This window comes from Bubalus kerabau, chromosome 12 (genome assembly GCF_029407905.1).
Source record: "Bubalus kerabau isolate K-KA32 ecotype Philippines breed swamp buffalo chromosome 12, PCC_UOA_SB_1v2, whole genome shotgun sequence".
Taxonomy (NCBI): domain Eukaryota; kingdom Metazoa; phylum Chordata; class Mammalia; order Artiodactyla; family Bovidae; genus Bubalus; species Bubalus kerabau.
This window is the reverse complement of record NC_073635.1, coordinates 75284657-75356745: the sequence shown is the minus strand read 5'-3', so window position 1 is coordinate 75356745 and position 72089 is coordinate 75284657. Positions and strand designations below refer to the sequence as shown.

The following is a 72089-nucleotide window of genomic DNA, read 5'->3' as shown; positions in this document are numbered from 1 at the left end:
TTGCTGGTTCCTGAGAGCATCATGTTAGCCATTAGGTGTTAGTAATACCCAACGTGATGACCTTGAGTTATAAATGAGGGTGATGCTTTTCAATCCATTTTCTTTTCTTTTTCTAAGTATATGTGTAAGTTTTTATTGCAAAATTAAAATAATTTTTTAAATTGAAGTCTGATTGGCTTATAATGTTTTATTAGTTTCTGGTATACATCATTAGTGATTTAATATTTGATACAGTACATAGTAATTTTAGTTACCAACTGTCACCATAAAAAGTTATTCCAGTATTATTGAGTATATTTTCTATGTTATATATTACAATCTTGTGATTTATTTTTAAAGAGTTTATTTATCTTTTCTCCCAATCCCCTTTTATTTATTTGATAAATTGGTGTTTGTACCTCTTAAGTTTCCTCACCTATTTCACTTGTTCACTTCATTCCCCTCAATCCATTTTCTTTAAGTAGTCAGGGTGGTAGGTGATTCTTTTTTAAAAGACTACATTCCTAATGGTTAAAAAATTTAGCAATCTGCTTAGAAGTGAAACTTTAATTACAGGCTAGAAATTTGGCTTTCACACATGATTTTTCTCAAGAGTTCTTGTTCTATTATGATCACCTATAAGCAGCAATGAGTTTTCTAAGCCCTTTGTGAAACCAGCCTCTGCCATTATGAATAGAGTAAGTCTTTGCCCTGGATTTCTGTTAATAAAAATGTTGAAATTATTTCAGAGCACTTTGAGCTGTTGTGGCTCATTTAGTTGTCCCAGGATTCCTCCAAGGGAGGTAAGGCAGGTATTTCCATAGATAAGGACCTGGAGATGCAGGAGGACACATGATGGGCTTAGAGTCTTATGACTCACAGGTGGCCGACCTGGTTTCTGAAGCACAGAGTTCTGATTGCTAGACCAGTGCTCTCTGCATCATGTCCTGAGGCTTCCTCTCCTCCCACGGCCTCCACTGAGGCTCAGAGTCAAGCTGAGGTGTTTTCCTAACAACAGCTCTTCCTATAGAACTGTCAACTGCTTCCTATAGAATTTTTTTTTCCTATAGATTTTAAAGAACATTTCAAAAATACAAAAATAGAATAGAATGAAAGGGTAACACAATGTGTCACTGCAGAATAGGCCTCTCTCGCAGAAAATTGTTGTGAGTTGATTCTTTTTTTTTTTTTTTTTTTGAGAAATAGACACAGGAGAAACTCTGAGGACAGAGTAGAAGATACTCTTCTGTGAGAGACATTTACACTGATAAAGGAAATCTCTGTTGGTAATGGTGTCTCCCTCTCTATTGGGAAGATCCCCTGGAGAAGGGAAAAGCTACCCACTCCAGTATTCTGGCCTGGAGAATTCCACGGACTATATAATCTATGGAGTCGCAAAGAATGGGACATGACTGAGCGACTTTCACTTCACTTTTCACTCCCTCTCTGTGCCAGAAAGAGAAGGATGGCTTTAAATCACAGCAGAATCCTGTTGAAGGACAGTCTTCAAGAAGAATGAAATCTGCCTAACAAACCCAACCCTACTATAGTTTTAGCTGCTTTTCCTGTTAACCTCTCATAGGTGCTTCCTCACCTTTACTTTATCTTTAGCTGGAGATGGTATTTAAGGTGGTGGCTTGGGCCATCTGAGGGAGTTACTCAGTTCTTCTTGATATTTCCCATGTGTATCAGAAATACACAAGTTAATAAACTTTTGTTTGCTCTTCTCTTATTTTGTAATTTATCCAGGCTTCCCTCATGGCTCAGTGGTAAAGAACTCATCTACCAATGCTGGAGATGCAGGTTCAATCCCTGGGTCGGAAAATTCCCTGGAGGAGAAAATGACAACCCACTTCAGTACTCTTGCCTGGGAAATCCTGGACAGAGGAGCCTGGAGAGCTACAGTCCATTGGATTGTACAGAGTTGGACATGACTCAATGACTAAACAATAATAATCAGCTAAGAACTCAGAAGGAGTTATATTTGAATATAGTTATTTCGACCCCATGCACTGCAGCATGCCAGGCTTCCCTGTCCATCACCAACTCCCAGAGCTTACTCACACTGATGTCCATCAAGTCGGTGATGCCATCCAATCATCTCATTCTCTTTCATCCCTTCTCCTCCTGCCTTCATTTTTTCCCAGCATCAAGGTCTTTTCCAATGTGTTAGTCTTTGCACTGGTGGCCAAAGTATTGGAGCTTCAGCTTCAGTGTCAGTCCTTCCAATGAATATTCAGGACTGATTTCCTTTAGGATTGACTGGTTTGATCTCCTTGCAGTCCAGGGGACTGTCAAGAGTCTTCTCCAATGCCACAGTTCAAAAGCATCAATTCTACAGTGCTGAGCTTTCTTTATAGTCCAACTCTGGAAAGTTGGACTTTCCATACATGACTACTGGAAAAACCATAGCTTTGACTAGATGGACCTTTTTTGGCAAAGTAATGTCTTTGCTTTTTAATATGCCATCTAGGTTGGTCATAGCTTTTCTTCCAAGGAGCAAGCATCTTTTAATTTCATGGCTGCAGTCACCATCTGCAGTGATTTAGGAGCCCCCCCAAAACTAAAGTCTGTCACTGTTTCCATTGTTTCCCCATCTTTTTGCCATGAAGTGATGGAACTGGATGCCATAATCTTAGTTTTCTGAATGTTGAGTTTTAAGCCAAATCTTTCACTGTCCTCTTTCAGTTTCATCAAGAAGCTCTTTAGTTCTTCGTTTTCTGCTGTAAGGTTGGTGTTACCTGCATATCTGAGGTTATTAACATTTCTCCCAGCAGTCTTGATTCCAGCTTGTGCTTCTTCCAGCCTGGCATTTCACATGATATACTCTGCATATATGTATGCATATCTGCATATCTTTTAAATATGTAAACCCCCCCACTAAACATATTAACATAAACATTATTATTATTGTGCATAAATATTAACTTTCATCAATGCTAGCCAGTGCTAACAGTTGTCCTTTTCCTCCTCTTGCTGTTCAAAGCCATATTAAATAAGGTACATTTAATTGACCTAGTTATAGAGATTGCTTTTCTATTCCCCTCCACCCTATGCTTCTAGGTTGTTTGTCCTTTACAGATTCCCACAGACTAGATATGGCTGATAGCTTCTTCCCTTATGTCAATTAACATGTTCCTCTGGCACCTTAGGTTGATGTTTAGGTCTAGAAGTTTGATGTAACTCATTTGGATTTTCTTCACCCCTTTCATCTATGTAGGAGGTAGGGTAGTATACCTCCCTTATGAGGTACATAACACTGTGTGTGTGTGTGTGTGTGTGTATGTGATGTTAGGAGCTATTTACGATCTTTGCTCAAGGTCCATTAATTCATTAAAGGTCGCAAAATGAGGATGTTCTAAGCTGTTGTGTTAACCTTGAACTATAGTATTTATGGGGTAAGTAGGGGAAATTAATTTTTTCACTTTTTAAAACCTGTTTTCAAAATGATGAGTTGGTTCTTCTCTGGGGCTAGTGAGTTTTTATTGTTTCTTTGGTTTGGTTTTGTGAATGTCAGTTTGAGCTCATGGATTTAAGCATTTCTGATCTGCTTCAGTCCATTTCATTTGTTACACTTGTGCCTAATTTGGCCATCTTTGGGCAGCAGGAGTCTATTCAGGTTGAGTCCTGAGTCTTTTGCACATACTCTAGAAGTCTTTGTCAGATTTTTGTTTTGTTTTGTTTGTTGGTTTCTGGTGTGACAGGATATTTCTAGCTCATTTTGTACAACATTTGCTCCAGCCCTGGAATTGTCCATTTCTCCAAGAAGTCCTGGCTTCTTCTAGTGTGAAATGGAACTTATAGACTATAGTCTAGGTACTAGAGGTGCTTATTGCTCTTGGTTATTGTTTCTTGTTTTTTTCACTAGACAAAGTTATAATACATTTTTTATGTATATATGGGTGTTTCCAATCCAAGTCAGATGCAGATGACTAGTGTTTTTACTTAATCTTATTGCTCTTACATCTGTATCTTTTTTCTCCCATCATCTGTTCCTTGTCCCATGTCTAAACCCAATTTTAAATGATATCAACATAATTATTAATTTGTTTTGCCTTATAATGTGACTTATGAAAACAATTTAAGTTTTATGTTTTTTTTTTTTTGCAGTTCATACTGTCTTCAGGTGGGTGTATCACACAGAGAATGTGTTTTCAAATTATTTTGTTTAAAACCACTTTTGATTATTCTTTTTTGTATGGTTCTATCAACCAAAAGGAGGGGTACATATTTAGGTACTTTTGTTTAATTTTACTCTGAAATTTTAGGAATTGCTTTCTAAAAAATTGTTTTATAATTATAATTCTGTATAATGTTTTCATGATTCCAAAATCAAGAAAAAGCTATTTTCAAACAAAGTTGATACGCTTGTTAGCTCAACTCTAATTCTTTTTCTCCTTTTAGAGGTAATTTTCTAGGCTAATTTTGAATACTATTTTTATTAATATTTTTAAAATATAGTCTTTTCTGAACACTTTATTTTTCCTACAGTTCAGAATGAAAATTTTTAATTTCATCACTGTAATCTCTGTATTTGGGATTATATGGATTTTTTCTAGAAGCATGTAATGTGTCACACAACTCTGGGGAAAACTCTGTGATCCTTGTAACTCCTTCATACCAAGTCTATAGACATTCCAGACTCAGATGCCTTGACAGTACAAGAGTGGGGGTTAGCAGATGCTTATATGGGGTTAGTTTCTGCATCCAGAATTTACTGGGAGAGGATCTTCTCTACCCTAATCAGTTGAACCTAAGCAAGTTTCTGGAGGCTGGGCCTTGGCCGTCCAGTCCAGTTAAGTCACTCAGTTGCGTCCGACTCCTTGTGACCCTATGGACTGCAGCATGCCAGGCTTCCCTGTCCATCACCAACTCCCGGAGCTTGCTCAAACTCATGTCCATTGAGTCAGGGATGCCATCCAACCATCTCATCCTTTGTCGCCCCCTTCTCCTCCTGCCTTCAGTCTTTCCCAGCATCAGGGTCTTTTCAGATGAATCAGTTCTTTGCATCATTTGGACAAAGTATTGGAATTTCAGCTTCAGTATCAGTCCTTCCAATTAATATTCAGGACTGATTTCCTTTAGGATTAACTGGTTTGATCTTACAGTCCAATGGACTTTCAAGAGTTTTGTCCAACACCACAGTGTTGGACATCAATTCTTTGGTGCTGAGCTTTCTTTATAGTCCAACTCTCACATCCATACTTGACTACTGGAAAAACCACAGCTCTGACTAGATGTGCCTTTGTCAGCAAAATAATGTCTCTGTGTTTTAATGTGCTGTCTAATTTGGTCATGGCTTTTCTTCCAAGGAGCAAATGTCTTATTTTCATGGCTTCAGTCACCATCTGCGGTAATTTTGGAGCCAAAATCACTACAGTTGGAGCTGCATTCACATCTGCAGTGATTCTGGGCCTCGGGTATCAGAGCGCACTTATTCCCTCTCAGGTGATGCTAAGGTGCAGTCAGGATGAAGACCACTGTGTAAAAGACAAGTGAAGGCTGATATATCTAGAATCCTGATGGCTACGCTTTCCCCAGATTCACTGCTTTTCCTCCTGATCTTTGGATTTTCCTCAAATCTACATTTTGTCACCTTTCCCCCAGTTCTAAAGAGTAACTGCCTATTCATTTTTCCTACAAGCTCACTCTTTTCTGCTTATATGTTTCACTCAAGTATTTTTCTTTGATAGCTTGTTTCTATTTGTGTGTGTGTGTGTGTGTGTGTGTGTGTGTGTTTGTCTTAAATAAGATACTGGGAAGTTAGGTAAGAAATATTTCAAGTACATTAATGTGGAGGAGGAATTCTACTCACTGCAAAAGTTCTAGCATCCAGTCTAACCATGCAAAAGGTTACCGTAAGAAGCAAGAGGTGAAACGCAATGCCAGGTGCTTTCAGGAGGCTGAATACCAAGGACTCTATCAATAAATGTCTATCTCACACTTCTCTGGAAGTCTGGTGGTTAAGACTCCATGCCCCCAATAGAGATGCCAGGGCTTTTGGTCCCTGGTCAGGAAACTAAAATTTTGCATGCCACATTGTGTGGTCAAAAGAAAAAGTCTTCTTGAAAGACTCAGATTCTCAAAGAATCCTGAATAATGGGTGCTATAGTATTAAAATAGGCTCTTTTAAAGATCCTTTATGATTTCAGAGTTGTGAAGAATTCTTGTGAAAGAATAAGAACTATATTCTCAGTTAGTTTGTGGAAAGAATATACATGTGGTCATAGATTGATGTTAAAGAGGAAGGGTTTAAAGGATCAGTGTTTTACCTTGTTCCTGCTTATCAAGAAAGTTTTAATCTGGTTAGTTTCATGGTTGATAATGAATATTTTCTCAGATGCTTTATTTCTTATTAGTTGAAGGTGAGAATCATGAAAGTACAGTTGAGAGAATTCCTTGGTGGTGTCTGCACACACCACTGTACACGTGGTGGGGGCAGCTCCCGGGAATGACTGCCACCAGTGTCTGTGTCCCCAGGGTGAGCCACAGCCACTCCTTGCCTCTCTGAGAGACTCTCCAAGACAAGCAGAGTCTTCTGAAATTGGACCTTTCCTTGGGATTCACACCACTGTTTCATTTGGAGTTAAAACTTGGAACAGAACATTGAGCATATGCAGAATAATCTTCTGGTAGCTGGAAATTCTTTTGCCTGGTTTGCCTCAGCCAGTTTTACCAAATGCCAGAAAGGGAAATACTCACAGATTACAAATGCTGCTGCCAGCTGTCCTGTTAAATGACTCTCCATCTCTAACCTTTCCTTTTGTGTAGAGGGGATGGATTTATTCAGTCTACCTTTGATGGCCTCAGTCACTTCTGTTCTATGTGTTCTGGAAGCATTAAAGAATCATATTTTATAGTATATTCTTATTTTCTATATGTACTTTGGAGTTTTGTTTTCACAATTTTGTACCATTCACTATTTTTCTTTCTATTTTTTTTTTTGAGAGAAATTACTAGAAAATTATCCTTTACTTGCTGTTACTTTTCATATGGAGTATAATGTCAGTTTTCTATTTTCAATAGTTGCAACTTATGCCAGAATGGAAATTCCACATACAGTATACTTTTCACCACTTTTCTGAATTGCAGTGACTGCCCCTTGCTGCAGGCAAAGTTGTGTATGTGTGCTCAGTCACTCAGTTGTGTCTGATTCTTTGTGACCATAAGGACTGTAGCCCGCCAGCCTCCTCTGTCCATAGGATTATCCTGGCAAGAATCCAGGAGTGGGTTGTGGGTTGCATTTCCTCCTCCAGAGGGTCTTCCCAATTCAGGGATCAAACCTGCATCTCCTGTGTCTCCTGCTTTGCAGTTGAATTCCTTACCATTGAGCCATGGGACTAAGTCCCAGAATAGTGCTTAAGAATAACAAATGACTTTCCCCCCAAATTACATCTTATCAAGGTAACACGTCATGATTGAAAACCTTTATTATCTTTTTGAAATTTTCTATCTCAAATAAGGAAAAATCATTATCAAGAAGGAAAAAAAAGAAAGACTTGAAAGATGAGTGGAAGGTACGGGCATTATACTAGCATTATACCTTAATGAGGCTGTTTGCTAAACTCTATCTCTCTCTCTCTCTTTTTTTTTTTTAATATTTATTTGGCTGTGCCAGGCCTTAGTTGCAGCATGTGGGATCTAGTTACCCAGCCATGTGCTGAACTGAGGTCCCCTGCATTTGGAGTGTATAGTCTTAGCCACTGGACCACCAGGGAAGTCCCTTGACTGGGTTATTAAAAACTATTTCTCAGTAAAAAATCCAGATATGTTTAAGCAGAAGTGACCTGCCTTTATTTACAATCTTTTTTTGTTGTATTTGTTGCATTTATCCATATTCTCTTTGGTGAGTGCCATTACTCTTATTTCTCCTATAATTACAAGTCTGTTAGGCTGATGTGGAGAGCTGAGTAACAGGCAACAGTGATTCCCAAAGAGAATCATTAATTTCAGGGAAGTTTTGGATGGCAGATATTACTGCTGGGCTTATGGTGGTTTGTGGCTCCAGCATTGGACTACCCTTGGCGGCACCTGAGCTGGGACTTCCCGTGTGTACAGTTTGATGTCCTTGCTTCTCTGTGTGGGCCTCCACATTTCCACCTCAGGAAAGTATAAATAGTGTGTTTGGCAGTCCACTGTGTGAGGGACTCTTCCATGAGCTCTCTATGCCTCTTGGGATGGATGACAGGACACAGTGGAAATGTATCAGAACTGATCATTGTACTCAGGTCTGATCATCTCACTTCTTCAACTAAATAATATTCCCTTTATCCTCTATAGTAGATGAAAATTTCCATGACTTCATCGGAGGAGAGGCAGTTGGTGCAGCCTGTGAACATGTGTGTATATATGCATGTGTGCATGTATGTAGAAAAAAACAAGAATGCTGAGGTTTAATGAGACACCCATATGAGAGGTGGGGATATCTTTTGATAAATATCCTGATCAGGCACTGATGGAGCAGAAAATGCTTAGTTTTTTTGGTGTTTGGTGATATGGATTCTCCTTCCCTTCCTCTTGTGTTTGGGTTCCTCAGCTTTATACCGGCAGAAGAGAGCTGTCAAAAAAAAAAAAAAAAAAAAAAAACTATCTGTGTTAGTAAGGGGGAATTGCCAAAAAGGAAAGACCTGTTCCTGAAAGATTTCCAAACTTTTGGCATTTTGTCTTTTGAGAAGTATGTGGAGGAAATGATGTTGAGGGTCAAGGTGTTTATTTTGGTGACTTGGATTCATTGAGTGTTTGGTTTTCCTGATCGTGGAGAAGAAAGGGTACCTGGGGAGCAGGGGACTTTCAAGAAATGACTAGAGAGAGGAAATAGGTTGTGAGGTAGAGTGGCTGTTTGGCAGGGTGTGTAAGTGTTGCTGTTTCTTTGCCTTTTTCTTTGGGAGAGCAGCTTGCTTTCCCTAAGTCTTACTCAGGGTGTAAGCCTCAGCACACCCTGAGTCAGTTGGTTTAGGCCTTGAGGAAGAGATGATTGGGAATATTTCTTCCAAACTATGAAGTGCAGTTGATAGTGGATGGAGAACCACGGAAAACACAAGGTTTTAGCTTGGTCTCCACCATGTTTAATTTTTTACTCGAAGGAACATTCTGACTTCTAGAAGACAGAGGCATATTGAGGCAGTGCTCTTGGGAGCTGAGAGCCTGCACTTCTACCAAGCCTGGTTTCTTTGTGGTACTCCAACTGAAGCTGGTTTCCATTCTCTTCATCTACAGACATGGAGTTTGAGATGGAAGAGAGTGGATGTGTTTCTGCCAGTGTCTCAGCTCATAAATATTCATGAAGAAGGTGATAAAAACGTGTCTCCCATAGATGAACCATGTTGACTTTCTATTGGGCTGAGACATTGAGAGTACTGGTGACAGGGCCAGCCTTCCAACAGGGCTTATCCATATGGAAACAGATTTCTTATTCTTCTGCCACATTTTCCTTACTCTTCTTAAGTCTCACTTGGTATTGTGCCAAATGACTTCTAAAGCACTGTTTATGATATTTACTGAGGATCCACAGTGTACTAAAAACAGTGTACTCAGCTTTACTATCTTTGAATGTAAAATTTTGCCATACGGTTAAAACTGTTGCCTGCTTGTCTTATAGGAGATAGGAGATCTGCATATTTTTCTTTTAAATTAGCCATGAATGTAGCATTTTGTCAAAATGTATTTTTAGCATGCTAATGCTAAAAGTAAATCTTGTGTAAAGAAAAACTGACATTTCTAATTAAGACTTTTTTCTCTTCTTTTAGGAAGCCACCAGAGTAGTTCAACCCATATTTTTGGGTAAAATGATTAGTTATGTTGAAAACTATGATCCCGATGATTCTGCTGCATATGGTTATGCAGCAGGGCTGAGTGCCTGTGTGCTCGTGTGGGCCGTTCTGCACCACTTGTACTTCTACCACATGCAGAGTGTGGGGATGAGGCTGAGAGTAGCCATGTGCCATATGATCTACTGCAAGGTGAGTGTCACTCGGTATTGAAGTGTGTAACTCCCCTGAAGCATCAGAAGTCTTTTGGGAAATTTCTCTGTAAACTAAAGATTTCATAACTGGGATCATTTACACCTTCCTAGAGAAGTTTGCTATTTGCAGCAAGTCAAGTTTGTTGTTGAAGCAAACTTTAGCAATAAATAATGAAAAGTTTTATTTTGAGATTGAGTAAGGGCTGCTCTTGATATATTTTAGCCATAGGCTGCTACATAATACCCACTAAATTTATAGTGAAAAATATTAAATTAATATTTAAAAATAAGTATCAAAAGTATCAAGATGATTTTCAATGTCTTCATGCATACATCCCATAGTGGCATTTATGGAAATTTTTTGTGGTTGTTCAGTAAAACTTTCATTTACATAAAATTTGTATTTAAAAGTGAATTTCAGTGATTAGATCTATAAAATTAAATCTAGAAGAAGAGAATATATTTGAGAAAGGGAATGATTATAATATTAAAAGACCCATCTATTTATATTCAACATAATTAACTAAAGGAAAATATAAAAAGAATTCACGTCAAGTATAGACTCACTCACTATATTTTATAAACATGATTGTTTTTAATGGTATTAAATAAAGTAGTAGAGTATTTGAGATAAAACTTGAAATTTTAAACTGTTTTGTTAATTCTAGAGAGAATTTGTGGCTCTTCATTTAGGCTATTTTAATACAATATTTCTTATCGAGCCCATCTTTGCATGAAATGTTCCCTTGGTGTCTCTAATTTTCTTGAGGTGATCTCTAGTCTTTCCCATTCTGTTGTTATCCTCTATTTCTTTGCACTGATCGCTGAGGAAGGCTTTCTTATCTCTTCTTGCTATTCTTTGGAACTCTGCATTCAGATGCTTATATCTTTCCTTTTCTCCTTTGCTTTTCACTTCTCTTCTTTTCACAGCTATTTTAAAGGCCTCCCCAGACAGCCATTTTGCTTCTTTGCATTTCTTTTCCATGGGGATGGTCTTGATCCCTGTCTCTTGTACAGTGTCATGAACCTCCATCCATAGTTCATCAGGCACTCTATCATATCTAGGCCCTTAAATCTATTTCTCACTTCCACTGTTTAATCATAAGGGATTTGATTTAGGTCATACCTGAATGGTCTAGTGGTTTTCCCTACTTTCTTCAATTTAAGGCTGAATTTGGCAATAAAGAGTTCATGATCTGAGCCACAGTTAGCTCCTGGTCTTGTTTTTGTTGACTGTACAGAGCTTCTCCTGGAGAAGGCAATGGCACCCCACTCCAGTACTCTTGCCTGGAAAATCCCAAAGATGGAGGAGCCTGGTAGGCAGCAGTCCATGGGGTCGCACAGAGTCGGACACGACTGAACGATTTCACTTTCACTTTTCACTTTCATGCATTGGAGAAGTAAATGGCACCCCACTCCAGTGTTCTTGCCTGGAGAATCCCAGGGACAAGGAAGCCTGGTGGGCTGCTGTCTATGGGGTCGCACAGAGTCGGACACGACTGAAGTGACTTAGCAGCAGCATAGAGCTTCTCCATCTTTGGCTGCAAAGAATATAATCAATCTGATTTCAGTGTTAACCATCTGGTCATACACATGGCCATGTGTAGAGTCTTCCCTTGTGTTGTTGGAAGTGTGTATTTGCTATGACCAATGACTTTACTTTCACTTTTTGCTTTCATACATTGGAGAAGGAAATGGCAACCCACTCCAGTGTTCTTGCCTGGAGAATCCCAGGGACGGGGTAGCCTGGTGGGCTGCCATCTATGGGGTCACACACAGTTGGACACGACTGAAGTGACTTAGCAGCAGCAGCAGCAGTGCATTTTCTTGGCAAAACTCTGTTAGTCTTTGCCCTGCTTCATTCTGTATTCCAAGGCCAAATTTGCCTTTTACTCCAGGTGTTTCTTGACTTCCTACTTTTGCATTCCAGTCCCCTATAATGAAAAGGACATCTTTTTTTGGATGTTAGTTCTAAAAGGTCTTGTAGATCTTCATAGACCCGCTCAACTTCAGCTTCTTCAGTGTTACTGATTGGGGCATAGACTTGGATTACTGTGATATTGAATGGTGTGCCTTGGAAATGAACAGAGATCATTCTGTCGTTTTTGAGATTGCATCCAAGTACTGCATTTTGGACTCTTTTGTTGACCATGATGGCGACTCCATTTCTTCTGAGGGATTCCTGCCCGCAGTAGTAGATATAATGGTCATCTGAGTTAAATTCACCCACTCCAGTCCATTTGAGTTTGCTGATTCCTAGAAATGTTGACATTCACTCTTGCCATCTCTTGTTTGACCACTTCCAATTTGCCTTGATTCATGGACCTGACATTCCAGGTTCCTATTCAATATTGCTCTTTACAGCATCGGACTTTGCTTCTATCACCAGTCACATCCACAACTGGGTATTGTTTTTACTTTGGATCCATCCCTTCATTCTTTCTGGAGTTATTTCTCCACTGATCTCCAGTAGCATATTGGGCACCTACTGACCTGGGGAGTTGCTCTTTCAGTATCCTATCATTTTGCCTTTTCGTACTGTTCATGGGGTTCTCAAAGCAAGAATACTGAAGTGGTTTGCCATTCCTTTCTCCAGTGGACCACATTCTGTCAGACCTGTCCACCATGACCTGCCTGTCTTGGGTGGCCCCACAGAGCATGGCTTAGTTTCATTGAGTTAGACAAGGCTGTGGTCCTAGTGTGATTAGATTGACTAGTTTTCTGTGAGTATGGTTTCAGTGTGTCTGCCCTCTGATGCCCTCTTGCAACACCTACCGTCTTACTTGGGTTTCTCTTACCTTGCACGTGGTGTATCTCTTCATGGCTGCTCCAGCAAAGCACAGCCGCTGCTCCTTATCTTAGACGAGGGGTATCTCCTCACTGCTGCCCCTCCTGACCTTGAACATGGAATAGCTCCTCTAGGCCCTCCTGCGCCCACCTGTGTTGTAACCTTAAACATATACAATTTTTATAAATAAATAAAGTCCTCATTGAAAGATAAAACCAAACAGCTTAAATTGAATATATTGCTTCTGTTACCTAGCTGCTACTTATCCAGAGCTTCTGTTTCTTCAGAATATTTCTGTCAGCAGAAAGTGAGATGTCATCTCACCTTTCATTGAGCAGATTCTTGTTCATCTCGGGATTGTGTGAACCTGGGAACCTGGCATCTCGCTGTTTGTGTTTGGCAACAGTATCTGAGCGGGTTTCCTTCTGGGTGATGTGGAAATTGCAGCTGTGCCTGCACACTCCAGTCAGGGGTCTTCATTGTCATTTATCATCATCTTTGTTATTCTATTTCATCTTTAACCATTTATGAGATGGATACTCAAAGATTTCCTTACAAATTGGCTAAATGTTTATCTTTTCAGATCATACTTAATTCATAATAATTACAAAATTTTACCAGAACTGCATTGCAAAAACCTTAAGTTAGGTGTGAGCTGATGGGTAAGTCAAAGCTCACTCTTTGCTGCACAGGTGAGCCATTGTCCACCTGATTTTCTTCCTCTTCCCACTAACACTTTGGAATCTTGGCTTTGGGAAATGTGATCTGACCTGCCATGTTGGCTTATGTGCATGTTTGCTGACTTGATTTTACCTAAGAGTTTGTCCCTGTATGAAGTCAGGAATTGTGGGGATAACACCATATACATAACCTGAAATTCCAGAAACCTGGGAAAGACAAATTTCCTCATGCACAGCCTTGCCTCTAGAGTCCTGCTGTTTTGGAAACAAGACACTTCTTTGCAGCTTACAGGTGAGCTGGTTCCTTAGGGGAAAGCTGGTACTGCCAAGCAGTTCTGATTGGCCCCTCTGACCATTTGGGGTTCATGCTCAGGCCCCACCTTCTGATCACTGGTCCTGGAGAGAAATAAGATTGGGTGTTAAAGCTCGTAGCAGTAGTTTGTCTACACCATGGATTCCAGGCTGGGGCAGGTCTCCAGGAGATCTCTAAGGCTACACATCTTCGGCTTCTGAAATGGCCCATTCAGCATCTTTGTGCTTTTTTTCAGCTGAATTTTGAATGATAGGGAGATATTATATATAAAAATGACTTGCCATTTATTCATTAGTACATTTCCACTGCTTTGGTAAAGTTACTTTTGGCTTTTGATCATTGATTTTTTTTTTTATTGTGGTAGTATATACACAGCATAAAGTTTACCATTTTCACTCCTTTTCAGTGCAGCACTTAGTAACATTAGGTACATTCACATTGTTGTGTGGCCATCACCCTTATTCATCTCTGGAACTTTTTCTTTTCCCAAGCTAAACCTCTGCACCCATTTTTTTTTAATTGGAGGCTAATTACTTTACAATATTGTATTGATTTTGCCATACATCAACATGAATCCGCCATGGGTATACATGTGTCCCCCATCCTGAACCCCCCTCCCTCCCCATACCATCCCTCTGGATCATCCCAGTGCACCAGCACCAAGCATCCTGTATCATGCATTGAACCTGGACTGGCAATCTGTTCCACATATGATAATATACATGTTTCAATGCCATTCTCCCAAATCATCCCACCCTCTCCCTCTCCCACAGAGTCAAAAAGACTGTTCCATACATCTGTGTCTCTTTTGCTGTCTCGTATACAGGGTTATTGTTACCATCTTTCTAAATTCCATATATATGTGTTAGTATACTGTATTGGTGTTTTTCTTTCTGGCTTACTTCACTCTGTATAATAGACTCCAGTTACATGCACCTCATTAGAACTGATTCAAATGTATCCTTTTTAATGGCTGAATAATACTCCATTGTGTATATGTACCACTGCTTTCTTATCCATTCATCTGCTGATGGACATCTAGGTTGCTTCCATGTCCTGGCTATTATGAACAGTGCTGCGATGAACATTGGGGTACACGTGTCTCTTTCCCTTCTGGTATCCTCAGTGTGTATGCCCAGCAGTGGGATTGCTGGGTCATAAGGCAGTTCTATTTCCAGTTTTTTAAGGAATCTCCACACTGTTCTCCATAGTGGCTGAACTAGTTTGCATTTCTACCAACAGTGTAAGAGGGTTCCATTTTCTCCACACCCTCTCCAGCATTTATTGCTTGTAGACTTTTGGATAGCAGCCACTAACTTCCAGTCCCTCTTCCCTCATCCAGCACCATTCTACATTTCTCTCTGTGAACCTGACTACTTTAGTACCCCATGTAAGTGGATTGATTCAGTGTTTGTCATTTTGTATGTGGCTTATGTCCTGTAGCACGTCTTCAAGATTCATCCACGTTGTACCAGATGTCAGAATTTAAGTCCTTTTAAGGCTGAATAATATTCCATTGTAGGTCTATACACCATTCTGTGTATTCGCTCATCTGTCAATGGACAATTCTATCTTTTAGCTATTGTGAACATTGCTGCCATGAATATGAGTACACAAATTGTCTGTTCAAATTTGTGTTTTTAGTTTTCTTGAGTATATCCTTAGTAGTGTAATTGCTATATTGTATGCTAATTTAATGTTTAATTAACTTCCATATTCTCTTCCATTGTGGTTATATCATTTTACATTCTCACTTGATCATTGGTTTTCTTCTTGAGGAGTAATCAAAGCATTTTTATAAAGTATGACATTTTGTTTGGATTAGTGGCTCCAGCTGGTGGTCTGTTGAAGCAGCTCCTTGTGTCTCTTCAGTTTCCTCAGATTGCTAGGGCATTTTTCTTACAAAATAAAGGGATTGTACAACACAGGTTGTGATTTTTGTAAAGTCAGCAGACTGGCATTAAGAATGGGAACCTCAGGGGGAGGAGCCAAGATGGCGGAGGAGTAGGACGGGGAGAACACTTTCTCCCCCACAAATTCATCAAAAGAGCATTTAAACATCAAGTAAATTCCACAAAACAACTTCTGAATGCCGGCAGAGGACATCAGGCACCCAGAAAAGCGGCCCAACTCTTCAAAAGGAGGTAGGAAAAAATATAAAAGACAAAAAAAGAGACAAAAGAGGGAGGGACGGAGTTCCGTCCCGGGAAGGGAGTCTTAAAAAGAGAGAAGTTTCCAAACACCAGGAAACCCTCTCACTGCCGAATCTGTGCCGAGCTTTGGAAGCACAGAGGGCAACATAAAAGGGAGGGGAAAAAAAAATAAACAATTAAAAATCGCAGATTGTGAGCCCTACGGTAACTCCCCCAGCGGAGAAGCAGCGCAAACGCCTGCACACGGCATTAGCAAGCGGGGGCTGGGCAGGGAAGTGCGGCGCGGGCTGTGTCCCTTAGAGTAAGAATCGGGCCGAATGTCCTGAGCACTATCTGAGTGAAATAATTTGGGCTAGCAAACCAGACTGTGGGATATCTACCACGCGAAAAGCCAGCCCTAACCTAAGACACCGCCAGGCCCGCGCACAGAACAAAGGACTGAACAGAGATAGCCGGCTGCAGACCTTCCCCCTCCGGTGACAGGCAGCCAGAGCCGGAAGTGGGCAATCGCAGCCCCAGAGAGACACTATCTATAAAACTGTAAGCAGGCTTCTTTGCTAACTAAAACTTGGGGGTCTGGACGGTCAACAGCTGCCTGAGAAGGTGCGCCGGTTTTACACCCAGATAACCGAGTGGCGGGGAGGCGATAAGTCGCAGAATTGGCGCCCGCCAAACACCTCATCAGCTGAGCTGCTCGGATCTGGGAAGAACACAAAACGCAGGCCCAACCGAGTCTGCGCCTCTGAGGACTACCCGAGTGCCTGAACCTGAGCGGCTTGGACCTGGGAGCTCAGCCCAGGGCCGGCCTCTGACTGTTCCCGGCGGAACAACCTAGAGCCCAAGCAGTGTGGGCAGGGAGGCTACACGCGCCGTGAGCGGGGGCAGACCCAGTGTGGCTGAGGCACTGCGAGCGCATGCCAGTGTTATCTGTTTGCAGCATCCCTCCCTCCCTCCCCACAGCGCGGCTGAACAAGTGAGCCTAAATTAAAAAAAAAAAAAAAAAAATAGTGTCCTCAACCATCCCCTTTGTGTCAGGGCAGGAACCAGACACTGAAGAGACCAGCAAACAGAAGAAGCTGTAACAGAGGGAAACACCTTGGAAGCTACAGGCCATAGATTAAAACCCTGTGGTTACTACGGATTACATAGGAAGGGGCCTATAGATCTTGAGAAATATAAGTCGGACTAAGGAACTGCCAAAAATGAACTGAACCCACAATACTCACAACAAAACCAGAGAAAGACCTAGATATATTTTTACTATTTTTATGATCAATCTTTCTTTTTTTTGTTTTAATTAAAAGAAAATTTTTAAGTCCTCTATTGTCTTTTAATTTTCAGTTTTATAACTATTATTTTGCAAAAAAAAAAAAGACCCTATTTTTTTTTTCTTCTTCAGCAAACTTCATATATATATTTTATAATTTTTTGACCGTGTTTTTTTTTTTTCTTTTTTCTTTTTCTTCTTTTCTTTAACATTGTATTTTTGAAATTCCAAACTCTACTCTAGATCTTTAATTTTAGCCTTTTGGTATATGTTATCAATTTTGTACCTATAGTTTTTTTCATAATTTCTGTGACTTTTTTTTTCCCTCTGTTTTTTTCTCTTCTTCTTTTATATAAAATCGTATATCTGCAATTCCAAACTCTACTCAAGATTTTTAATTTATGCTTTTTGGTATTTGATATCAATTTTGTACCTGTATTTTCTTTATAATTTTTGTGACATTGTTTTTGTTGGTTTGTTTGTTTTCTCTCTTTATTTTTCTTCTTCTTCTTTTTTTTTTTTTAACGTTGTATTTTTGAAATTCCAAACTCTACTCTAGATTTTTAATTTTTGCTTTTTGGTATTAGTTATCAATTTTGTACCTGTACTTTCTTTATAATTTTCACGACCTTGTTTGTTTTTCTTTGTTCGTTTTTTCTCTCTTTCTTTTCCTTCTTCTTTTCATTAACATCGCATTTTTGAAACTCCAAACTCTACTCTAGATTTTTAATTTTTGCTTTTATGTATTTGTTACCAATTTCGTACCTTTAAGAACCCAATCTTCAGGACCCATTTTTCACTAGGGTACGAGATTACTGGCTTGACTGCTCTCTCTCCCTTTGGACTCTCCATTTTCTCCACCAGGTCACCTGTATCTCCTCCCTAACCCCTCTATACTCTACCCAACTCTGTGAATTTCTGTGTGTTCCAGACGGTGGAGAACACTTAAGGAACTGATTACTGACTGGATCTGTCTCCCTCCTTTTCATTTCCCCCTTTTATCCTTCTGGCCACCTCTGTCTCCTGCCTCCTTCTTCTCTTCTCTGTATAACTCCGTGAACATCTCTGAGCGGCCCAGTTGTGGAGTGCACATAAGGAAGTGACTACTGACTAGCCCACTCTCTCCACTATTGATTCCACCTCATCTCATTTGGGTCACCTCTAACTCCCTCCTCCCTCTTCTCTTCTCCATGTAACGCTGTGAACCTCTCTGAGTGACCCTCACAGTAGAGAAACTTTTCATCTCTAACGTAGATGTTTTATCAGTGGTGCTGTATAGAAGGAGAAGTTTTGAAACTACTGTAAAAATAAGACCGATAACTGGAAGTAGGAGGCTTAAGTCCAAACCCTGACTCCAGGGAACTCCTGACTCCAAGGAACATTGACAGGAGCTCATCAAATGCCTCCATACCGACACTGAAACCAAGCACCACACAAGGGCCATCAAGTTCCAGGGAAAGACATAACAAGCAAATTCTCCAGCAACAAAGGAACACAGCCCTGAGCTTCAAGATACAGGCTGCCCAAAGTCACCCCAAAACCATAGACATCTCATAACTCATTACTGGACATTTCATTACACTCCAGAGAGAAGAAATACAGCTCCATCCACCAGAACATCGACACAAGCTTCCCTAACCAGGAAACCTTGACAAGCCACCTGTACAAACCCACACACAGCGAGGAAATGCCACAATAAAGAGAACGCCACAAACTGCCAGAATACAGAAAGGACACCCCAAACTCAGCAATTTAAACAAGATGAAGAGACAGAGGAATACCCAGCAGATAAAGGAACAGGATAAATGCCCACCAAACCAAACAAAAGAGGAAGAGATAGGGAATCTACCTGATAAAGAATTCCGAATAATGATAGTGAAATTGATCCAAAATCTTGAAATTAAAATGGAATCACAGATAAATAGCCTGGAGGCAAGGATTGAGAAGATGCAAGAAAGGTTTAACAAAGACTTAGAAGAAATAAAAAAGAGTCAATATATAATGAATAATGCAATAAGTGAAATTAAAAACACTCTGGAGGCAACAAATAGTAGAATAACAGAGGCAGAAGATAGGATTAGTGAATTAGAAGATAGAATGGTAGAAATAAATGAATCAGAGAGGACAAAAGAAAAACGAATTAAAAGAAATGAGGACAATCTCAGAGACCTCCAGGACAATATTCAACGCTACAACATTCGAATCATAGGGATCCCAGAAGAAGAAGACAAAAAGAAAGACCATGAGAAAATACTTGAGGAGATAATAGTTGAAAACTTCCCTAAAATGGGGAAGGAAATAATCACCCAGGTCCAAGAAACCCAGAGAGTCCCAAACAGGATAAACCCAAGGCGAAACACCCCAAGACACATATTAATCAAATTAACAAAGATAAAACACAAAGAACAAATATTAAAAGCAGCAAGGGAAAAACAACAAATAACACACAAGGGAATACCCATAAGGATAACAGCTGATCTTTCAATAGAAACTCTTCAAGCCAGGAGGGAATGGCAAGACATACTTAAAATGATGAAAGAAAATAACCTACAGCCCAGATTATTGTACCCAGCAAGGATCTCATTCAAGTATGAAGGAGAAATCAAAAGCTTTTCAGACAAGCAAAAGCTGAGAGAATTCTGCACCACCAAACCAGCTCTCCAACAAATACTAAAGGATATTCTCTAGACAGGAAACACAAAAATGATGTATAAATTCGAACCCAAAACAATAAAGTAAATGGCAACGGGGTCATACTTATCAGTAATTACCTTAAACGTAAATGGGTTGAATGCCCCAACCAAAAGACAAAGACTGGCTGAATGGATACAAAAACAAGACCCCTACATATGTTGTCTACAAGAAACCCACCTCAAAACAGGGGACACATACAGACTGAAAGTGAAGGGCTGGAAAAAGATTTTCCATGCAAATAGGGACCAAAAGAAAGCAGAAGTAGCAATACTCATATCAGATAAAATAGACTTTAAAACAAATACTGTGAAAAGAGACAAAGATGGTCACTACATAATGATCAAAGGATCAATCCAAGAAGAAGATATAACAATTATAAATATATATGCACCCAACACGGGAGCACTGCAGTATGTAAGACAAATGCTAACAAGTATGAAAGAAGAAATTAACAATAACACAATAATAGTGGGATACTTTAATACCCCACTCACACCTATGGATAGATCAACTAAACAGAAAATTAACCAGGAAACACAAACTTTAAACGATACAATAGACCAGTTAGACCTAATTGATATCTATAGGACATTTCCCCCCAAAACAATGATTTTCACCTTCTTCTCAAGCGCACATGGAACCTTCTCCAGGATAGATCACATCCTGGGCCATAAAGCTAGCCTTGGTAAATTCAAAAAAATAGAAATCATTCCAAGCATCTTTTCTGACCACAATGCAGTAAGATTAGATCTCAATTACAGGAGAAAAACTATTAAAAAATCCAACATATGGAGACTGAACAACACGCTGCTGAATAACCAACAAATCACAGAAGAAATCAAAAAAGAAATCAAAATTTGCATAGAAACGAATGAAAATGAAAACACAACAACCCAAAACCTGTGGGACACGGTAAAAGCAGTCCTAAGGGGAAAGTTCATAGCAATACAGGCACACCTCAAGAAACAAGAAAAAAGTCAAATAAATAACCTAACTCTACACCTAAAGCAACTAGAAAAGGAAGAAATGAAGAACCCCAGGGTTAGTAGAAGGAAAGAAATCTTAAAAATTAGAGCAGAAATAAATGCAAAAGAAACAAAAGAGACCATAGCAAAAATCAACAAAACCAAAAGCTGGTTCTTTGAAAGGATAAATAAAATTGACAAACCATTAGCCAGACTCATCAAGAAACAAAGGGAGAAAAATCAAATCAATAAAATTAGAAATGAAAATGGAGAGATCAAATAAAATTAAAAAAAATAAAAATAAAAAAAAAAAAAAAAAAAAAAGAAAATGGAGAGATCACAACAGACAACACAGAAATACAAAGGATCATAAGAGACTACTATCAACAATTATATGCCAATAAAATGGACAACGAGGAAGAAATGGACAAATTCTTAGAAAAGTACAACTTTCCAAAACTCGACCAGGAAGAAATAGAAAATCTTAACAGACCCATCACAAGCACGGAAATTGAAACTGTAATAAAAAATCTTCCGGCAAACAAAAGCCCAGGTCCAGACGGCTTCACAGCTGAATTCTACCAAAAATTTAGAGAAGAGCTAACACCTATCCTGCTCAAACTCTTCCAGAAAATTGCAGAGGATGGTAAACTTCCAAACTCATTCTATGAGGCCACCATCACCCTAATACCAAAACCTGACAAAGATCCCACAAAAAAAGAAAACTACAGGCCAATATCACTGATGAACATAGATGCAAAAATCCTTAACAAAATTCTAGCAATCAGAATCCAACAACACATTAAAAAGATCATACACCATGACCAAGTGGGCTTTATCCCAGGGATGCAAGGATTCTTCAATATCCGCAAATCAATCAATGTAATACACCACATTAACAAATTGAAAAATAAAAACCATATGATTATCTCAATAGATGCAGAGAAAGCCTTTGACAAAATTCAACATCAATTTATGATAAAAAAAAACTCTCCAGAAAGCAGGAATAGAAGGAACATACCTCAACATAATAAAAGCTATATATGACAAACCCACAGCAAACATTATCCTCAATGGGGAAAAATTGAAAGCATTTCCTCTAAAGTTAGGAACAAGACAAGGGTGCCCACTTTCACCATTACTATTCAACATAGTTTTGGAAGTTTTGGCCACAGCAATCAGAACAGAAAAAGAAATAAAAGGAATCCAAATTGGAAAAGAAGAAGTAAAGCTCTCACTGTTTGCAGATGACATGATCCTCTACATAGAAAACCCTAAAGACTCCACCAGAAAATTACTAGAATTAATCAATGACTATAGTAAAGTTGCAGGATATAAAATCAACACACAGAAATCCCTTGCATTCCTATACACTAATAATGAGAAAACAGAAAGAGAAATTAAGGAAACAATTCCATTCACCATTGCAACGGAAAGAATAAAATACTTAGGAATATATCTACCTAAAGAATCTAAAGACCTATATATAGAAAACTATAAAATACTGGTGAAAGAAATCAAAGAGGACACTAACAGATGGAGAAATATACCATGTTCATAGATTGGAAGAATCAATATAGTGAAAATGAGTATACTACCCAAAGCAATCTATAGATTCAATGCAATCCCTATCAAGCTACCAACAGCATTCTTCACAGAGCTAGAACAAATAATTTCACAATTTGTATGGAAAAACAAAAAACCTCGAATAGCCAAAGTGATCTTGAGAAAGAAGAATGGAACTGGAGGAATCAACCTACCTGACTTCAGGCTACTACAAAGCCACAGTTATCAAGACAGTATGGTACTGGCACAAAGACAGAAATATAGATCAATGGAACAAAATAGAAAGCCCAGAGATAAATCCATGCACATATGGACACCTTATCTTTGACAAAGGAGGCAAGAATATACAATGGATTAAAGACAATCTCTTTAACAAGTGGTGCTGGGAACTCTGGTCAACCACTTGTAAAAGAATGAAACTAGAACACTTTCTAACACCATACACAAAAATAAACTCAAAATGGATTAAAGATCTAAACATAAGACCAGAAACTATAAAACTCCTAGAGGAGAACATAGGCAAAACACTCTCTGACATACATCACAGCAGGATCCTCTATGACCCACCTCCCAGAATATTGGAAATAAAAGCAAAAATAAACAAATGGGACCTAATTAACCTTAAAAGCTTCTTCACATCAAAGGAAACTATTAGCAAGGTGAAAAGACAGCCTTCAGAATGGGAGAAGATAATAGCAAATGAAGCAACTGACAAACAACTAATCTCCAGAATATACAAGCAACTCCTACAGCTCAACTCCAGAAAAATAAATGACCCAATCAAAAAATGGGCCAAAGAACTAAATAGACATTTCTCCAAAGAAGACATACAGATGGCTAACAAACACATGAAAAGATGCTCAACATCACTCATTATCAGAGAAATGCAAATCAAAACCACTATGAGGTACCATTTCACACCAGTCAGAATGGCTGCGATCCAAAGTCTACAAGTAATAAATGCTGGAGAGGGTGTGGAGAAAAGGGAACCCTCTTACACTGTTGGTGGGAATGCAAACTAGTACAGCCACTATGGAGAACAGTGTGGAGATTCCTTTAAAAACTGGAAATAGACCTGCCTTATGATCCAGCAATCCCACTGCTGGGCATACACACTGAGGAAACCAGAAGGGAAAGAGACACGTGTACCCCAATGTTCATCGCAGCACTGTTCATAATAGCCAGGACATGGAAGCAACCTAGATGTCCATCAGCAGATGAATGGATAAGAAAGCAGTGGTACATATACACAATGGAGTATTATTCAGCCATTAAAAAGAATACATTTGAATCAGTTCTAATGAGGTGGATGAAACTGGAGCCTATTATACAGAGTGAAGTAAGCCAGAAAGAAAAACACCAATACAGTATACTAACGCATATATATGGAATTTAGAAAGATGGTAACAATAACCCTGTGTACGAGACAGCAAAAGAGACACTGATGTATAGAACAGTCTTATGGACTCTGTGGGAGAGGGAGAGGGCGGGAAGATTTGGGAGAATGGCATTCAAACATGTAAAATATCATGTATGAAACAAGTTGCCAGTCCAGGTTCGATGCACGATACTGGATGCTAGGGGCTGGTGCACTGGGACGACCCAGAGGGATGGAATGGGGAGGGAGGAGGGAGGAGGGTTCAGGATGGGGAACACATGTATACCTGTGGCAGATTCATTTTGATATTTGGCAAAACTAATACAGTTATGTGAAGTTTAAAAATAAAATAAAATTTAAAAAAAATTAAAAAAAAAAATCAGGACAAAAAATTTCAATAAATTCCAAAAAGTAGAAATACTTGAAAAAAAAAAAAAAAAGACTTTTTAAATTAACTTATTTTTACTGAGACATAATTCACATGCCATAAAATTCACCCCTTAAAATGCACAATTCAGTGAGTTATTCATAAAATTAGGAAGCCATTGCCATATTTCAGAATATTTTCATCACTCCAAACGGAAACTCCATATCCATTAACAGTTACTCCTTGTTCTCTCCTCCCCACTAGCCATTGGCAATCACTGATCTTTCTCTCTCTATGGATTTGCCTATTCTAGAAATTTCATAAAAATGGAATCATACGACATTTGGCCTTTTGCGTCTGGTTTCTTTCACTTACCATCGTGTTTTCAAGGTTCATGTATGTTGTATCATGAATCATTACTTCATTCCTTTTATGGCTGAATAATATTCCATCATACGGGTATACCCCATTTTGTTCATCCATTTGTTCAGTCGTTGTTGGGTTGTTTCCACTTCTTTATCTATTATGAATAAAGCTTCTACGAACAAAAAAATAAATAAATAAATAAATTGTGCTACCTTCATTTAATGAAATACTCCTTAGCAATAAAAAGAACAAAGCAGTGATAGATAAATCTTAAAAAAAAAAAAAAGTTACACTGAATACAAGAATCCAGGTCCAGAAGACTACATACTATAAGATTCCATTTATCTGAAGATCTACAACACGCAAACTAATGTATGGCAACAAAAAGCCCATCAGTGGTTGCCAGGAGTGGAGGGGGGATCGACTGTAACATGGCAGGAGGGAGTTTTGGGGATGATGGATATATTCTGTAGCTTGATTTGCGAGGTAGTTATGGAAGTGTTGGTAGTTGTCAAAACTCATTGGACTGTGTACTTAAAATGGGAGCTTTTGATTGTTTGCAAATTATAACTCAATAAAGTGATTTAAAATATTAAAAAAAAAAAAAAAAGAATGGGAACCTCACAGGAACGGTGTTTTGAATGTTATACTTGCTCATTTTGGAATGAGAAAACGAAGCCCATGTGGTTAAATATTGTCACCCACAGAATTTATGATTGAGTTCAGATTTAGAGTCCAAGTCTCTGAATTTGTTTCCTTAAGGCAGCCTCTCCACCCTCATTTAATTTGGCTCAAAATTACTTACTTGTCTCTTAAGTGTAAACCTACACCCTTTATCCTTTGGCCAGGTTCAAGTTCATTGAAACTGGGGAGGGAGGCGGATTTTGCTTCTGCCTCCTGCTTCTCCCTTTGCTGTCCTTGCGGGTGGGGCTGCTGCCACAGTGAGGAGTGAAAGGCTGATCAAGGGTCCCTAGATCCCTGCTGTCAGGGGTCACCCTGCTTGTGGTGATACCACTCAAGATCCCAAGAACACATGCTCCATTGTGTTATGTTCTAAGATGACTTGGTATGACCTTAGGAATCCAGTTCTCTGTCTCCCTCTCTCATTTCAGGCACTTCGCCTAAGTAGCTCAGCCATGGGGAAGACCACCGCAGGCTAGATTGTCAACCTGCTGTCCAACGATATGAACAGGTTTGACCAGGTGAGCTGCCCCTGAGGGATACTCTTCCACTTCCTGTTCTTCTCACTGGGCTCAGCTTATTGGGATGCCAGGTGCCAGGGTTTGGTGTCAGCCAGGGTTCTGTTGAGGATGTAAGACAAAGGTTCTATTTATGCAACTTTCATTTCTCTGAGTGCAAATTCGATGTAATTATATGTATTGTTCCATAAGTGAGAGTTTTGCTTTTCTAATAATAAATAGGTAGTGGTGTTGTTGCCCACTAACCAACGCACATTAGTTAGTGTCCCTAAGGATCCTGCTGGAGTGGCCCTTCTTGGCACGTGGTATAGGTGTTGCTGGATTATCTTCTCCTCCGTATGATGAAGGTCTTGTGGGCAGGGATTTTTCTTTCCCCTGTGCTCTGATCAGTGCCTGCTACATAGGAAGCCTTCAAGGGATATGCCAAGTGGGTGGTACCCAGCCAGACCCAATCTCCTCTCTGCTGTCCCCCCTCAGTCTTTTTACCACTGACGTTATGCATAGATCACATGACCCAGGGCATTGTAGCTATTGGTCAGATCTGTGTTGCACTAGGCACTTCTTTTTCGAGTATCCATTCATCAAACATGAAGTAAGGTCCCTACTCAGTTTCAGGGATGAATAAAGCTTAGTTTCTTCCCTATAGAAATCACAGCCTATCAGGTAGGTAAATACAGAAGCCGTTACTTGAGAGAGAAGTAGGTAACATAATATAAGTTTTCCTGGGATGTCAAGGAGACCCAGAGGAGATGGGGGCTCAGTTCTGGAACACAGAACATTTGCGGAAGACCTACAAGACCTTCTACAGCTAACACCCCAAAAATATGTCCTTTTCATCATAGGGTACTGGAATGCAAAAGTAGGAAGTCAAGAGATACCCGCAGTAACAGGCAAATTTGGCCTTGGAGTACAAATGAAGCAGGGCAAAGGCTAACAGGGTTTTTCCAAGAGAACCCACTGGTCATAGCAAACATCCTCTTCCAACAACACAAGAGATGGCGCTACACATGGACATCACCAGATGGTCAGTACCAACATCAGGTTGATTATATTATTTGCAGCCAGAGATGGAGAAGCTCTATACATTCAGCAAAAACAAGACTGAGAGCTGACTGTGGTTCAGATCATGAACTCCTTATTGCAAAATTCAGACTTAAATTGAATTAGGGAAAACCACTAGACCATTCAGGTATGACGTAAATAAAATCCCTTACAATTACACAGTGGAAGTAACAAATAAATTCCAGGGATTAGATCTAATAGAATACCTGAAGAACTATGGATGGAGGATCGTGACATTGTACAGAAGGCAATGATCAAGACCATCCCCAGAAAAAGAAATGCAAAAAGACAAAATGGTTGTCTAAGGAGGCCTTACAAATAGCTATGAAAAGAAGAGAAGCTAAAGGCAAAGGACAAAAGGAAAGATATACCTATTTGAATGCAGAGTTCCAAAGAATAGCAAGGAGAGATATGAAATCCTTCACCAGTGATCAATGCAAAGAAATAGAGGAAAACAATAGAATGGGAAAGACTAGAGATCTCTTCAAGAAAATTAGAGATACCCAGGGAATATTTCATGCAAAGATGGGCACAATAAAGGACAAAAATTTATGGACCTAACAAAAGCAGAAGATATTAAGAAGAGGTGGCAAGAATACACAGAACAACTATACATAAAAAGATGTTCACAACCCAGATAACCACGATGTGGTTATCACTCATCTGGACCCAGACATCTTGGAATGTGAAGTCAAGTGGGCCTTAGGAAGCATCACTATGAACAAAGCTAGTGGAGGTTATGGAATTCCAGTTGAGCTATGTCAAATCCCGAAATATGATGCTGTGAAAGTGCTGCACTCAATATGCCAGCAAATTTGGAAAACTCAGCAGTGCCACAGGACTGGAAAAGGTCAGTTTTCATTCCAATCCCAAAGAAGGGAAATACCAAAGAATGTTCAAATGACCACAAGATGCACTCATTTTACACGCTAGTAAAGTAATGTTCAAAATTCTCCAAGCCAGGCTTCAGCAGTATGTGAACCATGAACTCCCAGAGGTTCAAGCTGGTTTTAGAAAAGACAGAGGAACCAGAAATCAAATTGCCAACATCTGTTGGATCATCAAAAAAGCAAGAGAATTCCAGAAAAGCATCTACTTCTGCTTTATTGATTACGCCGAAGCCTTTGACTGTAAATCATAACAAACTGTGGAAAATTCTTCAAGAGATGGTTATACCAGACCACTTTACCTGCCTCCTGAGAAATATGTATGCAGGTCAAGATGCAATAGTTAGAACTGCACATGAAACAACAGACTGGTTCCAGAGTAGGAAAGGAGTATATCAAGGTTGTATATTGTCACCCTTCTTATTTAAATTCTATGCAGAATACACCATGTGAAATGCCAGGCTGGATGAAGCACAGGCTGGAATCAAGATTGCCAGGATAAATATCAATAACCTCAGATATGCAGATGACACCACCCTTATGGAAGAAAGTGAAGAGGAACTGAAGAGCCTCTTGATGACAGTGAAAGAGGAGAGTGAAAAAGCTGGTTAAAAACTCGACATTAAAAAACAAAGATCATGGCATCTGGTCCCATCACTTCATGGGAAATAGATGGGAAAACAGTGGAAACAGTGAGAGACACTATTTTTGTGGGCTCCAAAATCACTGAAGATGGTGAGTTCAGCCATGAAATTAAAAACCACTTGCTACTTGGAAGAAAAGCTATTACCAACCTAGACAGCATATTTAAAAGGAGAGACAGTACTTTGTCAACAAAGGTCTGTCTAGTCAGAGCTATAGTTTTTCCAGTAGTCATGTATGGATGTGAGAGTTGGACTTGATTCATTTTGATATTTGGCAAAACTAATACAATTATGTAAAGTTTAAAAATAAAATAAAATTAAAAAAAAAAAAAGCTGAGCACCAAAAAAATTGATGCTCTTGAACTGTGGTGTTGGAGAAGACTCTTGAGAGTCCCTTGGACTGCAAGGAGATCAAGCCATCTCATCCTAAAGGAAATCAGTCCTGGATATTTATTGAAAGGACTGATGCTGAAGTTGAAACTCCATTACTTTGGCCACCTAATGCAAAGAACTAACTCATTGGAAAAGTCCCTGATGCTGGGAAAGATTGAAGGCAGAAAGAGAAGGGGATGACAGAGGATTACATGGTTGGATGGCATCACTGACTTGATAGACATAAGTTTTAGCAAACTCCAGGAGTTGATGATGGATAGGGAAGCTTTGTATGCTGCAGTCCATGGGGTCACAAAGAATCAGAGACAACCGAGCATCTGAACTGAGGTTAGCTCATCTGTGTTTTGAACAAAATTGACATTTTCCTTCAGTGCTGCTGTTCTGACTCTCCCTGGGTGTCCCTGAAACCAACCCTGTGCTGCCCCTGAATGGCATCATCTGGGGTTGATGCTTGGATTTCTGTTTTAGCAGGTTTGAATCCCACTGAGATAGTTTCTGTTTACATTCCTGTCTATTCCTTCAGAGGAGATTGTTTCTACACTGTGTCCTTATTGGTTTTTACACCATCTTAAGAATAGAAGAAGTCTTTCTATTTTAAGGTAATGATGTTCTTGCACTATCTGTGGATGGGGCCACTGCAATCTATTGCAGTGACCACCCTCCTCCGGATGGAAATAGGAATATCGTGTCTTGTTGGGATGGCGGTTCTCATTACTCTTCTGGTGTTGCAAAGCTGCTATTGGAAGTTGTTTTCCTCACTTTGGTAAGAGAAACACTGGTTTTAAAAAATTGATAATATGTAATTGGTAACATCCACAGTCTGCTTGATGCTTTTGTTCAAAAACAAGACAAATGTCTTCTCTGGTCTCTTCTTTGTGTGGATTGTAGACCCTTCAGGCTTAACAAGTGAAGGCTCCAGCCTTAAGCTGAAGGCTGATCCTGAAACAGGAACAGTGAAAGCATTCACTGGCTGCTGTTGGCACCATATCTTAATAAGTAGAGTGTCCTTCAACAGAATTTACCCATGTCCAAGTTATTTAAATATTGGTAAATAGTAATGATCTTGTAGGCCCATTTCTCACCACATATATTTTTGTTATGCTTGTGTTGGAGCCTTTTCAAGTTTTATGTTCATGTTGCCTTTAAGTTATAAGCACCCCAAGGGCAAGCTGATCTTCATTGTGTCTTTACAAAGCCCCGCATTCACAGCAGCATACACGATAGAAAAGTGGCTGATGGTGAAGAGCCTTCTGGTGATGAGTTAGACCTGAAGCAGGTTCCAAAGTGTTGGAGGTGGGAGATTGTCAGGTGATGGTGATGTTTTACTATTTGAAGTTCCTTGAGCTCTTGTGTATGTTCTGTGTGTGTGCAGATCTGCACTTGGTATTTTTCTCTATTTGGAATTTCCTTTTCTGTCTTTGCTGTGAAGAGATGCTCCTTATCCTTCGAGGCCCTGTTCCAGTGCTACCAGGTTTCTGAAGCTCTTCTTGTTCTCCTTTCATGGTGTATTTAACAGTCCCATCTTTTCTGCTTCCCAGAACTTCTGTCCTGTTTTATTGTAGCACAGACTATGTCTTTCTGGGTGTCTTTCTGCCTTCCCTACCTGACTGTGACATCCTTGAGCAGATGGTTTATATCTGACTCATTTCAAGTTTTGCTTAGCTGGTGCTGCATGTTCTCCAAGTTACTTCTTGAAATGGGCTGAAGGGTTGGCTTCCTAATTGAAGCCTTTTTATCCATTCGTACTTTGAGTAGGACTGGCCTGTGTTCTAAGTGCAGAAGGACAGTAGAGAATCATTTGCTTCCTAGCCACCACCTCTGATCTCCACGCCCCCATGCCCATTACTACTGCTGCTGCCACAGAAAGTTGGGCTGTGATCACTAAGGCTCATTTCTCACAACTGTCCCCTTAGGAGTAAGACCACAGCTTTCACAGATGACAGGATCAGGACCATGAGTGAAGTCATAACAGGCATCAGAACAATAAAAATGAATGCTTGGGAAAAGCATTACATTTATAGACCTTATTACCAGTTTGAGAAGGTAAGTGAAATATATCACTCCATATTTTCATGCTCTATTTCCAATTCTACAGAATGCTTTAGATGTCTTACCAAAGAAGTATTTAAGTTCACCTTCACATTAAGGTGAACTTAAATACACTATTCATTGCATCCCCCACATATTGCAGTAGGGTTAAGGAGAACAGTGGAGACATCATTTACCTGCTCTTCCATTTACCATCTTCTCAAAGGAAAAAAAAATGTATATGTTTCTTACTTACATAGAAATGAAATTCTAAGTAGTCCTTAATACCTCTAATCTCAATAAGCAATGTTTTTAATATAGTATTTGGACAATGACATTCAAACTAAAATTGTAATTTATGTTGATGGTGAATAAACAGGGAGATTACTGGAGTGGGTAGCCTTTCCCTTCTCCAGGGTGTCTTCCCAACCCAGGTCTCCCATATTGCAGGTGGATTCTTTATCAACTGAGCCACAAGCGAAGTCCAAGGATACTGGAGTGGGTAGCCTATCCCTTCTCCAATGGATCTTCGTGACCCAGGATTCAAAACATGGTCACCTACATTGCAGACAGATTCTTTACCAACTAAGCTATCAGGGAAACCATAAAGAGATTGGATGTACCTATATTGAGTCAAACTATATGAATCACTATTCTTCATTGTTGTCATGCTTATTCACTCACTCATATCCGACTCTTTGTGACACCATGGACTGTAGCTTGCCAGGCTTCTCTGTCCATGGGATTTCCCATACAGGAATACCAGAGTGGGTTGCCATTTCCTCCTCCAGAGGATCTTACTGACCCAGGGATTGAACCCATGTCTCCTGCATTGCAAGTGGATTCTTTACCACCAACAAAGCTCATAAATCACTGTTATTCTTTTCAAATGGAGCTATGAAAGAACTGTCCCTTTTGTTTTGCTTCATGTTTTTTTTTTTAATTTATTTATTTTAATTGGAGGCTAATTACTTTACAATATTGTAGTGGTTTTGCCATACATTGATGTGAATCAGCCATGGGTGTACATGTGTTCCCCATCCTGAACCCCCTCCCACCTCTCTCCCCATCCCATCCCTCTGGGTCATCCCAGTGCACCAGCCCTGAGCATCTTGTCTCATGCATCGAACCTGGACTGGCAATCTGTTTCACATATGAAAATATTCATGTTTGTATACTGTTTTTCCAACTTTTATTTAAATACCTGATGAACGTTACTCTGACCCCACGTTGTCACCTCTCACTTTGCATCTTTGTGGGGTCCCTCCCTCTGCTGGGAATACACTCCCATCTTCCTTCTTCTCTGGCCTCCACCAGCCCTGACTGACTCCAGCTCATCTTCTCAGGTTCCATGTGTGTGTGACTTGCCCTGACTCCACTGCTCCAAGTTACATGCCTCTGTGCTGAGCTCCCTTGGGGGCTGTGATGACCATCTCTAATGTTGCCCAATTTTGTGGTTGCTAATTCTCTTTGACCATAAGTTCATGAGCGCCTGGAGGGGAAAGGACGTGTCTTTCTGTGAGGAGCCTGGCACAGACTTGTGATTATGAATGTTTGTTGAACGAATGTTCAAACCCCATCTGATTGACCCAAAATGTTTGCAAGTGTGACATTTAGCCTCCTTTTACTTGAAAGAGTGAAGTGGTGATGCAGTGTGTGGTCCTGGTGTCGGGCAGACCCCTGAGTGTTCACTATGCTAATGTCTCTATGATGTGAGGAATGGTTTATCTTAATCTGTGTCTACTCCTTAGAAAGGGGCCACTCACACAGGGCATTGAATTCATATCTTGTATGTTGATGCTTCTTATAAAATCTTTGTCCTACTTTCTTTTCCAGGAAGGAAATTTCCAAAATTCTGAGAAGTTCCTACCTTAGGGGGATGCATTTGGCATCATTTTTCACTGTAAGCAAAATCATGATTTTTGTCATCTTTATCAGCAATGAGCTCCTTGACAACCTGGTCACAGCCAGCCAAGTGTTTGTGGTGGTGATGCTGTTCGAGGCACTGTGGTTTTCGAGCACCCTCTACTTCCCCATGGCCGTCAAGAAGGTGTCAGAGGCCATCGTCAGCATCCAAAGAATCAAGGTTTAGTGAAAAATAACTTTTTAAACTTATAGGCGGATTTTACCTAAAACTCTGCCTTTTATGTGGTGTCACTGTGTGCCAGTTAGGTGAGATTTAACTCTTTCAGTGCCAAGCTGGCAGTCTTTCCAAAATGTATGTATTCCCCTCTTTTCTTAGGTAAAATGCATTAAAGTACTGTAAGATCCATGCTTGTTTAGGGCCAGTAGTACCAATGGCAGCAGCACAGGCTTTTGATGTGCAGTGATGGCTGCAGGATGATTACAATGTCTAAAAGCAGGAGAAGCGAACAGATGCATCTGCTGTGCTGACTGAAATGACTAGGCAGAGATTATGCACAGTCCTGGGGTGACTAGGATTCCTCTCTGGGCCTGGAGGGAGGAACTTGCTGAGAAGTCCCTGTTCCCTGGGCAGGAAGAGTGGCCTCAGATTCACTTAGTTCTCTGTGTTTAAAAATGAATTCTTTTTTTTTTTTTAATGAATTCTTTACAGATGTTTTCTCGTTGATTTCTGATCTCTGCATTTTTGTTCCTGTCCTTATTTTACTTAGTGTCTAAGCCTGTCTTTAGCTCCCCTCTTCCCTTCAAACTTGTGATTCCCACCATACCTATTGTCTCCTTTTTTATACACAAATGTAAACTCAAAATGGATTAAAGATCTAAATGTAAGATCAGAAACTATAAACTCCTAGAGGAAAACATAGGCAAAACACTCTCTGACATAAATCACAGCAGGATCCTCTATGAACCACCTCCCAAAGTAATGTAAATAAAAGCAAAAATAAACCGTTCAGTTCAGTTCAGCCGCTCAGTCATGTCCAAGTCTTTGCAACTCCATGAATCGCAGCACGCCAGGCCTTCCTGTCCATCAACAACTCCCAGAGATGTTGGCAATTTGATCTGTGGTTCCTCTGCCTTTTCTAAAACCAGCTTGAACATCTGGAATTTCACGGTTCACGTATTGCTGAAGCCTGGCTTGGAGAATTTTGAGCATTACCTTACTAGCGTGTGAGATGAGTGCAATTGTGCGGTAGTTTGAGCATTCTTTGACTTTGCCTTTCTCTGGGATTGGAAAGAAAACTGACCTTTTCCAGTTCAGTGGCCACTGCTGAGTTTTCAAAATTTGCTGGCATATTGAGTGCAGTACTTTCACAGCATCATCTTTCATGATTTGAAATAGCTGAACTGGAATTCCATCACCTCCACTAGCTTTGCTCATAATGATGCTTTCTAAGGCCCACTTGATTTCACAATCCAGGATGTCTGGCTCTAGGTGAGGGATCACAAAGTCGTGATTATCTGGGTCATAAAGATCTTTTTTGCACAGTCCTTCTGTGTATTCTTGCCACCTCTTCTTAATATCTTCTGCTTCTTTTAGGTCCCTACCATTTCTGTTGTTTATTGTCCCTTCTTTGCATGAAATGTTCCCTTGGTATCTCTAATTTTCTTGAGGAGTTCTCTAGTCTTTCCCATTCTGTTGTTTTCCTCTATTTCTTTGCATTGATCACTGAGGAAGGCTTTCTTATCTCTCCTTGCTCTTCTTTGGTACTCTGCATTCAGATGCTTATATCTTTGGTTTTCTCCTTTGCTTTTCACTTCTCTTCTTTTTACAGCTATTTGTAAGGCCTCCCCAGACAGCCATTTTGCTTTTTTGCATTTATTTTCCATGGGGATGGTTTTATTTATGTGTTTGTTTCAATTTAATTAATCCATTTTTCTTTTCCTTTTTTTAATTATTATTATTTTTTAACTTTATGATATTGTATTGGTTTTGCCATACATCAACATGCATATGCCATGGGTGTACACGTGTTCCCAATCCTGAAGCCCCCTCCCACCTTCCGCCCCATACCATCCCTCTGGGTCATCCCAGTGCACCAGCCCCCAGATTCCTGTATCCTGCATTGAACCTGGACTGGCGATTCGTTTCTTATATGATATTATACCTGTTTTAATGCCATTCTCCCAAATCTTCCCCCCTTCCCTTTCCCACAAAGTCCAAAAGACTGTTCTATACATCTTTGTCTCTTTTGCTGTCTCGTATACAGGGTTGTCATTACCGTCTTTCTAAATTCCATATATATGCGTTAGTATACTGTATTGGTGTTTTTCTTTCTGGCGTACTTCACTCTGTATAATAGGCTCCAGTTTCATCCACCTCATTAGAACTGATTCAAATGTATTCTTTTTAATGGCTGTGTAATACTCCACTGTGTATATGTACTACTGCTTTCTTATCAATTCATCTGCTGATGGACATCTAGGTTGCTTCCATGTCCTGGCTATTATAAACAGTGTTGCGATGAACATTGGGGTACACGTGTCTCTTTCAATTCTGGTTTCCTCGGTGTGTATGCCCAGCAGTGGGATTGCTGGGTCGTATGGCAGTTCTATTTCCAGTTTTTTAAGGAGTCTCCACACTGTTCTCCATAGTGGCTAAACTAGTTTGCATTCTCACCAACAGTGTAAGAGGGTTTCCTTTTCTCCACATCCTCTCCAGCATTTATTACTTGTAGACTTTTGGATCGCAGCCATTCTGACTGCATGAAATGGTATCTCATTGTGGTTTTGATTTGCATTTCTCTGATAATGAGTGATGTTGAGCATCTTTTCATGTGTTTGTTAGCCATCTGTATGTCTTCTTTGGAGAAATGTCTATTTAGTTCTTTGGCCCATTTTTTGATTGGGTCGTTTATTTTTATGGAGTTGAGCTGTAGAAGTTGATTGTATATTTTTGAGATTAGTTGTTTGTCTGTTGCTTCATTTGCTATTAATTTCTCCCATTCTGAAGGCTGTCTTTTCACCTTGCTTATAGTTTCCTTTGTTGTGCAGAAGCTTTTAATTTTAATTAGATCCCATTTGTTTATTTTTGCTTTTATTTCCAATATTCTGGGAGGCGGATCATAGAGGATCCTTCTGTGATGTATGTCGGAGAGTGTTTTGCCTATGTTCTCCTCTAAGAGTTTTATAGTTTCTGGTCTTATGTTTAGATCTTTAATCCATTTTGAATTTATTTTTGTGTATGGTGTTATGTCAGGGTCCAGTGCCAGCAGGATCTAGGGATACCCTCAGGATGAACGGCGTCGGCAAGAGAGAAATGAAAGGAGAGAGAAAGAGGCTAATATTTCTTGGTTTACACAGAAAGCCACTAAAGCCCCTGACACATGACTTGTTCTGTTCACGGAGGCCTCAGGCGCCCTCTTGATGGGGCAAAGATGCAGAGTGCCTTCTCGAGAGGGTCTTAGAAGCCTGGGCAAAAAAGTGAACTTAGAGGGCCTCTGTGCTCTAGGGGATCAGCCTTAAAAAAATTGAGAGAGAGAAAGAAAGAAAGAGAGAAAGAATGACATGGGGAGACCAAGCTCTGATGAAGTGGGTCTGCAGCTTTATTTTCAAAGGGAGCTTTTATACCCTGAGTTACACATTTCCAGAAGTGAAAGATACAAAGTCATGCAGAGTCAGCTCAACACTGCATCAGTTTTATCTTTATCAAAACCAGGACATTTTCTGCATAGCTTTTTATAAACAAGGGTCTTATGTTATGTACATTGTCTTCTGGCCCTGTGGCCTGTTAATATTTTGTGACTCTTTCCTGATAAAGGTTGGTCAACCAGAAAACTTGCTTTCCCTTTATCTTTCTGAACTGCAGTCCCCCTCAGGAAACAGAGCTACATTCTTATGGAGCAAAGGTGTAGTGGGTTACAATAAAGAAAGAACTTGTTAACTCAAGGGTCTTATGTTGCTAATGTCAAGGCTACTGCTTGCTTTTCTTGCATACCAACTATACTAGCTAATGTACTCCCTGGTGCACACTGGGTAAAGGACAAGGAAACTCGGTAGCAAACATTAGCTCAACAATGCAGTATTATTTTAATAAAGCTTTTTTATCGCTCAAAGGTTATGCTTGGGGTGTTGTGAACAATCATGTGCGTTAGTTGCAAGAGTATGAATAAACCTGCCAAGCAAGCTAAAATGGTGACAGAGGGGTTAGAATTGAAATACTCCTATCAAGCCCAGGACACTTATTAGCTAGAGCTTTAAGTTGATTTTCTTCAGAGAAAGGTGGTCGGGGATAGCCCCCTGTTAATGTCAGAAGAGTTGGTGAAAGGCATAATATAGTAAATAGTAGACAGACAGATTTTGGTTTTGGGGTAGATGCTCGAGCAGCTCCAGGGAATCCCTCAAGTCCTGATCCACCTTTGCCTGTCAGGTCTTCTCTGCATGACCTTTGTCATGGGTGGGATCTCCCATGGTGGCTCCTGGCAGTGTTAGAAAGTGTTCTAGTTTCATTCTTTTACAAGTGGTTAACCAGTTTTCCCAGCACCACTTGTTAAAGAGATTGTCTTTTCTCCATTGTATATTCTTGCCTCCTTTGTCAAAGATAAGGTGTCCATAGGTGTGTGGATTTATCTCTGAGCTTTCTATTTTGTTCCATTGATCTATACTTCTGTCTTTGTGCCAGTACCATACTGTCTTGATGACTGTGGCTTTGTAGTAGAGCCTGAAGTCAGGCAGGTTGATTCCTCCAGTTCCATTCTTCTTTCTCAAGATTGCTTTGGCTATTCAAGTTTTTTTTTTTTATTTCCATACAAATTGTGAAATTATTTGTTCTAGCTCTGTGAAAAATACCATTGGTAGCTTGATAGGGATTGCATTGAATCTATAGATTGCTTTGGGTAGTATACTCATTTTCACTATATTGATTTTTCTGATCCATGAACATGGTATATTTCTCCATCTATTTTGGATGGAGAAATCTTTGATTTCTTTCATCAGTGTTTTATAGTTTTCTATATATAGGTCTTTAGTTTCTTTAGGTAGATATATTCTTAAGTATTTTATTCTTTTTGTTGCAATAGTGAATGGAATTGTTTCCTTAATTTCTCTTTCTATTTTCTCATTATTAGTGTATAGGAAGGCAAGGGATTTCTATGTGTTAATTTTATATCCCGCAACTTTACTATATTCATTGATTAGCTCTAGTAATTTTCTGGTGGAGTCTTTAGGGTTTTCTATGTAGAATATCATGTCATCTGCAAACAGTGAGAGTTTTACTTCTTCTTTTCCAATTTGGATTCCTTTTATTTCTTTTTCTGCTCTGATTGCTGTGGCCAAAACTTCCAAAACTGTGTTGAAGAGTAGTGGTGAGAGTGGGCACCCTTGTCTTGTGTCCAAGGGGATGGTCTTGATCTCTGTCTCCTATACAATGTCACGAACCTCCATCCATAGTTCATCAGGCACTCTATCTATCAGATCTAGTCCCTTAAATCTATTTCTCACTTCCACTGTATAATCATAAAGGATTTGATTTAGGTCATACATGAATGGTCTAGTGGTTTTCCCTACTTTCTTCAATTTAAGCCTGAATTTGTCAATAAGGAGTTCATGATCTGAGCCACAGTCAGCTCCTGGTCTTGTTTTTGCTGACTGTATAGAGCTTCTCCATCTTTGGCTGCAAAGAATATAATCAATCTGATTTCGGTGTTGACCATCTGGTGATGTCCATGTGTAGGAGTCACTTTCACTTTCCAGTGGCTCAATATGCCACTGGAGATCAGTGGAGAAATAACTCCAGAAATAATGAAAGAATGGAGCCAAAGCAAAAAGAACACCCAGTTGTGGATGTGACTGGTGATAGAAGCAAGATCCGATGTGGTCAAGAGCAATATTGCATAGGAACCTGGAATGTCAGGTCCATGAATCAAGGCAAATTGGAAGTGGTCAAACAGGAGATGGCAAGAGTGAATGTAGACATTCTAGGAATCAGCAAACTAAAATGGACTGGAATGGGTGAATTTAACTCAGATGACCATTATATCTACTACTGTTGGCAGGAATCCCTTAGGAGAAATAGAGTAGCCATCATGGTCAACAAGAGTCTGAAATGCAGTACTTGAATGCAATCTCAAAATGACAGAATGATCCTGTTTGTTTCCAAGGCAAACCATTCACTAACACAGTAATCCAAGCTTACGCCCCAACCAGTAACACTGAAGAAGCTGAAGTTGAATGGTACTATGAAGACCTACAAGACCTTTTAGAACTAACACCCAAAAAATATGTCCTTTTCAGTATAGGGGGCTGGAATGAAAAAGTAGGAAGTCAAGAAACACCTAGGTTAACAGGCAAATTTGGCCTTGGAATATGGAATGAAGAAAGCCAAAGGCTAATAGAGTTTTGCCAAGAAAAAAATAAACAAATGGGACCTAATTAAACTTAAAAGCTTTTGTACAATGAAGGAAACTATAAGCAAGGTGAAAAGATATCCTTCAGAATTGGAGAAAATAATAGAGAATGAAGAAACTGAATAAAATAGTAATCTCAAAAGTATACAAGCATCTCATGTAGCTCAATTCCAGAAAAATAAACAACCCAATAAAAAATTGGACCAAAGATCTAAACAGACATTTCTCCAAAGAAGATATACAGATGGCTAACAAAAACATTACAAGATGCTCAACATCACTCATTATCAGAGAAATGCAAATCAAAACCACAATGAGGTACCATCTCACACCGGTCAGAATGGCGGCTATCAAAAAATCTACAAACAATAAATGCTGGAGAGTGTGTGGAGAAAAGGGAACCCTCTTACACTGTTGGTGGGAATGCAAACTAGTACAGCCACTATGGAGAGAAGAATGGAAAGTTTTTAAAAAACTGGAAATAGAACTGTCATCACTTCAGTTCAGTTCAGTTCAGTTCAGTCACTCAGTCTTGTCCGACTGTTTGCGACCCCATGAATCGCAGCATGCCAGGCCTCCCTGTCCATCATCAACTCCCGGACTTCACTCAGACTCATGTCCATCAAGTCACTGCTGCCATCTAGCCATCTCATCCTCTGTCATTCCCTTCTCCTCCTGCCCCCAATCCCTCCCAACGTCAGTCTTTTCCAATGAGTCAACTCTTCGCATGAGGTGGCCAAAGTACTGGAGTTTCAGCTTTAGCATCATTCCTTCCAAAGAAATCCCAGGGTTGATCTCCTTCAGAATGGACTGGTTGGATCTCCTTGCAGTCCAAGGGACTCTCAAGAGTCTTCTCCAACACCACAATTCAAAAGCATCAGTTCTTCAGAACTCAGCTTTCTTCACAGTCCAAATCTCACATCCATACATGACCACTGGAAAAACCATAGCCTTGAATAGACAGACCTTTGTTGGCAAAGTAATGTCTCTGCTTTTGAATATTCTATCTAGGTTGACATAACTTTTCTTCCAAGGAGTAAGCGTCTTTTAATTTCATGGCTGCAGTCACCATGTGCAGTGATTTTGGAGCCCAGAAAAATAACGTCTGACACTGTTTCCACTGTTTTCCCATCTATATCCCATGAAGTGATGGGACCACATGCCATGATCTTCGTTTTCTGAATGTTGAGTTTAAGCCAACTTTTTCACTCTCGTCTTTCACCTTCATCAAGAGGCTTTTTAGTGCCTCTTCACTTTCTGCCATAAGGGTGGTGTCATCTGCACATCAGAGGTTATTGATATTTCTCCCAGCAATCTTGATCCCAGATTGTGCTTCCTCCAGCACATTGTTTCTCATGATGTACTCTGCATAGAAGTTAAATAAGCAGGGTGACAATATCCAGCCTTGACGTACTCCTTTTCCTATTTGGAACCAGTTGGTTGTTCCATGTCCAGTTCTAACTGTTGCTTCCTGACCTGCATGTAGGTTTCTCAAGAGGCAGGTCAGGTGCTCTGGTATTCCCATCTCTTTTGGAATTTTCCACAGTTTATTGTGATCCACATAGTCAAAGGCTTTGCATAGTCAATAAAGCAGAAATAGATGTCTTTCTGGAACTCTCTTGCTTTTTCCATGATCCAGCGGATGTTGGCAATTTGATCTCTGGTTCCTCTGCCTTTTCTAAAACCAGCTTGAACAACTGAAAGTTCACAGTTCATGTATTGCAGAAGACTGGCTTGGAGAATTTTGAGCATTACTTTAGTATCACGTGAGATGAGTGCAATTGTGTGGTAGATTGAACATTCTTTGGCATTGCCTTTCTTTGGGATTGGAATGAAAACTGACCTTTTCCAGTCCTGTGGCTACTGCTGAGTTTTCCAAATTTGCTGGCATATTGAGTGCAGCACTTTCACAGCATCATCTTCCAGGATTTGAAATAGCTCAACTGGAATTCCATCACCTCCACTAGCTTTGTTCGTAGTGATGCTTTCTAAGGCCCACTTGACTTCACATTCCAGGATGTCTGGCTCTACGTCAGTGATCACACCATCGTGATTATCTGGGTCGTGAAGCTCTTTTTTGTACAGTTCTCCTGTGTATTCTTGCCACCTCTTCTTAATATCTTCTGCTTCTGTTAGGTCCATACTATTTCTGTCCTTTATCAAGCCCATCTTTGCATGAAATGTGTATCTCTAATTTTCTTGAAGAGATCTCTAGTCTCCCCCATTCTGTTGTTTTCCTCTATTTCTTTGCATTGATTGCTGAGGAAGGCTTTCTTATCTCTTCTTGGTATTCTTTGGAACTCTGTATTCAGATGCTTATATCTTTCCTTTTCTCCTTTGCTTTTCACTTCTCTTCTTTTCACAGCTATTTTTAAGGCCTCTCCAGATAGCCATTTTGCTTTTTTTCCATTTCTTTTCCATGGGGATGATCTCAATCCCTGTCTCCTGTACAATGTCACGAACCTCCGTCCATAGTTCATCAGGTAATCTATCTATCAGATCCAGGCCCTTAAATCTATTTCTCACTTCCACTGTATAATCATAAGGGATTTGATTTATGTCATACCTGAATGGTCTAGTGGTTTTCCCTACTTTCTTCAATTTGAGTCTGAATTTGGTAATAAGGAGTTCATGATCTGAGCTACAGTCAGCTCCTGGTCTTGTTTTTGTTGACTGTACAGAGCTTCTCCATCTTTGGCTGCAAAGAATATAATCAGTCTGATTTCGGTGTTGACCATCTGGTGATGTCCATGTGTAGAGTCCTCTCTTGTGTTGTTGGAAGAGGGTGTTTGCTATGGCCAGTGCATTTTCTTGACAAACTCTATTAGTCTTTGCCCTGCTTCAGTCCGTATTCCAAGGCCAAATTTGCCTGTTACTCCAGATGTTTCTTGACTTCCTACTTTTGCATTCCAATCCCCTATAATGAAAAGGACATTTTTGGGGGTGTTAGTTCTAAAAGGTCTTGTAGGTCTTCATAGAACCGTTCAACTTCAGCTTCTTCAGCGTTACTGGTTGAGGCATAGACTTGGATTACTGTGATATTGAATGGTTTGCCTTGGAAACGAACAGAGATCATACTGTCGCTTTTGAGATTGCATCCAAGTACTGCATTTTGGACTCTTTTGTTGACCATGATGGCTACTCCATTTCTTCTGAGGAATTCCTTCCCACAGTAGTAGATATAATGGTCATCTGAGTTAAATTCACCCATTCCAGTCCATTTTAGTTCACTGATTCCTAGAATGTCAACATTCACTCTTGCCATATCTTGTTTGACCACTTCCAATTTGCTTTGATTCATGGACCTGACATTCCAGGTTCCTATGCAATACTGCTCTTTACCACATCGCATCTTGCTTCTATCACCAGTCAGATCCACAACTGGGTGTTGTTTTTACTTTGGCTCCATCCCTTCATTCTTTCTGGAGTTATTTCTCCACTGATCTCCAGTAGCATATTGGGTACCTACTGACCTGGGAGTTGCTCTTTCAGTATCCTATCATTTTGCCTTTTCATACTGTTCATGGGGTTCTCAAGGCAAGAATACTGAAGTGGTTTGCCATTCCCTTCTCCAGTGGACTACATTATGTCAGACCTCTCCACCATGACCTGCCCATCTTAGGTGGCCCCACGGGCATGGCTTAGTTTCATTGAGTTAGACAAGCCTGTGGTCTTAGTGTGATTAGATTGACTAGTTTTCTGTGAGTATGGTTTCAGTGTGTCTGCCCTCTGATGCCCTCTTGCAACACCTACTGTCTTACTTGGGTTTCTTTTACCTTGCACGTGGGGTATCTCTTCACGGCTGCTCCAGCAAAGCGCAGCCACTGCTCCTTACGTTGGATGAGGGGTATCTTCTCATCGCTACCCCTTCTGACTTTGAATGTGGAATAGTTCCTCTAGGCCCTCCTGCGCCCTCTCAGCCACCGCTCCTTGGAGGTGGGGTAGCTCCTCTCGGCTGTTCCTGCCCCATCACAGCCTGGCATTCTCGGCTGCTGCCCCTGACCTCGGACGTGGGGTAGCTCCTTTCAGCTGCGCTAAGTGCACCAGTCGCAGCCGCCCAGGCCAAGTGCACCAGTTGCAGCCATACAACCCAGCAATCCCACTGTTGGGCATACACACCGAGGAAACGAGAATTGAAAGAGACACGTGTAACCCAATGTCATTGCAGCACTGTTTACAATAGCCAGGATATGGAAGCAACCTAGATGTCCATCAGCAGATGAATGGATAAGAAAGCGGTAGTACATATACACAATGGAATACTACTCAGCTATTAAAAAGAATGCATTTGAATCAGTTCTAATGAGGTGGATGAAACTGGAGGCTATTATACAGAGTTATGTCAGAAAGAAAAACACTAATACAGTATATTAACACATATGTATGGAATTTAGAAAGATGGTAACGATAACCCTATATTCAGGACAGCAAAAGAGACACAGATGTGAAGAATAGACTTTTGGACTCTGTGGGAGAAGATGAGGGTAGAATGATTTGAGAGAATAGCATTGAAACATGTATATTACCATATATGAAACAGATTGCTAGTCCAGGTTCGATGCATGAAACTAGGTGCTCAGGGCTGGTGCACTGGGATGATCCTGGGGGATGGGATGGGGAGGGAGGTGGGAGGGGGCTTCAGGATGGGGAACACATGTACACCCATGGCTGATTCATGTCATTGTATGGCAAAACCACTACAATATTGTAAAGTAATTAGCTTCCAATTAAAATAAATAGTTTAAAAAAAAAAAAAAAAACTGTCCCTAAATAGTCAGGGGTAAATAATTTTTATCACGAAGACAAGGGTCTGGCACACAGTAGGTGTTCAAGTATTTCTGTTTAACATGAAGTTTAAATCAGCTCTCTGAAAATGAATGATTTATTATATGCTCATAAGCCCAAGAAGTCTGTCTATTTTTCTCTAACTGAGGAAGGGGGACCCATGGTCTTGGCACTGGATGACTCCAGTAGGATTGCAAAAGATCTCAACTTCAAAGCACTCACTAAAAGTCTTCAATAATTTTAACATCTAGTAAAATGTGTCTCTGAGGTTATATTGTTCAGAAAACAGCTTTAGGTTTTCCATTACCAGTCATGAGCAAGTCAGTCTTTTTGGCTACAGTTCTGGTGTTGATAGTTTCCTGCATTTGCTATTCTGGGTCTGCACTTCATGGCTCTAATGGCCATTTAACTTCAGCTTTTTCATCAGACTGAGTCTTGCAGAAAAATCCAGGCAGCATTTCTGGCACCTTTATGAGCTGATCATGTATTGAATGGGGGTCTAATTTAACCGTTGGAAGACTGTGACATATGTCCCCCTCAGAGCTATAATTTGTGGACAAGTGCTTAATAAATTTAATTCTTCACTAGGGCATAATTTTCCTTTTCTTATTTTTTTGTTTAAAAGTGAGGAATTTCTATTCGAATGTATACACATTGAGTATTGATGTCTTGGTTACATGCTTAAGCTGAAACTGTATTTGATTCTGTCTAGACCAGGTATATAATACATATATTACTCTCCAGGGCCCTTGGTCTTTTTAATCAATAGAAGTTCATAATAGGACAGATGAGAAATTCAAGCAAGCCTTTACTGAGGCTTGTGCTGCAGCACAAAGTATGGAAACAAGAAACTGATGCCCTGTTGACTCTTTGAGAAGAGTGGGCTGATTCCTTAAGTGGGGTGAGGGTAGGGGAGGCTTGGTGGTTTGAGCCACAGGGGTGACTTATGTGGTCTGCCCCCCTTCTTGTAGTTGCCATGTGCCAGGATCATACACAGTTCCCTGCTTTGCTCCCAGCAGCTCAGAAATGCCCGTTGGCTTGTGGTGTTTTTGTATCTTACTGTTCGTAAGTGCCTTTCCATGTATGCAGGTGTGTTTAGTCTGTTATGGTTTCTTTGTATTTTGTTGCTCAAGAGACATTTGTCCAGGTGGAAGCACTCCCGTAGAGGGTCCCGGGTCCCGGCCTGTCTCATCACCTTTTGTTTGTTGCTGTGTCAGCTTAGATTATGTGAGGCTGTAGCCATGCAGTCAGTGGTTGGATGGTTTGAACAGCCATGCAGTCTGTTCCTTCCTTTAGCTGATGCCCTCGATGGGCTGACTGTGCAAGGCTCGGTCTTAGCTGGAGTTGCAACTGTGTAAGTGCATGAATGATGTAGTGTCTCCCCTCTGTGTGACTTAGTATTCCTCTGGGGATTCAGAGGTAGGGAGGGAAGTGCCAGCTGGGAATGTGCTAAGTTGGTTCCCAGTAGGGTTAGTATTTGAGATGGGCTGGAAGGGTGGGTGGGGTCATTACTCAGGGTGTCCAGGCAGAGGCCACCTGGGAAGTGTGGACTTAGGTGCTGGTGGGTGTTAAGCTTGTGGACACTCAGAGATGCTGTAAGGAGATCAGGAGGGAGTTGTCTTGGGGTAGGTCAGTGGTCGGAGAAGGCAATGGCACCCCACTCCAGTACTCTTGCCTGGAAAATCCCATGGATGGAGGAGCCTGGTAGGCTGTAGTCCATGGGGTCGCTAAGAGTCGGACACGACTGAGCGACTTCACTTTCACTTTTCACTTTCATGCACTGGAGAAGGAAATGGCAACCCACTCCAGTGTTCTTGCCTGGAGAATCCCAGGGATGGGGGAGCCTGGTGGGCTTCCGTCTATGGGGTCGCACAGAGTCGGACACGACTGAAGCGACTTAGCAGCAGCAGCAGCAGATCAGTGGTATTGGAGAGGGCTAGGGAAGAAACAAGCAAAAGAAACGTTGTATTATTGAAATAACTAATAGTGAGTGAGATTCTGAAATTATGTTGTTTCCAGAAGAAAAGAGAATTGGGAGAGAGATGAATTGTGTCAGAACAGGTGACAGCTGGTACCTGGCTGACGATGGGAGAGGTGGTATGGAGAGAGAACTCAGGCTGCGGTGGTTGAAAGCCCGTGATTGTATCCTCAGACCACTCTCTGTCCATCCTGCCTCCTAATGGACATGGGCTCATGGAGGTTAGGAGTCACTGTGCTCAGTGTTAGATTCTCAGTGAGCTTGGATGAGAGGAGGAAGGAATGAATGAATTTCATCTTCTGTCAGCTGATATTTGACAGAAATGAAAGGATCCTGCCTTTCTTTTCCTGCAGAACGGTTTTCACATTTAGTTTTTACTCTTTATTCTTTTTAAGTAGAAGTTTGCAATCACATTTATGACTCTGAGGCATGATAGATGGGGTGTCAAGAGGTTTAACGTAGTAAATTACAATTTATGTGTCATCTTCTTTCTCAAACATCCTCACATGCTTGTTTCAGTTGCACCCTCTGTGTTGTTAAGGATTCAGTTTGCCTGTGGGTTCCAGAGTTACCCAGCTTAAAGCTGCTTACAGGGTTCATTTGTTTTTCTCTCATGCAAGAATCCTTGTGAGGCTCTGAATGGGTTTCCTGCAGCTGCTGATACAAAGTACCACAAAACATGTGGCTTAAACCTCAGGGATGTTTGGTTTCACAGTCTTGGAAGCTAGGGAATGGCATTGAAACATGTAAAATATCACGTATGAAACGAGTTGCCAGTCCAGGTTCGATGCACGATACTGGATGCTTGGGGCTGGTGCACTGGGACGACCTAGAGGGATGGAATGGGGAGGGAGGAGGGAGGAGGGTTCAGGATGGGGAACACATGTATACCTGTGGTGGATTCATTTTGATATTTGGCAAAACTAATACAGTTATGTAAAGTTTAAAAATAAAATAAAATTTAAAAAAAATAGAAGTCTGAAATCAAAGTGTTAACAGGGTCAGGATCCTTCTGACTCCGATAAGGGAACATCCTTTCTTGCCTATGCTAGCTCTGAGTAGTTGCAAGCAAACCTTGGCGTTCCTTGGCTTGAAAGCCATCACCCCAGCCTCTGTCTCCATCATCAGGTAGCTGTTTTTTTGCATGCCTATCTGTCTCTGCATTTCTCATGAAGACTCCAGTCAAATTGGATTCAGGGCCCACACTACTCCACTGTGACCTCACTTTAATTTATTATATTTACAACAACCAAATTTCCAAATAAAGTCACATTTGAGCTAACTGGGGTTCAGTTCAGTTTAGTCACTCAGTTGTGTCCGCCTCTTTGCGACCCCATGAATCGCAGCACGTCAGATCTCCCTGTCCATCACAACTCCCGGAGTTCACCCAAACTCTTGTCCATTGAGTCGGTGATGCCATCCAGCCATTGCATCCTCTGTTGTCCCCTTCTCCTCCTGCCCCCAGTCCCTCCCAGCATCAGAGTCTTTTCCAATGAGTCAACTCTTCGCATCAGGTGGTCAAAGTATTGGAGTTTCAGCTTTAGCATAAGTCCTTCCAAAGAACACCTAGGACTGATCTCCTTCACAATGGACTGGTTGGATCTCCTTGCAGTCCAAGGGACTCTTAAGAGTCTTCTCCAACACCACAATTCAAAAGCATCAATTCTTTGGCGCTCAGCTTTCTTCATAGTCCAACTCTCACATCCATACATGACCACTGGGAAAACCATAGCCTTGACTAGACGGACCTTTGTTGGCAAAGTAATGTCTCTACCACTATAGCTTTTCTCATTGAATTATGTATAGCATTTGCAAGATAAGAGGGAGTTTTCTTGTATGTGTTTGTCAGCTTTGTAGCAGTTTATAAAACTTTGTTTTATTCAGCTACTTTGCATCAATAGCTGCTAAGTGAGAGGTGCAGCCATTCCTGCTGTGGAAGAGAGAAGACATTGACTAAGAAGAAGGGTCAGTGATTGTGAAAAGATGCTTGTAAAATATTTTTTAAGAGATAGAAACTTAAGACCATTTTCTTTTTAGAATGATGACTTAAGTGGTAATTTATGACAAGTAGTGATGTGATCAACCCACTCCGGTGTTCTTGCCTGGAGAATCCCAGGGATGGTGGAGCCTGGCAGGCTGCCATCTATGGGGTCACACAGGGTCAGACACGACTGAAGCGACTTGGCAGCAGTGATGTGATATTGACACACGAGGGGGAAAGCAGAGTGTACACGGTTTGCATTCAGAGACTCTGTCATTGGTCTTGTGTTCTCAGCCTGTCCTGTGCCACCTGCTTCCTGATGTCCTGAGTAGGGTCTTCCTCTCTGAGTTCTAGCAGTGCCACGTGGTGCTTGGCACGTGGTGGGATTTAGTTAGTATTTATGAAATAATTTCCCACCAGCTCACCTGTTTATTTTTGGTAACCCAAAAGTAAAACAGTGAAAATGTCCAGGTTCTAAATGTACTGGAGTTTGAAGCCGTATTCTCTTCTTAGAGAGGAACTAATACTCTTGGTTCAAAGGTAACAAAGAGAGACCCATGGCCAGGAACTCTTTATTTATCTGTTTTATACATGCACACACACACACACACATACACATACTGTATATATGCATGTATATGCTATATTATATATATATATATATGCTGTACTATATTATATACTTAGATGTACATATACTATAATAATAGTATATTACATACTATATACTATTTAATATTTCTCATGTGAACCAAGACCTAATAAAATTCAGTTGTAAAATGATAGGTAGGTATAAATGATAGGTATAAAACTTTATTGCAAACTCAAGAGAAGCAATTGTTTTGTTTGTCCTTTGTTCTTGCAATATAAACAATCTATGTCTTGCCTTTTTCTGTAGAACTTTCTGTTACTTGATGAGATAACACAGTGCTACCCTCTGCTGCCATCAAATGGTAAAACTATTGTGGATGTGCAGGCATTTACAGCTTCTTGGGAAAAGGTAAGAAACCTTCCATTCCAAAACTGTAACTGCTAAAAGACCACTGAGGCATAGATTTATTGGAGAATTTTGAGATTTTACACATACTGTAAAATGCGACTTGCTCATTTACTGAGAATATGTTATAAAAATGGTCAGAATCAGGAATAAGTTTTGCAATGAATGGAGATTAAGTGTAAAATCAGCCTGAGGCAATTGACATGTTGCTGTTTTTCTCATTTTAAAGAGAGCTTTCAGTGTATTAGCACGTGTTGAACTTAAAGTACATAAATTCTTCTTTTATTTTTTAGCTTGCTTTTCATTATGTTTTATTGCAGAGTATTATGGCAGAAAGTGAAGAGGAACTAAAAAGCCTCTTGATGAAAGTGAAAGAGGAGAGTGAAAAAGTTGGCTTAAAGCTCAACATTCAGAAAACTAAGACATGGCATCTGGTTCCATCACTTCATGGGAAATAGATGGGGAAACAGTGGAAACAGTGGCAGACTTATTTTGGGAGGGCTCCAAAATCACTGTAGATGGTGACTGCAGCCATGAAATTAAAAGACGCTTTCTCCTTGAAAGGAAAGTTATAACCAATCCAGATAGCATATTGAAAAGCAGAGACATTACTTTGCCAACAAAGGTCCGTCTAGTCAAGGCTATGGTTTTTCCAGTGGTCATGTATGGATGTGAGAGTTGGACTGTGAAGAAAGCTGAGCACTGAAGAATTGATGCTTTTGAACGGTGGTGTTGGAGAAGACTCTTGAGAGTCCCTTGGACTGCAAGGAGATCCAACCAGTCCATTCTAAAGGAGATCAGTCCTGGGTGTTCTTTGGAAAGACTGATGCTAAAACTGAAACTCCAATACTTTGGACACCTGATGTGAAGAGTTGACTCATTGGAAAAGACTCTGATGCTGGGAGGGATTGGGGGCAGGAGGAAAAGGGCACAACAGGGAATGAGATGGCTGGATGGCATTACCAACTCGATGAACATGAGTTTGAGTGAACTCCGGGAATTGGTGATGGACAGGGAGGCCTGGCATGCTGCAATTCATGGGGTCTCAAAGAGTCGGACACGACTGAGTGACTGAACAGAACTGATTAAATATAATTCCCTGTGCTATACAATAGGATCACCTTTAAAAAAGGTATAGAGCACAAATATATCTTCTCTTGAAAACCCAGATCTAATATTTTGAGCTGAAATGTGAAGTGTCAGTCACTTCAGTTGTGTCTGAGTTTTTGTGACCCCATAGACTGTAGCCCACCAGCATCCTCTGTCCATGGGAATGGATACCCACCCCAGTATTTCTGTTGTTGTTTTTCAGTCACTCAGTCATGTCCAAATCGTTGACAATACATAGACTGTACCACGCCAGACTTCCCTGTCCTTCACCATCTCCCAGAGTTTGCTCAAAGTCATGTCCATTGAGTCGATTATGCCATCCAACCATTTCGTCCTCTGTGGTCCTCTTTTCTTCCTACCTTCAGTCTTTCCCAGCATCAGGGTCTTTTCCAGTAAGTCAGCTCTTTGTATCAGGTGGCCAAAGTATTAGAGTTTCAGCATCAGTCCTTCCAATAAATATGCAAGATTGAGTTCCTTTAGGATTGACTTGTTTGATCTCCTTGCTGTCCAAGGGACTCTTAAGAGTCTTCTCTAACACTACAGTTCAAAAGCATCAATTTTTTGGTGCTCAGCCTTCTTTATGGTCCAACTCTCACATCCATATATGACTACTGGAAAAACCTTAGCTTTGACTATACAGACCTTTATCAGCAAAGTAATGTCTGCTTTTTAATACACAGTCTAGGTTTGCAATAGCTATTCTTCCAAGGAGCAAGCATCTTTGAATTTCATGGCGGCAGTCACTCTCTGTAGTGACTTTGGAATAAAATCTGCCACTGTTTCCATTTTCCCCCTTTCTATTTTGCATTAAGTGATGAGACCAGATGCCACGATCTTAGATTTTCGAATGTTGAGTTTTAAGCCAACATTCACTCTTATTCACTCTCCTCTTTCACCTTCATCAAAAGGCTCTTTAGTTCCTCTTAACTCTTTGCCATCATCTGCATGTTTGAGATTGTTGATATTCTGTCAGAATTCTAGATTCCATTTTGTGATTCATTTAGCTTGGCATTTTGCATCATGTAGTCTGCCTAAAGTTAAACAAGCAGGATGGCCATATACAGCATTGACGTACTTCTTTCCTGTTTTTTAACCCATCTGTTGTTGCATGCTGGTTCTAACTGTTGTTTCTTGACCTGCATACAGGTTTCTCAGGTGACAGGTAATGTGGTTTGGTCTTCCCAAAGTTTGTTGAGATCACTACTGTCAAAGGCTTTAGTCAGTGAAGCAGAAGTAGATGTTTTTCTGGAATTACCTTGCTTTTTCTGTGATCTAACAGGTATCAGCAATTTGCTGTCTGGTTCCTCTGCCTTTTCTAATTCCAGGTTGTACCTCTGGAATTTCTCAGTTCACTTACTACTGAAGCCTAGCTTGAAAAATTGTGAGCATTACTTTGCTAGCATGTGAAATGAGCTCAGTTGTGCAATAATTGGAACATTCTTCTGTCCATATGGGAATCTAGTAAAAGAAGTAGCCTCCCTAAAGTCAGCTAAAGCTGCCTCCAATCCCCAAAGAGATAAGATTTGATGACGAGTCCTCCAGGACACAGTATCTTAAAATAGGAAAGAGGAAAATGTGGGTTATATTTTGCATATCAATTATGTTGATTATTGTTATATTTTCCACTTTCTAAAAAAACTTGTATTACTTTATTAAAATGGGTAAGTTAAATTAAATTGAAAACTTTAATTTGTAGGCATCAGAGACCCCAACCCTACAAGAACTTTCCTTTACTGTCAGACCCGGTGAACTGTTAGCTGTGGTTGGACCTGTGGGAGCAGGAAAGGTAAGTTATGGTGATGCAACACCACAGCCCCTGTTAAATTCTGAGAATTGAGCCCAGATCTGTGTGTGACTCAGCTTGCACTGAGTGAATCTAGAACAGCATCTCTCTAGGTGTGTTCCATAAAACATTCATTTTACTAGAATGTTTCATGGCCAAGTAAATCAGGATAAACCCCCACTGTCTTTTCCTTCTTGGTGCTTCACATTGCTCTGTTAGGAACTGCCTGTGGGGAATTTGGATGTCTCATTGAAGAAAATTATTTATGTGACAGCTGTTCAGGATAGACAGAGACAATGAGGACTTCTTTTCATCTTAGTGGCCCTTCCAGGAAGTCTGGAGGTCATAAGGGCTCTTCCTGGAAGCTTTGAGCATTTCCTTCTGTGATTTGACGTGATCCCATCAGTGCACGTGTAGCGAATGTGCAACCACGTGCTGGAGATAAAGGTACAGACGTGAGCAAGACCCTGACTCTCTACCTTTCAGAGGCAACCAGGTTCTGGGGCGAGACAGATATGCAGACATATTATTTCAGCCCAGTGTCATGAGCACTCTGATGGTGTGGATACACACATGCCACATCTGTGTGATGTTGAAGATTGAAAGGAAAGGTGCACATGCACTTGGTCTAAAACAAAAAAAATACAGAAATCTAATGTGGGGTGTAGGCTTCCCTGGTGGCTCAGTGGTAAAATAATCCCCTGCTTAATGCAGGAGACACAGGTTCGGTCCCTGGTCTGGGAAGTTCTCACTTTGCAGTTGTGGAGCAACTAATCCCATGCACCACAGCTGTTGGGCCTCTGCTCTAGAGCCTGGGAGCTGAAACTACTGAGCCCTTGGCCCATAACTGCTGAAGCCTGCCTGCTAGAGACTGTGCTCTTCAACAAGAAAATCCATGCACTGCAATGAAGACCCAGTGGAAGCAAAAATAAATAAAAAATTAGAATTGTGGTATGGCAGAAACCAACACAACATTGTAAAAAATAAATGAAAAAAATAAAAGAACTAAAAATAAATAAATTAATTAAATTATTTTTTTAAATGTGGGATGTGTACATGAAAGGGTGTTGATTTCCTCTATGATGGGCTTTTGCTCTGCAGACACAACTCACTTCAGAGTTCTTTCAGTTAATCATCTTTGGCTATATTCTTCACACATAGCTTTTTTAAGAACAAGTATTTGTCAAGTCAAGGATACCAGATGCAGGAATAATTGCAAAAACATCAGATACATAAAATACACATCCTGCCTGGCTCTGCTAGAGAAGGATGTTAAGCATTCTCAATTGTTCTTTGCTGAGTAGAATTTCACTTGGGGGGATACTCAGGCAGAGTAGATTGTTTATACTATTAATATATTCCTATCAGTCATTTTCATTGACCATTAGTGTTAGTTTCTTTCTTTCTTTTTTTTTTTTTGTCTCAATTGAGAGAGCTGTACTTTATCCTGTTCTGAAGGAAAGGGTTCTATCATGTATCAAGCACCAGGGTGGGGTCGGCTGTACTCCGGGGTTTGTTCCCTCTTTAGTACTGCCTGTTCACGTGTGCGTGTTGCCGTCTCTTGCAGTCGTCACTGTTAAGAAATCTGCTGGGGGAGCTGCCCCTGAGCCAGGGGAAGGTCAGCGTGCTTGGGAGGATCACATATGTTTTTCAGCAGCCCTGGGTGTTTCCAGGAACTGTGAAGAGTAACATTTTATTTGGGATGAAATATGAAAAGGAACGATATGAAGAAGTAATAAAGGCTTGTGCTTTGGAATGGGTGAGTAATGACTTCTAAGTTGCATATACTTGAATTTCAAATAATGATAGTGGTTTAAACTACAAGATTTGTTAAAAGTTCTTTTTAAAAAATGGGTTTTTGAATGTTGCTTAATATTTAAGTTAGTCTTCTGGATAAATAAGCAGGTGTACATATGCTATTGTTTTAATTCTTATATGTTAATAACAGAGAATACATTATCTGAAGGGGGGATTGTTTCATTCTGTGAGGTTTTTGTTCACTTTCAACTTTTTTAATGGAAAGTTACAAATATTTACAAAAATAGAGAGCACGGTGTAATGAACCCTCATGTACCAGCCCCAGCTTTAGCCAGAATCAGCTGGTGGCCAGTCTTGCTGCATCCCTACCCCTGCCAGCCCCATACCCACCCCAGATATTGTGGAGCAGATCCTAGACTTCAAATTAGTCCCTCTGTAAACATTTCATTATTTTTCTCTAAAAGATAGGAAAGCTTTGGGGAAAAAAAATCACTACTTTATTTCACCTGAAAAATACCTCAAATTCCTGAATATCACCCACCTGCTAATCTGTGTTTACATGCTGCTGATCATCTCACTGAGAAATCACCACTGTTGGAACCCACACAAGGTCTGCCCCCTGCACTTGGCTGATGCCTCCTTGGTCCCTTTCAGTCTGTGAGTTTCTCTCTGCATTTCATCTTTGACTTGTAATTTATTATTTAAAGAAAATAGAATGCTCTAAAACTTCTTTTTAATACTGCATAATTTCACTGAGGGAGACTGTTTTCAGAAATGGCATTGAGTTTCACAGAGAATGGTAAGATGAAAGGTTGAACTGTATATTGGGAATTAAATAAGATTAGTGAATAAATTATAACTAAACTTAAGCAATAAAAGAATACAATTTGGTAAAAAGAAAGGAAAAAGGGTAAATAATGTTAAATACTATGTTACGCTCTCAGGTTGTAAAAAATCAGTGAATAATAGCATTAAAGGTCTCCCCCAAGGATCTTTTAGTGCAGTCTGGACATCTGACTGCTCTTTTGTTCTGTGAGGAAAAAACAGGGACAGATTTTTAAAGTTTTGGTGTTGAAGGCTCCAAACCTTTTACCATTACCATTACCTTTGTGAGGAAATGGTAATTCTCCTGGAACCACGGCTTGAACATCATAGGTTGCATCAGGTGTGTGTGTTCATGCTAAGTCACTTCAGTTGTGTCCAGCTCTGCCGCCCTATGAACTATAACCCACCAGACTCCTCTGTCCATGGGATTCTCCAGGCAAGAATACTGGAGTGGGTTGCCATTTCCTTCCCCAGGGATCCTCCCAATCCAGGAATCAAACCTGAGTCTCTGTCTCCTGCATTGGTGGGTGGGTTCTTTACCACCAGCGCCACCTGGGAAGCCCTGCATCAGGTTAGCAGCATTTTACAATGATGTACACACAGAATTGCTTGTTTAATGGGCTTGCTCCTTTACTCCAGGTTCTTGTTTATGGGTGACTGTACATTTGCAGAAATGATGTCAAGTTAGCAGGGATGAGCTAGATTTTTATTAAATGGTCTAGGTACCATATAAGAAGGGAAAGCAAACGTGGAACAGTGAGAACAGTAGCTTCCATTAATTCAGAGTCCACATGCAAATCATTTTTCTGCCTTTCACACATGTGCATGCACACATGTAAAAAGGTTTATGAGTTATTCATTCTTTATGAGTGTTTTCGATATTCCCATCTTCATTTTATATTTAGTAAAACTGAGGCCTGGAGAGATGAGACACCTCATCTCTACATTTGTAGCTCAAGTTCAGATCCTTGGGGCCAATGCTTTGCCGCAGCCTCGTGGGGTGACTGGACCACTAATGTGGGCAGTGTTCTGGGGCTTCGCCCACATGGGGCATGTGTGCAGCACAGACTTTGGTGGAACAGGCCCTGCAGGACTGGGATGCACAGCAGTTTCTCTGTACATGATGTGACTTTTATAAACATGGACTTCTCTCCTGTTCTGCTGCATAATTGGGACATGGATTTGGGTCCCTCATGCCCATCCCCTCCTTGGCAGGAAGGGAGGCCCAGCATGGAGAAGTATCAGAGAGGAGAGTTCTGGCCCCAGGCTCATCACTTGCCCACTGTCACTCTGGACATGTCCTGTTACCTGCCTGGACCTCTGATATTTCTGCAGCAAAATGAGGACTTTGGGTCCGAGGGTTTCAAGGAGGTTTTCTTGCTGCTCTGAAATGTCACCTATGACTCTGATTAACAAGAGGTTAGCAAGGTCTTTACAACACCTGGGAAGCACTTAGTAAGTTATGAGAACATCTGCTTATCTCCTTTTGGATTCCAGGTATCAGTGGATGGACGTAAGGCAGACCCAGGAAATAGTGGCGTCCTGGAGTTAGTCTGGCCATAGACACAGAGACGGCATGTCTGGTAGAAAAGGCTTGGCCTTTGGAGAGAAACAGTCCTGGGTAGTGACTCCACGTGTTTGTCTCAGTTTCCTTTCTTGTTAAATGGAGGAGGGGTGGAATTCCTATAAAGGCTACAGACAATGCCTGTGAAATGTAAACAAACCAGTGTTTCAGTAAATGATGACCATTGTTGCTATTCTAACCTTTTTCTCTCCATCCATCTATCCATCTATATAAATATAATAAAGATTTCTCCTTATTGTTCTCCTTACTCCCACCTCCCCCAAATACTGGAGGAAAAGCCATAAAAAAGCAGTATTTATTTATTAATTAAAATTTTATTTAATTGTAGGGTAATTATAATATTGTGATGATTTTTCTATACATCAGCATGAATTGGTCATGGGTATACATATGTCCCCCCATCCTGAACCCACCTCCCACCTCCCTACCCACCCTGTCCCTCTAGGTTGTCCCAGAGTCCTCACTTTGAGTGACCTGCTTCATGCGTCAAACTTGCACTGGCCATCTATTTTACATATGTTAATATACATGTTTCAATGCTATTCTCTCAAATCATCTGACCTTCACCTTTTCCCACTGAGCCCAAAAGTCTGTTCTTTACATCTGTCTCTTTTGCTTTCTTGCATGTAAGATTGTTATTACCGTCTTTCTAAAAGCAACATTTTTTATATAACATATCTTAAAAACAACTAAATGTATTATGCTAAATTAGATTGAAGTAATCATTTAAGTTCATTGAGCTGAAAACTTTTCTGGAACAAAATAGCAAGACATGAAGTAATCACACTGGCAACATCAATTCAGGCTGATGACATCAACTCCAAGGTCTAGGAGTCAGAAGGTTCAGGAATTGAGTCCCAGTTTCTCTGTTGATCAGGTGTGAGGTTTTGACTAATTGATCCTTACAAGCCTGTTATTTCATCTGTAAAATGAAGACTATCAACCTCATGAGGTTGTTTTGAAGATGAAATGTGGTCGTGATTTTAAAGTACCTGCTTGCTAGGGACATAAAAAGCATTCTGTAAGTATTAGAATGCTTTTGAAAACAAATTAATTCTTAATCATAAGCTCAGTCAGTTTCTGGTGAAATTACATCCATAAAATGTGACATATAAGAAAGAAGGTATCTGAGTATTAACTTCCATTGTTTGAGTTGGTATTTCTGTAGGTGCTCTACATACAGTTCATTGTATGAATCAACAATATTCTGTTTCCATAATATAACCAAATAGTGTGCAACATTTGTTTCCATGTTATCTTTAAGGCTTTTGAAAATGTTTAGTGAACATATCTTTAAAGGTGTAAAATTGATAAATTCTAGTTTAATATTTTTCCACATAGATCACTTACCTGGGCATTTTCTTTTCAGACTGCCTTGACAACCATAGGATAGTAAGTTTATTGACACTTACATATCCAGGTGTAGAGGCCTTCAAGTCTTGAATTACTTAAGTGTTGTTTTCATTTCAAACATACTTTCATTCACCACTTGGACAGCATGATGTGAAAGAGCAGAAGGATCTGAACTGACATGAGTTGGTTCAGATTCCAGCTCTTCTGTTTAAAAGCTGACCAGTGATGTGGTCCTCACTCAGTCTCAGTTTCCTCATCTGTGAAACGGGGCCAACACTTACTGTGCAGCTTGGTGTGAGCATTAGCGATAATAAGCATCAGGTTCAAGAACACAGGTTGGTGCACAGATCTTACCCTTCCAGGAGCTGTGAGAAGCCATGTGCACATGTACAAATGATGGAGCAGAATAAGATGGGTCCTTCATGAGAAATGAGAAATGTAAACAGAACCCAGCAGGAAGAGAGACGAGTCCAGGATGGTTCCATGGGAGAGTGTGTTTGGGCTGAGCCTGGAAAGATGGGTGGGATATTTACAGGCCATGAGAGGAGGGGCAATTCTACATGGAAGAAAAGCTGTGAAGGAAGGCAGGGCTCCTGATGTTTGACTCTGGAACCCAGCCCTCCTCTGCCAGGGCCTCACATCTGGCCCACATTAACCATTTCAGCAGTCTGCTCCGTGGTGCTTCTACTCTAAGTCTCCACCATCGCTGAAGAGCCCTTGATGTGCTTCTGGATGGATGACATCAAACCAGCATCACCATTTCCTAGTTTGCCTCTAGTGTGTGTGTCTGCTATTCAGTGAGAATTGGTTAAATTTTGGGGCTTCCCTGGTGGGTCAGACAGTAAAGAATCTGTCTGCAATGCAGGAAGACCTGGGTTCACTCCCTGGGTTGGAAAGATCCCTTGGAGAAGAAAATGGCAACTCACTCCAGTATTCTTGCCTGGAGAATTCCATGGACAGAGGAGCCTGGTAGGCTGTAGTCCATGGGATCACAGAATTAGACACAAATGAGTGACTAACACTTACTTACTTAACTTAGAGGTAACAAATATGAATAAGAACACTTTCTTGTCAGTGAAAGGAACTATAATATATGCCCAACACAGGCTTTTCCCCTTTAATCAGAACATGTTGGCTGAGAAATAAACTTGACTTGGCTTTACTTCAAATCCTCCAAAATGTTTTTCCCCTTGGTGGCTTGTTCATATATAATTTGTGAAGTCAACAACATATTCAAAGTATTACTACCAGACTCAGAGATAGTTTCTTATTTCCTGGAAAGAGAGGCCGTGAGTGCTTTTTCTAGCATGTGGTTAATATTGCTGTATTACAATGTGGTGCTATGTTAAGAAGAAAACAAATTTGAACAACATAAAGCATAAAAACTAAGTGGAACAGTTTGCAAGGACTGTCAACAGTGAAAGAGAGGCCAAGTAATTGTGTGTGTGGGCATGAGGCTGAGAACTTAACATAAAGCTCGTTTTTTCAATGAAAACCAAAAGCAAGAGATGGTGTTAATTTCTGAGCTCAAGAAAGAAAGAATGTGAGGTAATTATACATTATCACAACAAAACATTTGCTGCCTTTCATCAGATGCACCTCCATTAAAATTTGAGTGAGTGGAGAACTGTGTGTGTTTGTGTCTTTGTGGTGTCAGGGAGGGTTCAGATGGAGTCTCTTTCTTCTGTGGTGGTCATGTGCTTTGAATGTTATGATTCGCACCATAAACAGGGTCCTACTGTTGGCTTGATGAGAAAATAGGGATCAGTCACCAACAGCAAGTTATAATCAACTCATGTCCTTTTTTCATTTGTGGAGGTATTCATACACTTCTTTAGATTCTCACAGCATCACAGCATCCTTGAGTTCAGTGATGCTGGTTTCTGCAGCACATTCTATAGAAGAGGAAAATGAGACTTAGGGAGATCAAAGGACTTGTTTGTCATGGTGGCACCAGTGAGCTACTTGCTTTCTCCCCAGATTTGTTGCAGTAGAGACAAAGAAGTAAGGGCTTCATCTGCAGAAAGGTACTGCTGTGCATCCTAGGTTGAGGCATGGGGGGTTTAGTGATAAAAAATCCAAACCCTGTCTATGACAGAATGTGCCAATTGATAATTATAGGCAACCTATTTAAATTAATTCTAATTAAATACCATGTAACTTAAGTCTAAGGCAGAGGAACCAGAGATCAAATTCCCAACATCTGTTGGATCATAGAAAAAGCAAGAGAATTCCAGAAAAGCATCTACTTCTGCCTCATTGGTATGATAAATCCTTTCACTGTGTGGATCACAACAAAGGGTGGAAAATCCCTAAAAGAGATGGGAATACCAGACCACCTTACAGGCCACCTGTGAAACCTGTATAGAGGTCAAGATGCAACAGTTAGAACTAGACATGGAACAACGGACTGATTCCAAATTGGGAAAGGAGTACAAGGCTGTATATTGCCACCCTGTTTATTTAACTTACATGCAGAGTATACCATGTGAAATGCCAGGCTGGATGAAGCACAAGCTGGAAAATTGCTGGGAGAAATATCAATAACCTAAGATATGCAGATGACACCATCCTTATGGCAGAAAGCAAAGGGGAACTAAAAAGCCTCTTGATGAAGGTGAAAGAAGAGAGTGAAAAAGTTGACTTAAAACTCAACATTCAGAAAATTAAGATCATGGCATCCAGTTCCATTACTTCATGGCAATAGATGGGGAAAGAATGGAAACAGTGACAGACTTTATTTTCTTGGGCTCCAAAATCACTGCAGATGGTGACTGCAGTCATGAAATTAAAAATGTTTGCTTCTTGGGAGTAAAGCTATGACAAACCTAGACAGCATATTAAAAGGCAGAGCCATTACTTTGCCTACAAAGGTCCATATAGTCAAAGCTGTGGTTTTTCTAGTAGTCATGTATGGATGTGAGAGTGGACCATAAAGAAAGCTGAGTGCAGAAGAATAGATGAGTTTGAACTGTGGTGTTGGAGAAGACTCTTGAGAGTTCCTTGGGCTGCAAGGAGATCTAACCTGTCACTCCTAAAGGAAATCAGTCCTGAATATTCATTGGAAGGACTGATGCTGAAGCTCCAATACTTTGACCACCTGATGGGAAGAATCGACTCATTAGAAGAGAGTCTGATGCTGAAAAAGATTGAAGGCAGGAGGAGAAGGGGATGACAGAGGATGAGATGATTGGATGGCATACCCAACTCAGTGGACATGAGTTTGAACAAGCTCCAGGAGATGGTAAAGGACAAGGAAGCCTGGAGTGCTGCATTCCATGGGATCACAAATAGTCAGACACAACTGAGTGACTGAACAACTACTTAAGCCTGATTATCTCATCATTTTGGGAATGTTCTCATCATCTATTCTTTTTTTTCCCCATGGTACTCTGGGGAAAATAGGCTGATTTGTCTATTTGCTTCTTAAATAATATTCAAATATAACTTTTTTTTAAATTTTTTTTAATTTTTTTATTTTATTATTTTTATTTTTTATTTTTAAACTTTACATAACTGTATTAGTTTTGCCAAATATCAAAATGAATCCGCCACCAGATCCTCAAGTTACAACTTTATTTCCTTCTTAGCTTTGAGTTTGTTCTGCTTTCACAGACAAGCATCTGCTTAGTCCAGCTGATCTGCTGGGTGTCCTTTGAGCACACTGTTTCTTTCCTTTCGGTTTTCCTGCCCAGCTTGCTCTTTCTGCTCCCATTTCTTATACAGACCTTGTCTGTCACTCACTTTAAGTATCACTGTGAAGATTTAAGTGTTATTCCTTCTCTGAAAGTGGGAAGCTAAGGCAGAGATCAGGAAAATTTCTTTTGAAGAGACACTCATTCCTTGATAAAAACCAGTCCTGTGCCTTTGCCAGCCTGGGCCACCAGGTCTCACACCTGTGTCTCTAGCACAGACCTTCACATCTGCCTGTCCAGATGCACCGTGACATCACCGAAAGGTCATCTCAGTTTGTCCACAAGCGAAGTCTCCTAAACCTGTATCCACCATCTTCCCCAACTCAGTAAATGGAGACTCTGTCCTTCCTCCTCCTCATCCCAAACACCACAGTCTCCTCTTCTCTTACAGCCACACCCATCCTGTCAGCAGGTCTTTTGGACTCCACCTTCAACATGTGCCTGGGGTGTAATCCCATCTCTCCATTCCCACTGCTCTCACTCTGGTCCTGACCACCATCATCTCTCACCTCGATTATTCCAGTAGCCTCCTCATTTGTATCCACCCTCACCTTTCCCCACTTACTGTCTTTTTCTGTAAAGCACAGGAGCGATTCCTTAAAATCTCAAACCAGGTCTGTCCCCCTCCTCTTGTTACTGCGGTGACCCCAGGCTCCTCCTGCTCTGGCTCTACTCTCACTCCCCTCATTATCACTCTGTTCTCCTGGCCTCCTTGTCCTGAACCCCTTGGGCATCTCCCCGTGGCCCCTGCACTCACCCTTCCCTCTGTGTTGAGCAGCCTCTCCAGGTCTGCCTAAGCCCCTCCTTGCCCCAGATCTACTCACACCTCCTCTGAGCAGAGCCCTCACACCCCGGTGTGGACTCACTTCCCTCCTTTACTCTCCACCCCCCTGAGCCAGCTTGCTTTTCCTTCCTCTCCTCAGTCCTTGTGCTCAGGTTAATTTTCCATATCATCTGTCTTACATCATGGAAAGAAACTGTAGGAGCTTTGTTTCTTCACAGCTGAGTTCAGTGTGCCCAGAGCAATGCCTGTCATACAGTAGGTCCTCAGTAAATATCTGTTAAAATGGTCAAACACATAGATGCTGTGCAAAACTACATAATGAATACAAAAAACACTGAGAGTTTTTTTTTTTTTTTAATGTTCAAGATCACAGTTTAGTTACTCTGACTGATACCCATTGCTCTAGCTTCCCAGGTCGCTCAGTGGTAAAGAACCCACCTACCAGTGCAGGAGACACAGGAGACACTGATTCGATCCCTGGGTCAGGAAGATCTCCTAGAGGAGGAAACAGCAAACCACTCCAATGTTGTTGCCTGGAGAATCCCATGGACAGAGGAGCCTGACAAGCCCTAGTCCAATGGGTTACAAAGAGTTGAATACGACTTAGCAGCTGAGCATGTATGCACGTTAATCAAATACTTGTATGAGGAACTAATGCTAAAAGTGTAAGGTGGTAGTAGAGCACAATTTGTATCTTTTTCTTTCCCCCCTTTTCTATATGTATAGGATTTACAGCTTTTGGAGGAAGGAGATCTAACTGAGATAGGAGATGGAGGAACCCTGCTGAGGGAAGGGCGGAAAGCCCAGGTCAGCCTCGTCAGGTAAATGGTGTTTCAGTTGCCATCCAGCCCCTCCTCCTCCGTGGCTCCTAGTGGACGTGAGCACATAGACCCCACTCACCGGGTGGGCCTGTGTGAAGCAGGGTCTTGGTCCTTTCCCTGGGCTCCTGGAATGAACCTGGAGTTGTTGGACGCCATCATGATTCAGAGATGAGACCCAGGGAGTGTGAAGTGTCCTCTCCTGACATCTCTCTGTGTTTTCTGGAGCTGTGTATCAGGATGCAGACATCTACCTCCTGGAGGATCCGCTCAGCGCAGTGGATGCAGTGGTCAGCAGGCACTTGTTTGAACGGTGAGTTTACTCCTGTTTTCTATCGTTTCTTCTTTCCAAGAGCCCTGTAGAGATGAGGGAAGAAAGCTCAGGAAGGTCTTTGTGCTCCAGGAGACTCAGCTCCCTTTGCCCTGGTGTCCCTCCCTCCCCTCCCTTCCCTCCACAGAAGATCCATCATAGAGAATTCTTGCATCCTGATGAAGTCAGGACAGGAAAATACAACAGGTGCTTCCAGTGTGTAGGGGTCAGTGGGGTCCATGCTTTAGGGAGTGACAAATAGATGGCAGTTTCCCTCCTGCTACTTGCAGTTGATTACCAGATACTCTGGGTGGATCCAGACCCCAGGAATAAGAAAGATGATGTAGGGTTTTTAAATCAGAGAGTGAGACTCTATAACCTGGTACTTGGCTGCCAGTTTTTTTCCTCCATCATTTGCTTAAGGCATGTTAGAGGCGAAATTTTGGGTACTGACATAGGGCTTCCATGGAACCACCCTGTTGGTTTATGCTTGTTATTCTATCACTTTGGAAATAAAGTCTTTATTAAGTCTAGACTTAATAAAGTCTAGAATTTGAGAATCATGTATTCCACATCTGAGTATGATTTCAATCATTTCAAGTTATTTTATGGATGCTTACTAGAAGTGATACTTAGACCTACAATGTAGTGTCACCTATAATCTGGCTTGAGTCTTGACTCTCATTCCTGTTTCTAAAATGTAGAACTTGTCAGTGGCTCCTGGTTGGCTACACAATGACTAAAGTAGAACAACTCTGATTCTTTTCTGTGTATAATGTGTCCTAACACACACTGACTGAGGCCTCTTATGGAGTCTAGACTGGTCTTTTTGAAAGCCTTGCAAACTTGTTTTTCTTCTAAAACAGCCTTCACATCTCCCCCATGGTCAGGTCGCTTGCTGTTGTTCACTTTGTTAAAGCCAATGAGCCTTCCAGCTGCACTTATAAACACCCTGAATGTATAAACACTCTGCTGTGTGCACTGAGATCAATGCCCTTACAGATGTTACTGCATGAATCTCTTAGTTTACAAGAAGGACAGTGAGCCAGGAGATGGGAAGGACCCACAATGGGCAGAATAAGGGAGACTGGGATGCCCAGCTCTCATTCCTGCTTCTGAGGAATCTGTCTCTATGTGGAGCTTGTTAAGACAGATGCCTGGGAAAGCTCAGCCTAGTCAGGGCTTAGAGGGTTTTTAATACAGGATAGTAAGTGTGGAATGTAAAGTGGAAGTGTTAGCTGGAGGCTTTCACTGAAGTTGGAAAGGTCCCTGTGCCTGGAGCTGGACAGGAAGTGCCATGGGGGCCTGAAGGCTGGGCAGGTATGTGGAGGCTGAGAAGAGGACCCAGTCCTTTGCTGAAGAAAGAGTAGAAGAAGCTCAGGTGTGGAGGGAGGTGAAAGTAAGGCTGTGAGGAGAATAGCAGGCACATCCTCGCCTGGAGGAGGCAGCGTGTGCAGCAGAGAGGAGCTGTTTGGGAATTCTCTCTGTCAGGTCCTGTGTTTCTAGGACTGTGTCCATCCAGGCTGCTCTCATAGGATACCAGAGCTGGGTGGCTTAGAAATAACAGAAGTTTATTTCTCAAGGTTCTGGAGGCTGGAAAAGTCCTCGTCAGGGTGCTGAAAATTCAGTCTGGTGAGGGTCCAATTCCTGCGGCCTCATGTGGTGGCAGAGGTGAGGGAGCCATGTGGGTCCCTTTTATCAGGGCACTAATCCCTTGCATGAAGGCTCCACCCTCATGATCTGGTCCCTCCTGATGGCCCCACCTCCTAATACCAACACAGTGGCGATTAAGTCTCAGTGTATGACTTTTGAGGAGAAAAACATTCAGTCTATAGCAAGTTGGCACAGATGGGGGTGCTCAAAGAATTGAAATTAAATTTCTCACAGTGCTTGAGGCTACAGGTTCAAGGTGTGGGTGGTCTGGTTTCTCCTGAGACCTCTCTCCTTGGCTTCTGAGCACAACCCTTCACTGTGTCCTCACACGGTTGGGGTTTTCTCTAGTTGCAGTGAGCAGGGGCTACTCTCTAGTTATGGTGCGTGGACTTTTCATGGCGATGGCTTCTCTCATTGCAGAGCCCGGGCTCTATGGTTTGTGGGCGAGTAGTTGCGGTTCCTGGGCTCCAGAGCACAGGCTCAGCAGTTGTGGTGCATGGGCTGAGGTGTTTTGTGCATGTGGGAGCTTCCTGGACTAGGGAGTGATACTATGTCTCCTGCACTGGCAGGTGGATTCTTTGCCACTGAGCCAGCAGCAAAGCTCCCTTTTGTATATTTTTGCTTATATGTCTGTTGCCTTAGAAGACTGACCAAAGAAAACATAGGTATAATTTATGTCAGAGAATATTTTGCCTGTAATCTCTACTGGGAGTTTTATGGTGTCATGTCTTATGGTTAAGTGTTTAAGCCATTTTGAGTTTATTTTTGTGCATGGTGAGGGGGTGTGTTCTAACTTTATTGATTTCATGCTTGTGTCTCTGTCCTTGTGTCTTAGTCTCTTCATCTAAGCACTCCAGTCAGATTAGATTAGGTCCAGTATAATTAAGCATAATGATTACCTCTTGAAAATCCATGACACCAAATTCTAAGGTACTGATGACTCAGGTGACCACAGGTGAATCTGAGGGGACATGATTGATTTACAGCAAGTCCAGAATAGCAAAGCAGAGACTTCAGCAGAGTCAGCAAATGTAAGAGGGAGGCCTGTGAGGAGGCTGGGCTCTGGACACCAGGAGCTGGCTAGGAACTAGGATTCCACGTCCATTAAGTGGGCATTGTTAGACTTTGGTGGAACCTGCCCTTTTATAAGGAGAGGGCAGTGACACCCCACTCCAGTGCTCTTGCCTGGAAAGTCCCATGGACGGAGGAGCTTGGAGGGCTGGAGTCCATGGGGTCGCTGAGGGTCGGATACCACTGAGCAACTTCGCTTTCACTTTTCACTTTCATGCATTGGAGAAGGAAATGGCAACCTACTCCAGTGTTCTTGCCTGGAGAATCCCAGGGACAGGGGAGCCTAGTGGGCTGCCATCTATGGGGTCACACAGAGTCAGACACGACTGAAGTGACTTAGCAGCAGCAGCAGCAGACCTTGTATAAAACGTGCTTAGTGTCGGGGTGATAAAAGAGTTGTGGAGATGGATAGTGTTAATGGTTGTACATTAATGTGAATGTACTTAATGCCACTGAGCTGTATGCTTAAAATGGCAAAAATGGTAAATTTCATGTTAGGTATATTGTCCACATATAAGCCTGAATAGTAGCACAGAATCCTTGAGAACAAGAGGGAACAGGGTAGATGACACATGGCATTGTCTCAAGCTCTCTGATCTGACCCCCCTTTCCCAGCCTCTCCCATTCATGACTTGATGAATTTTCCCTTAGAGAACTGCCTTGTGTCTTGTCATGAGTTCAATGACAGGAGCTCGTGCTGTGACAGAGATTCCCCACCCCTGCCCTCCTGGCGTCATGAGTAGCTCAGCCTCCCTGTTCCCAGCAGCCCACCCTGAGCTCACTAATGTGTGTTACCCCGTCTTGTGTGCATCTGCACAAGTTCTCCATCAGGGCAGGAACAGATTCTGCTGGTCATTGATCCATGTCACAGGGAAGGGAGAGCAAGGCATTTTGGTGCCAAGTACAGTGCACTGATCGCAGAAGTTCTCCTGAGTTCTTTTTCAAATACTGGAGATATTTATAAAATCCTCTCAAATATTTTGAGTATACCGCTTTGGATATTTACTTGATAGAAGCAAGCTTAAGACTGTTGTTTGTAATCAGAACCACATTCTCTAGGGAAACTTAAAGCAGAGAGCATGAAAGCAATTTAGGAAACCACTCAGCAGCAACTGGAGAGTGTTCTCAAGTCAGAGAATCGGATGGAACAATATGCTGTGAGAGATGGTGGTCGTGTGGAAGCTTAGTCATAAGGAGGGTTTTGTATTACAAATGAATGACTCACACTTCTGCTTGCCTTTAACAGTTTCCTTCAGTCATGAATTTATATTCAAGGTCATTGAGGTTCATTACTTTTATAGCTTTATGCTGTGAACATAGTGGATTCTATCAGCTACAGAAGGTGAGGGCCTTATGTGAACTGATGTAGTCTCACCTGTGTCCAGCCATGGGTCCCATCCTGCTTCAGCCCCACATCACCAGACCCCTGCCTCCTGTGTCATCAGATCTTGGGGTCTGTCCTGATCAGACTCCCACGCTGCTATCTACACAGCTCACCCTCCTGCTTCAGCCCTTCACAGACACCTCCCCCCACCCCCACCCCCACTCTGCCACAACCACATTCACAAAGCAGCTTCAGGTCCTCAAACAAACAGGCTGGCTTCCTTGCCATCTGCCCCCTTCAGACTTTCCAGCTCGTCCCCACACCCACTTGGTATCCAGCTGTGCTGGCTCTGTGAGGGTCCTTTCTCAACCCTGTCTGTCTGTCCCTACTGGTTCCTCTGTCCCAGATCCAGGGAGCAGTGCCCCAGGACCCAGAAGGAAGGCGGAGGATGGGATCTGCCATTCCCACCTACTCCTCCAGGGGGTGACCGTGCCATCTGTCTTCCCCCAGCCCTCAGTGGGTGCACTTGACCATTTACCAGTCCCCCCAAAAGCAAGAGAGTTCCAGAAAAACATCTATTTCTGCTTTATTGATTATGCCAAAGCCTTTGACTGTGTGGATCACAATCAACTGTGGAAAATTCTGAAAGAGATGGAAATACCAGACCACCTGACCTGCCTCTTGAGAAACCTATGTGCAGGTCAGGAAGCAACAGTTAGAACTGGACATGGAACAACAGACTGGTTCCAAATAGGAAAAGGAGTGCGTCAAGGCTGTGTATTGTCATCCTGCTTATTCAACTTATACACAGAGTACATCATGAGAAATGCTGGGCTGGAAGAAGCACAAGCTGGAATCAAGATTGCTGGGAGAAATATCAATAACCTCAGATATGCAGATGACACCACCCTTATGGCAGAAAGTGAAGAGGAACTCAAAAGCCTCTTGATGAAAGTTAAAGAAGAGCATGAAAAAGTTAGCTTAAAGCTCAACATTCAGAAAACGAAGATCATGGCATCTGATCCCATCACTTCATGGGAAATAGATGGGGAAACAGTGGCAGATTTTATTTTTTTGGACTCCAAAATCACTGCAGATGGTGATTTCAGCCATGAAATTAAAAGATGCTTACTCCTTGGAAGGAAAGTTATGACCAACCTAGATAGCATATTCAAAAGCAGAGACATTACTTTGCCAGCAAAGGTCTGTCTAGTCATGACTATGGTTTTTCCAGTGGTCATGTATGGATGTGAGAGTTGGACTGTGAAGAAAGCTGAGCACCAAAAAATTGATGCTTTTGGACTGTGGTTTTGGAGAAGACTCTTGAGAGTCCCTTGGACTACAAGGAGATCCAACCAGTCCATTCTAAAGGCGATCAGTCCTGGGTGTTCATTGGAAGGACTGATGCTAAAGCTGAAACTCCAATAGTTTGGCCGCCTCATGTGAAGAGTTGACTCATTGGAAAAGACCCTGATGCTGGGAGGGATTGGGGGCAGGAGGAAAAGGGGACCACAGAGGATGAGATGGCTGGATGGCATCATTGACTCAATGGACATGAGTTTGAGTGAACTCTGGGAGTTGGTGATGGACAGGGAGGCCTGGCAAGCTGTGATTCATGGGGTCGCAAAGAGTCAGACACGACTGAGAGACTGAAATGAGCTGAACTGAACTGAGGGCTTAAAGAAGAAGGAAGGGATTCTGTTACACATTCATATAGTATTGTGGGCTAAGGCAAATGCTTGTTGATAGAATTTAAGAATTTAATCAGCTTTCAGAATTTAAATAACACTGATGTGGTAGCTGAATGGAAAAAAGTGCTTGATGGAATATATGTTGCCAAATTTATCCGGACTCTATATAGCATTGTGAGTTGAAGAGATGTTTGGAGGACTATTTTAATTTTTATATGCATACTACTACTACGTCGCTTCAGTCGTGTCCAACTCTGTGCAACCCCATAGACGGCAGCCCACCAGGCTCCCCTGTCCCTGGGATTCTCCAGGCAAGAACAGGTCTATACTGCAGGACAATCCACCCCCTCAGGTGATGTCACTCAGAGACCACATCCCAACAGAGAAACAATCATGAGTTTGTGCACCATCCTGTACACTGACTCTCACAGCTACCAGCCTATTCAGTCACATTATATAAGTGTTTAGGCAAACTGGAGTTGTTCACCATTTCAAAGGACGAAGGAAAGCAGCATAAAAATGTCAATTTATGTGGTGTGATTGCACCTGATAATCATTCATGATGTTAACAGCTTTAAAGTGTGTCAGTGCAGAGCCCTGCAGTCTCCCTTTCCAAGCCCCCGTCCCAACTCTCCCTCTTACCATCTCTGCCCCACAAAGCCACACTCTCCTTTCTGTAAAATGGAGAAAGTAATACCCACTTCCTAAGGTTTGTTGAGAAGACAAAATGAAATTCATTTTAATTAATTTTTTGCATAATATCTAAATGCATGTTGAGCACTCAGTAATGGGTAACTATTTTTAAAATACCACATGTGTGTTTTAGGTAAGAGAAATAGTCTGATGACAGTGGCATTTGTTGTTGTTCAGTCACTAAGTCATTTCGACTTTTTGTGATTCTATGAACTGCAGCACACCAGGCCTTCCTATTCCTCACTATCTCCCGGAGTTTGCCCAAGTTCATTTCCACTGAGTCAGTGATGCCATCCAGCTAGCTCATTCTCTGCCACCCTCTTCTCCTTTTGCCTTTGGCAAAGTGGCATTATGTTGCATTAAAGTTATTGTCAGAAACAGTTTCCAGGCCCATAAATATCATGTCATGAATTTGGATCACAGAGATTCTAGGTTTGTAATCCTTGAAGATTTTGATGCATACTTTCTTATATAGACTCACAAAGTAAAAATCAGTTGTTTTCAAAATAGACCATTGAGCATTAAATATTTCAGAGTAATGTAATTTTCATACAATTTGCCAAAGTCCCAAATAACACTGAATAAGAAGTCTCAATTATCTACAATTCTTGTCATTGAAATCATCACCTCCAGGGAGTCTTCCTACTGCTAAAATAAATGAAAATTAAGGTGAGATGTGGAAGTTAGGTTTAGGCATTGCAATTTTCTAAAAAAAATGTTTGGGACTGCTCTGAGCATGTGAACTTTCACACAGCTGCTCTCAGCAAAATACTGTAATTTAATGAGGAAAACTAAGTTGCAAAACGCTTATTCCCCACACATCCGTCATTCGGGGGAAAAAAAAATCAGCAGCTTGTCAGAACTGAACTAGTCTTCACGTCCTTTCATGGTCACAGAGGGCAAATGCCCTTGAGTCACCAATGGAGGATGTGGTGGGAACACCAGGAACCATGTCACTCCCTCCTCAGCACAAAAAGAATGCACTGACTGCAGTTGTATGAAGTGAAATTTTCCCAAGAAAAAGAAAATGTGAAGGAGGTGTCCTCAGTCATTTCTTTCCAGAGAGGAGAGCTCAAAAGAACACGCCACTGCATCTGGATATTGAGAACATAGCCTGAGACTCAGTGTAATAGGTTATTATGGGTCACTTGTTTTTACAGCCTTTACTTGTCTCAGCACCCCTGACCCTTGCATTTCATTGTGTGGAAATGTCAGGGAAAGTGTGTAGAGTATTCCAGCCTCTCCCACTGAATAATGAGATTGTCATTTTGAGATTTCTGTGGTGTGTTGATCAATTCCCCAACCCCTTCCTCAAATCCCCCTCGGGGATATTTATTTTTAATATATACTTATTTAATGCTAGTCCTTTGTCGATGTTTTCTTCCTGTCAGTAGCTTGCCATTTATATCCTTAGTGGAGGTCAAGGTTTAATTTTGATGAAGTCTAATGTTTACCTTTTTTAATTTTCTTTTGTAGTTGATGTTTTTGTATCCTAAGAAATCTTTGCACATCCTTAGAAGTGTGAAGATACTTTTCTGTGTTCTACCTTTTTGGATATTGATGCATCTTGCACTAATTTTTAAATGTTAAAGAGTAATTAGTGGTTGAGTTTTATGTTTTCCAATTATTCTGGACATATTTGTTAAAGACTTTTATACATTGAATTAAGGAAATCTGCATCTGTGTAATATATTTTGTTCCTGAGTAGTTGCAGTTTATGCCAATATTTTGATCCTTATACTAATACTGTATTCTTAGTTACTGTACATTTTAATAAGAGATGAAACCCATAGTTTAAATTGTCTAACTTTGTGCTTCTTTGTCAAGTTTGCTTTGATCATTCTGGATTCTTTACTTTTATGTATCAATTTTAGAAATCTTTCAATTTGTTTTTAAATAAAAGTCTTAAATTTTTATTAATGTTTCCTTTTAGCTATAGAATATTTTGAGAAGTCTGAGTCTTAACAATGTTGGATCTGCATTACTAATATTTGTCTCTCTCTGCTTATTTAGGTGTTCTTTAATTTTATAAATATTTTGTAATTTTTAGTATAGACATCTTACACTTCTCTGGTTAAATTTATTCATGCATATTTGTTTTTCATAGTATTGTTGGATTGTCTTTTTAAATTATTTATTCATTTATTTTGGATGCACTGGGCCTTCTTTGCTATGTATGGGCTTTCTCTAGTTGTGGTGGCGGGTGGTGACTAGTTGCTGTAGGTGCACTTCTCATTTTGGTGGCTTTTCCTATTGCAGAGCATGGGCTCTATGGCACATGGTTTTCAGTAATTGTGGCACATGGGCTTGGTAGGTGCAACCATCTGGTTCTAGAGCCTGGGCTCAGTGACTGTGGCACATTGGCTTAGCTGCTCTGTACATGTGGATTCTTCCCAAACCAGGGATTGATCCCATGTTCCCTGCATTGGCAGGTGGATTCTTAACCAGTTGGACCACTAGGGAAGTCTTGTTTCTGATACCATTATTCACTTGCTGTTGCTAGTCTATAGAAATATAGTTGATTTATTTGTGAATTAACTTTGCATTGCCTGGAGTCAATAGTGGTATTTTTTTTTAATTCTATAGGATTCTGTCCATATGCAATCATGTCAGCTGTAAATAATGGCAATTTTGTCTTTTCATTTCCAATATCTATGACTTCTCTTTCCTTTTCTTGACTTGTTGTGGCTAGAGTTTCCAGTTAGTTAAAAAGAATTGGTTAGATAAGATAATCTTGTATTCTTAGGGCAAAATCTTTCAGTAATTTTTCATTACAAATAATATTAATTGCAACTTTTTAGGTAGGTATCTGTAATCAGATTGAAAATGTTTCTTTTAATTTCTCAATTGTCAAGAATTTTACTTTTTTAAAAAAATGAAGAAGAGGTATGGAATTTTAATAAATATTTCTTCTACATCTCTTCAGCTGGTTATACACATA

The 72089-nt window shown here is 40.9% G+C and overlaps 1 protein-coding gene across 1 annotated transcript; it reads left to right on the top strand.

The window, feature by feature from the left end:
• Nucleotides 1-15718: 15718 nt before the first annotated feature.
• Nucleotides 15719-55560, top strand: LOC129624248 (ATP-binding cassette sub-family C member 4-like). The gene is made up of 6 exons (XM_055541909.1): nucleotides 15719-15865; nucleotides 25590-25679; nucleotides 48597-48698; nucleotides 51502-51591; nucleotides 53156-53347; nucleotides 55387-55560. Exons 2-6 carry the CDS (start codon nucleotides 25662-25664, stop codon nucleotides 55558-55560), a joined length of 576 nt encoding a protein of 191 aa, XP_055397884.1. The 5' UTR covers nucleotides 15719-15865; nucleotides 25590-25661.
• Nucleotides 55561-72089: the final 16529 nt, after the last annotated feature.

What these genes read in the sequence shown, in the direction of transcription:
- LOC129624248 (XM_055541909.1), top strand. An exon ending in TTACAGCTTCTTGGGAAAAG is followed by an intron (nt 48,699 to 51,501) that starts GTAAGAAACCTT and finishes TTTAATTTGTAG; the next exon opens with GCATCAGAGACCCCAACCCT. An exon ending in AGGCTTGTGCTTTGGAATGG is followed by an intron (nt 53,348 to 55,386) that starts GTGAGTAATGAC and finishes CCTCCTTGGCAG; the next exon opens with GAAGGGAGGCCCAGCATGGA.